Here is a 72,089-nt window from a genome sequence, read left to right as displayed (position 1 = left end):
ACAATCTCCATTGATTGGATATCATAAATGTAAACAGTAGATCAAATGTTGGGCACATTCAACACTGTGGCACTTCTCCCTAAGGCCAAAACCACATGGGATTCCCGCTGGGCGGGGCTGGATTACTGAATGGTTTTGCAAAAACCAAATTTGACTGATTTATCAATTTAATGATAAATCAGACCTGTATAGGCTATTTGGGAATTAAACTTTAATTAACCTGAGAAGTTGCTTCATCTAGGTTAGTTTGGAAAAAGTTTACAATGTCTTAGTTAGAAAACTCATCAATTTGGATATTATTTAAAATATCTATTTCAGAATGTAAACTGCCAGATTTACACTTATTAGTTCAATTGGATAAGACATTGATATCCGTCTGGATATCATAAGTAATGACTTAAGTGTGACCTGAATAAATCTTCATGAACGAATATACTGGGCACATGTCAGTGGTCAATGATTTCACACGGAATCAAACGGAACTACCCGGGGCGGGATTTCCGTTTCGCAAGGCGTAGCAATTTCAACGTAACACAAGAAAACCAACTGGGTATTTTCCCTTGTTAGCTTAAGCATGCAAGCTAAACCCTGCTTTGTGCCTGAAAATGCAGCACATAGGATTCCCTTGGCGAGGGAAAGGTTTTACTTATAACGTATTATGTTCAAACACTTTTCTGCATTTTCTTGACGATGTTTTAACCGGAACGCGCGGCAAACCATGAAATGCGCCTTGGTCTACTCGTGAGAGAGACAGAGATATATATCGCTGGTCAAGCTTATCGCCTGAATTTCAATCGGCTGGCGTCTGAAACGCGCCAGGCAGAAATAGTCCTGCGTTTGGCCAAACACTCTATTTCTCAGATTTCTATAAGTAGCTTTCTCGGCCCTCCTACAGAAATGTATTTGCTTACGTTACCCACTGATAACATCAGAGAACAGCACGGAGGCGGGGAATATTCAGCGCACACATACCCAATAATGCTTGTCTACCACTCCAAAAAATGTGTACAATAACTTAGTATATTATGTAATCTGTTTTTCAATTTTATACAGGCTGAATCAAAATGAAAGCCTCGTTCTATTCTCGATTCCTCACAGGGGGCACCAATATGCTGTGTCTTTGGCTATGCCGAATAATGTGATATGATTTGCTATTCTATAAAATAATTTCTCCGTAATTAATATCACCTGATTGAGCTAATCATGTAAATGTAATTAACTAGAGAGTCGGGCACCACAAAATAATATTTATAGAGCTGTTATCTTCCGAATAAACTCTTAAAGACCTAGTAATATTTTACATCAATAGCAGTCAATATCAATTGTCATCTTAATTCAGTCTCATCTGAAAGTTGTAAATTCTTTTATCTGCACAAACCCTGGCTAACAAGTTGAATCAGCAATACAAAATTGGGTTTAAATATTTATTTACTAAATACTTAACTAATTACACACAATTAATCATAACTTGATTACAAATTATGTCATAAAGGAAAACGTCCCTAGCGGGCGGAACAGATATGACAGCTTGTTACACAAAGGAAAAGGGTCTGGGTTGAGTGAAAGAGCGGGAGACTGAGGAACAAGGGGAAAAAGCTGTTCTACCGTAAATATGTCTCTTATGCATGTCTCTTATCTTATGCATTCTAAATTAACGGCCATTTGGAAAAGGAAAATGCAATAAATATTTACTCTGCGCTGTGCTTCAGTAGGTTGGTGGTTGATGGAAGACCGTGTTGCCAAACCGAGTCCTCTGCCCTTTGAAGAATGTCTCTGGTTGTCAATTGAATACGTTGTAGAAACGTCGTTGTGTGGTAGACGGGATACTCTGTCTGTACCTTCCTAACCTGCGTTTGCAGCTGCTGTTGCTAACTCAACGGCTAGGAGGTATCACTTCTGTAATGAATAAGAGTTCAAAGTTCATACTATTCGCAAACAAAGCTCATGTTGATGTTGGCTTCATTTTGTAGTTATTATCTGAACCATTCTGACATAGGACCGTCGTCCTCACATCATCGGAACAGAAAGTTATGTTGTCGTCAAGGCTTTATATAGGAAGGGAGAAAAGGGGTGTGTTTCATAGTTTACAACCTCTGTCTCTTCACGTGGGCCGGCCACTGAGTGAGCAGCCCTAACTTATGAAAACCCACATCTCATATTTTAGAAGCTAAAATCACATTTCATCCCGTCACAAATAATTTCATATTCAACTCTGATGTGTAGATTTTCCACTGTTGAGTTTGTCATCTTATCATTGATGAGAATATCTCAGATGACAACCGAACTGACACCATATTCATTAAGTACCACTGCATATGTTCAATTGTTCGGATTACCGGAATATAGTTAATTTCCCCCCACATTCTGATGTTCCCAGAATCTCTATGTTAACCAAGGTTTTTTTAAAGGTAACCTCAGTAGGGTAGAGAGAGGAAAAAGGGGGAAAGAGGTATTTATGAATGTCATAAACATATCCCCCAGGCCAACGTCATGACACTTTCATTGGAAAAACAGCCATTTCAAAGTAATGGCACTTCTTGGATGGATTTTCCTCAGGTTTTCACCTGCCATTTCAGTTATGTTATACTCACAGACATTATTTTAACAGTTTTAGAAACTTTAGAGTGTTTTCTATCCATTATATGCTTATCCCAGCTTCTGGGCCTGAGTAGCAGGCAGTTTACTTTGGGGAATGCTTTTCATCCGGAGGTGAAAATAGTGCCCCCTACCCTAATGAAGTTAAATCATCATTATAAAGAGACATAACATCTTCAAAAGACACTCCACAGGCTCTTTGGCATAGGTAGAATACACAGTGTTGACAACATGTATTGGAAAGGTTATCTTGTACTTGTTTGATGCTGTAGTCGATCTTTGATCCATTTTTGGTCAAAAACTGTTTAATAGATGTGGGGAAATGTGAAAATCTGGGGGGAAAGCCGTAGGAATCAAAGAAAGTTGAGATTTTTCTTCCTCCTTCATCTTCTAATGTCACAGCTAGCCAATGTTCACCCGGCATGTGTTTAGGATGAGTATTGACAATAAACATGGCCGGTCGCTCCTTCCATTTCTCAATAGATAGTTCATCACAAGTCCATACTCCACAAAATTGTTTTCCAATCAAGCAGCTCATGAGACCATCTAGCTCTTGGGTATTCATGTCTTTGCTCAACGATCCTTAATATCTGAAAAATAATCCACTAAGACTTGTCTTCGGGCATTCACTTCCAAGGTTGAATCAGAGCATGCATAAACAATAATGCTAACTGTACAAGCTAAAGGTGTACGGAAACGCATTTCCAGCCTGAGATTATCTTGGGACACCACAGACAGATTTCCTGAGGTGTCATCATCCGTTGATAAATTGAATGCATACAATGTGTAACCCTCTGCAAAATCATTTATGTCAATAGGTAAAGAGAGATCTTTTAGATGCCTCCCGGCAGTTTTTTTAAATGTAAGCTGCCCGTATTAGAGGCGTGATCAATCAAGCCTATAACGATATAGCGGTGTAAAGGGCCTAGAAAAAGGTTTTCTTGACTACAGATTCTACTTCCCACCGGTATGCTAAATGTTTTCATGGTAATTCTTTGGAGAGGGTAAGGGGCATTTCCTTTCATCAAAGCCTGTGAATGACCCAGATGAACGGCCGGAGATACAGACACTTTTTTAATAAAAAGCGTAGGCCACAATCTTTTAAACTAAAGTTACCATCTTGGGCACACATCAGACAAAACTCATCCTTGGCCCTTGTTAATTTTAGCCTTTAATCAACCGAATTTAAGCAGTGGTGGGCCGTCAGGGCCAGCAGGGCCTTCTCTGCTGGCCTAAACATCATCAGAATATAATTTTTTTTTAAATATATTTTTCCATAAATATGTATAAAATTATTCCCCAGAGTAAGAGTTACACTCTTCATTTCATAGCGTTCCTCTTGGTTGCACTGCTTCCAGCCCCAGGTTGAGATTTGGAGGGCTGGTCTTTATGTTAGATATTTTATCCAATCATATTCAGCCATCATGTGTTGCCAGGGGTCTAAAATCTGCCCTCAGACCTTCAGAATCAACAGTGCGGGCGCTTGTAGCTTAAAGTGAATGGAAATTAAAATTAGTGTCATCCAATCAGCTTTAGAGTTGGCTATTGTACGTCTGCTGGCTGGCTCCAGTGTTACACAGGAGCCAGCTAGCAGGCGTAGTGCCTGCACATCTTTTGATTGGATTACCAACTAGGAAACTAGGAAACTGAAATTGATGAACGATTGATCAAAGAATTAATTTGCGTACTACTAAACTGTTTTTTCAACCCACAATGGCGGAAGGAGAAGATATCGATTTGGTCGAGGATATAATTATAACGCCATTCTCAAGACAAACTTTTCAAGAAAAGTTAGACATTGTCAGGAGAGGTAGACGCCGACGCTACAAAGCCGACGTTATAATCTCCACCTGGCACAGCCAGAAGAGGACAGGCCACCCCACATAGCCTGGTTCCTCTCTAGGTTTCTTCCTAGATTTAGGCCTTTCTAGGGAGTTTTTCCTAGCCACCGTGCTTCTACACCTGCATTGCTTGCTGTCTGGGGTTTTAGGATGGGTTTCTGTACAGCACTTTGAGATATCAGCTGATGTACGAAGGGCTATATAAATACATTTGATTTGATTTGATTATGCAAGAACGGGCTGCCATCAGTCAGGATGTGGCCCAGAAGTTAATTGACAGCATGCCAGGGTGGTTTGCAGAGGTCTTGAAAAAGAAGGGTCAACACTGCAAATATTTACTCTTTGCATCAACTTCATGTAATTGTCAATAAACACCTTTGACACTTATGAAATGCTTGTAGTTATACTTCAGTATTCCATAGTAACATCTGACAAAAATATCTAAAGACACTGAAACAGTAAACTTTGTGGAAATTAATATTTGTGTCATTCTCAAAACTTTTGGCCACGACTGTACATAACCTGAAAGGCCGCTCAGCAAGGAAGAAGCCACTGCTCCAAAACCACCATATTTTGGAGATATGTCCTCTGTTCTGATGAAACAAAAATATAACTGTTTGGCCATAATGACCGTCGTTATGTTTTGAGTAAAAAGGGGGAGATTTGCAAGCCGAAGAACATCATCCCAACCGTGAAGTACGGGGTGGCAGCATCATGTTGTGGAGGTGCTTTGCTGCAGCAGGGACTGGTGCACTTCACAAAATAGATGGCTTCATGAGGGAGTAAAATTATGTGGATATATTGAAGCAACATCTCAAGACATCAGTCAGAAAGTTAAAGCTTAAAGCAGCATACTTCCAAAGTTGTGGCAAAATGGCTTAAGGACAACAAAAACAAGGTATTGGAGTGGCCATCACAATGCCCTGACCTCAATCCCATGGAACATTTGTGGGCAGAACTGAAAAAGCGTGTGCGAGCAAGGAGGCCTACAAACCTGACTCAGTTACATCAGCTCTGTCAGGAGGAATGGGCCAAAATTCACCCAACGTATTGTGGGATGCTTGTGGAAGGCTTCCGAAAATGTTTGACCTAAGATAAAGAATTTTAAGGCAATACTACCAAATACTTATTGAGTATATGTAAACATCTGACCCACTGGGAAGGTGATGAAAGAAGTTGAAATAATAAATAATTCTCTCTACTATTATTCTGACATTGTCACGATCGTTTTGAGAGATGGACCAAGGCGCAGCGTGAGTATAGTTCCACATATTTTTAATCTCCGTGAAACAATCAAAACAATAAAGAAACAACGAAACGTGAAGTCATGACGTGCACACAGGCAACTAAACACAAACAATATCCCACAAAATACAGGTGGGAAAAATGCTACCTAAATATGATCCCCAATCAGAGGCAACGATAAACAGCCATAGAAATAGACATACTAAGGTGACAATACCCCCTCCAAAGGTGCGGACTCCTGCTGCAAAACCTGAAACCAAATAGGGTGGGTAAGGGGGGGTGATTAGTGTCGGTGGCAGCTCCGGTGTAGGTCGTAGCCCTCCCCACCCAGACCCCGGATCCGGCCATTGCGCCTGGCTGAACACCGTGCCTGGTTATGGCATCGGCACAAAGGAGGGCTCCGGCCATGGAGCTGGGTTGGACGCCGTGCCTGGACTGGGCACCGGCGCAGAGGAAGGCTCCTGCCCTGGAGCTGGATTGGACGCCGTGCCTGGACTGGCCACCGTTGCCGGAAGCTCCGGACCGTGAACCATCCCCGGATTCTCCGGGCCGTGACCCGTCGCCGGAAGCTCCGGACCGTGAACCGCCACGGTGAATGCGCACTGGAGGCCTAGTGCCTGGAGCCGGTACAGGGGGCAACGGACTGGTGACACGCACTTCAGGGCGAATGTAGGGAACCGGCACATGATGTACCGGGCTGGGGAGGCGCACTGGAGATCTGATGGGTGGAGCCGGCACAGGTTTTACCAGACCGCTAACCGGATTTTCTGGTCGAATGTTAAGCAGAACACACTTGCACAACTCTCTCAACTCTCTCTCTCTCAACTTCGCCATTGCCTCCCTGATGGTCTCTGGCTCTTCCCGCGGCTCAGCCGCCAGCTCCATGTGTCACCCCCAATAATCTTGGGGTTTCTTGTGCAGGGGACTGACGACATGCTCCTCATGGCAAGTGTGAGGAACCGGCACAGGACATACCGGGCTGGGGAGGCACACTGGAGATCTGGTGCGTGGAGCCATCACAGATGGAACCAGACTGATGACCCGCTCTTCAGCCCGCCTGCGCTGCAGCCTACTCTATGATAACCCCTCCCTTCGGTATCCTTCCTCACATTGTTCCATTGACTCCCAAGTGGGCTCTGGCACTCTCCTCGGCTCGACCGGCCACCCCTTGTGACCCCCCCCAAAACATTTTTATTGGGGTTGTCCTTGGGCTTTCTGTGGCCGCGAACCCTGGCGTCGTCGCTGTCCTCCATTATTACCTTCCGTCTGCCGCCAAGGAAGGGTTTGGCATCCACCCATCACTTCTTCCCATGTCCAAAACTCCTTTCCCTTTTGGGCACACTGCTTGGTCCTGGTTTGGTGGGATATTCTGTCACGATCGTTTTGAGAGACGGACCAAGGCACAGCGTGAGTATGGTTCCACATATTTTTAATCTCTGTGAAACAAACAACACAATAAAGAAACAACGAAGCGTGAAGTCACGACGTGCACGCAGGCAACTAAATACAAACAATATCCTACAAAATACAGGTGGGGAAAACGCTACCTAAATATAATCCCCAAACCAGGACCAAGCAGTGTGCCCAAAAGGGAAAGGAGCTGCCTCTAATTGGGAACCATATTAGCTCAAACATAAAAAGAGACATACTAGACCACCCCCTAGTCACGCCCTGACCTTCTACACCATAGAGAACCAAGGGCTCTCTATGGTCAGGGCGTGACAGACATTTCACATTCTTAAAATAAAGTGGTGATCCTAACTGACCTAAAACAAGGACTTTTTACTTGGATTTAATGTCAGGAATTGTGAAAAACTGAGTTTAAATGTATTTGTCTAAGGTGTATGAAAACTTCCGACTTCAACTGTACGTATGTTGCTGTGCTCAGTAGCCAGACTAGTGACAGGTTCACACACACAGTGAGATCAGGAAGATACTGGAGATACCAGACTGACAATCACAGGCTCACAGCAGCATTATATCCTGTGTGGGATGTGTTCTAGGTCAACTCAAAGGCTTCAAAATTAGTAGTGAGTCAAAAATCTTTGAGTTGGAACAAAAAGTAAAGGAGATTCAGGGGATACCTTTTTTGTTGTTGTTACTTAGACTAATGCTAATCATTCCTATGCTGTCATGCATTCATTATGCAGTAGATGCAATTACAGTCAGGACACAAGAGGGCGCTCTTACTATTGTCTTGGACTAAGGACCAAGAGACTTCTGAGCTGGCTTGATTATTTAAATAGAGTCATTTGATAAATGTTATCATTCTCATGTTCTTCCTTTTCGCACTGCATTTCAGATTACTGTTCTGCTGCTCTCAGATCTACCTTCTGAGGGTAGCAACCACTGCTAGTATAGCATATTACCAAAAATGGAGCAATGTATTAGATGTGTGCAGTGGCGATTTTATCATGTAAATCTTGGTGGGGAATCAACAACAAAAAAGAAGTGGGATGCATGCCAGCAAAGCCACTACACAACACAAAACTAAACAATACATTAATTGCACTATAATGGTGACAAACGGTGCCCACAAACGGTTAGGGCCTACATAAAGCTCTCCCAACAGCAGAGTCCCAAACAGCAGATTCCCAACACCTTACCACTGCTACACCTGGCTATCAGTGGAGCCTTGTCTGGCAGAGAAACAGTTCATTCAGCCTCATTTACTGCCTTTTAAAAAACATAGCTGATATGGCTGGCTTTCTTAAACAAATGTGGTTTCTACTGATAATTGAGATGTACAAACTATGGCGTAAGGGGACAACAAGTGGATAAGAGGCAATCTGTAGATTCGGTTAAAACATTAATGAGCAAGCGACGATGGATGTAGTCAATGTAACTATTTTTCAGCACTTTTGAAATGTACAGCGACAGAATTCAGAACATGGGCCATTCTTACAGTGTTCTCCCTGTACAAGACAGAACCATAGGATAAATAATGGTGTCATATAAACAGACAATGAAAGCTCCTACAATATTCGATGATTACGTTTCTCTAAACAGGTTATAGGCTACAGTGCCTTGCGAAAGTATTCGGCCCCCTTGAACTTTGCGACCTTTTGCCACATTTCATGCTTCAAACATAAAGATATAAAACTGTATTTTTTTGTGAAGAATCAACAACAAGTGGGACACAATCATGAAGTGGAACGACATTTATTGGATATTTCAAACTTTTTTAACAAATCAAAAACTGAAAAATTGGGCGTGCAAAATTATTCAGCCCCCTTAAGTTAATACTTTGTAGCGCCACCTTTTGCTGCGATTACAGCTGTAAGTCGCTTGGGGTATGTCTCTATCAGTTTTGCACATCGAGAGACTGAAATTTTTCCCATTCCTCCTTGCAAAACAGCTCGAGCTCAGTGAGGTTGGATGGAGAGCATTTGTGAACAGCAGTTTTCAGTTCTTTCCACAGATTCTCGATTGGATTCAGGTCTGGACTTTGACTTGGCCATTCTAACACCTGGATATGTTTATTTTTGAACCATTCCATTGTAGATTTTGCTTTATGTTTTGGATCATTGTCTTGTTGGAAGACAAATCTCCGTCCCAGTCTCAGGTCTTTTGCAGACTCCATCAGGTTTTCTTCCAGAATGGTCCTGTATTTGGCTGCATCCATCTTCCCATCAATTTTAACCATCTTCCCTGTCCCTGCTGAAGAAAAGCAGGCCCAAACCATGATGCTGCCACCACCATGTTTGACAGTGGGGATGGTGTGTTCATGGTGATGAGCTGTGTTGCTTTTACGCCAAACATATCGTTTTGCATTGTTGCCAAAAAGTTCAATTTTGGTTTCATCTGACCAGATCACCTTCTTCCACATGTTTGGTGTGTCTCCCAGGTAGCTTGTGGCAAACTTTAAACGACACTTTTTATGGATATTTTTAAGAAATGGCTTTCTTCTTGCCACTTCCATAAAGGCCAGATTTGTGCAATATACGACTGATTGTTGTCCTATGGACAGAGTCTCCCACCTCAGCTGTAGATCTCTGCAGTTCATCCAGAGTGATCATGGGCCTCTTGGCTGCATCTCTGATCAGTCTTCTCCTTGTATGAGCTGAAAGTTTAGAGGGACGGCCAGGTCTTGGTAGATTTGCAGTGGTCTGATACTCCTTCCATTTCAATATTATCGCTTGCACAGTGCTCCTTGGGATGTTTAAAGCTTGGGAAATCTTTTTGTATCCAAATCCGGCTTTAAACTTCTTCACAACAGTATCTCGGACCTGCCTGGTGTGTTCCTTGTTCTTCATGATGCTCTCTGCGCTTTTAACAGACCTCTGAGACTATCACAGTGCAGGTGCATTTATACAGAGACTTGATTACACACAGGTGGATTGTATTTATCATCATTAGTCATTTAGGTCAACATTGGATCATTCAGAGATCCTCACTGAACTTCTGGAGAGAGTTTGCTGCACTGAAAGTAAAGGGGCTGAATAATTTTGCACGCCCAATTTTTCAGTTTTTGATTTGTTAAAAAAGTTTGAAATATCCAATAAATGTCGTTCCACTTCATGATTGTGTCCCACTTGTTGTTGATTCTTCACAAAAAAATACAGTTTTATATCTTTATGTTTGAAGCCTGAAATGTGGCAAAAGGTCGCAAAGTTCAAGGGGGCCGAATACTTTCGCAAGGCACTGTATATGTGCACCACAAAGTTAGAACAGTAGGTGAAATTAGGAGGTGAAAATAGACCAGATTATTAGGGTGATGTCAAATAACACAATTCTATTATAGAATGTGTGTGCTGAATTTGCACGTGCAAGCCAAGCGCCACCACTATTATCAATAGCACTGTCAAAGCTGTACAAAAAAGTTGCAAACAAGCACACACCGGGCCACGAACGATGTGTTTACAATACTGTGTTGGTGAAAATAGGCCAAATTATTAGGATGGACACATGGGCTACAAACAGCTTACTAAATCAAATCAACTTTTTTGGGTCACATACACATGGTTAGCAGATGTAATTGCGAGTGTCGCAAAATGCTTGTGTTTCTAGTTCCGACAGTGCAGCAACATCTAACAAGTATTATCTAACAATTCCAGAACAATACCTAATCGAATAAGGAATGGAATGGAATAAGAATATATAAGTATAAATATATGGATGAGCATAGACAGAGCGGCATAGGCTACTACGCAATAGATGGTATAGAATACAGCATATACATATGAGATGAGTAATGCAAGATAAACATTATTAAAGTACACAACATACACTTAGAATTACTTTCTTATACATATCTCCATTGCATATTACATCATTTATGCAGCGGCATACAAGACATTTTTGGACTCACCTCATGAAGGTGGTGCAGCGGTACTTTGTGGGTAAATTTTGTCATCAAAATCTGGTATTCTCTGGATTTATGGTGGGAACTCTGGAGAAAAAAAACACGCCGCCACTCCATTGAATAACAGGCTAACGTTAGTGGTTTCTTTGCAACACTTGAGGTAAGCCACTGATTCCTGCCAAACGACTCATTGTTGAATTTGCGATTTCCAACTTGTTGTGTAATCTTTATGTTCAATGGCCGATGAGCACCGATACGTTTCATCTATAATTTCTCTTCATTATTTCTCTTTATATGACAAGAAAAGGATTTGCCAGTAGATTGTCAACTTGATTCATGATGATGACTGCTATAGTAGCTAAGACTTTGAAAGTCAGTCCAATCAAAGATACTGTAAATATAACGTGATTTGATATCCTTTTATCTGTGGCCAATGACCTTGATCCTTCTTGGAAGGGCACCTGTAATATAGCTCTATGGCAGGATCCAAAGGGCAGAAATTTTGGATGTCTACCTTTACTAAGCACTTAAACTGGTGATGACATACTGTCCGCATGAGTGACTGAACACTGAGCCAATCATGGCGCAACACTCCGTATTTTCTGCTGAATCGCCCCACACACAGAAAGCACTGAGCTAGGCATTTTGGAGCTGCCTTACTCAAAAAAAGAGACCATGTGTGTATGCAGATTTATTTAAAAAATTTAAGGTATAGGAAAATGCAGCGCGGCAAATTCAAATAAAATTATATAAAAATCAAACTTTCATTAAATCACACATGTAAGATACTAAATTAAAGCTACATTCGTTGTGAATCCAGCCAACATGTCAGATTTTAAAAAGGCTTTTCGGCAAAAGCATAAGAAGCTATTATCTGATGATAGCACAACAGTAAACAAAGAGAGTAGCTTATTTCAACCCTACCGGCGCTACACAAAACGCAGAAATAAAATATAAAACATGCCTTACCTTTGACGAGCTTCTTTTGTTGGCACTCCAATACGTTCCATAAACATCACAATTGGTCCTTTTGTTCGATTTATTCCGTCCATACATATCCAAAATATCTGTTTATTTGGCGCATTTGATCCAGGAAAAAACAGCTTCCAATTTGCGCAACGTCACTACAAAATATCTCAAAAGTTGCCTATAAGCTTTGCCAAAACATTTTCAAACTACTTTTGTAATACAACTTGAGGTATTTTTAAACGTTAATAATCGATCAAATTGAAGACTGGTCAATCTGTGTTCAATACAGGAAGACAACAAACCAACTCTACTTTTCAAGTCTTGCGAAACTCTCAACAGTGTTACCCAGTTCCTAGATGGCCGTACTTCTTCATTGCACAAAGGAATAACCTCAACCAAATTCCAAAGACTGGTGACATCCAGTGGAAGCGGTAGGAACTGAAAACAAGTGCCTAAGAAATATTGTTTCCCAATGAGACGTCACTGAACAGAAAATTCTGAACGGTTAGTCCTCGGGGTTTTGCTTGCTACATAAGTTATTTTATACTCACAGACATGATTCAAGCAGTTTTAGAAACTTCAGAGGGATTTCTATCCAAATCTACTAATAATATGCACATCTTATATTCTTGGCATGAGTAGCAGGAAGTTGAAATTGGGCACGCTATTTATCCAAAAGTGAAAATGCTGCCCCCTATACTTTAAGAATTAACTGAATTATATATTTATTTTACATTGTTTGCAAACGGATATGTGACATGTATTAATACCAAAATAACATGCAAAACAGGCAAGCCCCCCTCAAAAAATTAAATTTTATATATATATATATATATATATATATAGAGAGAGAGAGAGAGAGAGAGAGAGAGAGAGAGAGAGAGAGAGAGAGAGAGAGAGAGAGAGAGAGAGAGAGAGAGAGAGAGAGAGAGAGAGAGAGAGAGAGAGAGAGAGAGAGAGAGAGAGAGAGAGAGAGGATAGATATATATACAAATATACAGTATATTTATATTATTATGAATTTATTATTGCTAAAAATGTGGCTCTGCCCCACCTGCCCTGACTGACGGATCACCACTGGATGTGTGTATGTGTAAAAAAATGATAAAAGGGGGGTATGCTAGTATTGACATTGAAATAGAGACCTTTGGGGCTTATATTCACCTTAGACCCTTAACAGCTAAGATAAGATATGAAGACATGGGACACTTCACAGAGTTTGACCATTAAGTGATTGAACTCTTTGGGGGATTCGGTATCTTTGAAGTGATATAGGCCCAAACTGTGAGAAGTTAAGATCCAGAAAAAATATATGTAAACTGAAAAAGGAACCTAGTTACTTGCGCATCTAAATGCATTCAACCATATCATTGGAGCAGTGGATCAGACAGGGAGAGGAACGCCCTCATGACACCCAGATCTCAGGTCTGTCATTATCTGACCATGGGAATGCTTGAGTGTAAAAGGTATTACCCCTACTCTGAAATTCACCCACATTTCCTCGAAAATGTGCACCACACAGGAGCACCACACACTCAGCATGAAACCCTGAGAAAGACCAGGGGAGAGGCATGATCTGATGTCTGATTTTGTTATAGTTTCGGTGAATCAGCAGTGCCGTGAAAAAGTCAAATCAAATCAAATTTATTTATATAGCCCTTTGTACATCAGCTGATATCTCAAAGTGCTGTACAGAAACCCAGCCTAAAACCCCAAACAGCAAGCAATGCAGGTGTAGAAGCACAGTGGCTAGGAAAAACTCCCTAGAAAGGCCAAAACTTAGGAAGAAACCTAGAGAGGAACCAGGCTATGTGGGGTGGCCAGTCCTCTTCTGGCTGTGCCGGGTGGAGATTATAACAGAACATGGCCAAGATGTTCAAATGTTCATAAATGACCAGCATGGTCGAATAATAATAAGGCAGAACAGTTGAAACTGGAGCAGCAGCACTGCCAGGTGGACTGGGGACAGCAAGGAGTCATAATGTCAGGTAGTCCTGGGCATGGTCCTAAGGCTCAGGTCCTCCGAGAGAGAGAAAGAAAGAGAGAATTAGAGAGAGCATATGTGGGGTGGCCAGTCCTCTTCTGGCTGTGCCGGGTGGAGATTATAACAGAACATGGCCAAGATGTTCAAATGTTCATAAATGACCAGCATGGTCGAATAATAATAAGGCAGAACAGTTGAAACTGGAGCAGCAGCACGACCAGGTGGACTGGGGACAGCAAGGAGTCATTATGTCAGGTAGTCCTGGGGCATGGTCCCAGGGCTCAGGTCCTCTGAGAGAGAGAAAGAGAGAGAGAAGGAGAGAATTAGAGAACGCACACTTAGATTCACACAGGACACCGAATACAACAGGAGAAGTACTCCAGATATAACAAACTGACCCTAGCCCCCCGACACATAAACTACTGCAGCATAAATACTGGAGGCTGAGACAGGAGGGGTCAGGAGACACTGTGGCCCCATCCGAGGACACCCCCGGACAGGGCCAAACGGGAAGGATATAACCACACCCACTTTGCCAAAGCACAGCCCCCACACCACTAGAGGGATATCTTCAACCACCAACTTACCATCCTGAGACAAGGCTGAGTATAGCCCACAAAGATCTCCGCCATGGCACAACCCAAGCGGGGGCGCCAACCTAGACAGGATGACCACATCAGTGAATCAACCCACTCAGGTGACGCACCCCTTCCAGGGACGGCATGAGAGAGCCCCAGTAAGTCAGTGACTCAGCCCCTGTAATAGGGTTAGAGGCAGAGAATCCCAGTGGAAAGAGGGGAACCGGCCAGTCAGAGACAGCAAGGGCGGTTCGTTGCTCCAGAGCCTTTCCGTTCACCTTCTCACTCCTGGGCCAGACTACACTCAATCATATATTTTTTTATTTTTTTTATTTAACCTTTATTTAACCAGGTAGGCTAGTTGAGAACAAGTTCTCATTTGCAACTGCGACCTGGCCAAGATAAAGATTAGCAGTGTGAACAGACAACACAGAGTTACACATTGAGTAAACAATAAACAAGTCAATAACACAGTAGAAAAAAAAAAAAAAGGGTCTATATACATTGTGTGCAAAATGCATGAGGAGGTAGGCAAATAATTACAATTTTGCAGATTAACACTGGAGTGATAAATGATCAGATGGTCATATACAGGTAGAGATATTGATGTGCAAAAGAATAGAAAAGTAAATAAATAAAAACAGTATGGAGATGAGGTAGGTATAATTGGGTGGGCTATTTACCGATAAGACTATGTACAGCTGCAGCGATCGGTTAGCTGCTCAGATAGCAGATGTTTGAAGTTGGTGAGGGAGATATAAGTCTCCAGCTTCAGCGATTTCTGCAATTCGTTCCAGCCACAGGCAGCAGAAAACTGGAACGAAAGGCGGCCAAATGAGGTGTTGGCTTTAGGGATGATCAGTGAGATACACCTGCTGGAGCGCGTGCTACGGGTGGGTGTTGCAATCGTGACCAGGGAACTGAGATAAGGCGGAGCTTTACCTAGCATGGACTTGTAGATGACCTGGAACCAGTGGGTCTGGCGACGAATATGGAGCGAGGGCCAGCCGACTAGTGCATACAAGTCGCAGTGGTGGGTGGTATAAGGTGCTTTAGTGACAAAACGGATGGCACTGTGATAAACTGCATCCAGTTTGCTGAGTAGAGTGTTGGAAACTATTTTGTAGATGACGTCGCCGAAGTCGAGGATCGGTAGGATAGTCAGTTTTACTAGGGTAAGTTTGGCGGCATGAGTGAAGGAGGCTTTGTTGCGGAATAGAAAGCCGATTCTGGATTTGATTTTCGATTGGAGATGTTTGATATGAGTCTGGAAGGAGAGTTTACAGTCAAGCCAGACACCTAGGTACTTATAGATGTCCACATATTCAAGGTCGGAACCATCCAGGGTGGTGATACTAGTCAGGCGTGCAGGTGCAGGCAGCGAACGGTTGAAAAGCATACATTTGGTTTTACTAGCGTTTAAGAGCAGTTGGAGGCCACGGAAGGAGTGTTGTATGGCATTGAAGCTTGTTTGGAGGTTAGATAGCACAGTGTCCAAGGACGGGCCGGAAGTATATAGAATGGTGTCGTCTGCATAGAGGTGGATCAGGGAATCGCCGGCAGCAAGAGCAACATCATTGATATATACAGAGAAAAGAGTCGGCCCGAGAATTGAACCCTGTGGCACCCCCATAGAGACTGCCAGAGGACCAGACAGCATGCCCTCCGATTTGACACACTGCACTCTGTCTACAAAGTAGTTGGTGAACCAGGCAAGGCAGTCATCAGAGAAACCAAGGCTACTGAGTCTGCCGATAAGAATATGGTGATTGACAGAGTCGAAAGCCTTGGCAAGGTCGATGAAGACGGCTGCACAGTACTGTCTTTTATCAATGGCCGTTATGATATCGTTTAGTACCTTGAGCGTGGCTGAGGTGCACCCGTGACCGGCTCGGAAACCCGATTGCACAGCGGAGAAGGTACGGTGTGATTCGAGATGGTCGGTGACCTGTTTGTTGACTTGGCTTTCGAAGACCTTAGATAGGCAGGGCAGGATGGATATAGGTCTGTAACAGTTTGGGTCCAGGGTGTCTCCCCCTTTGAAGAGGGGGATGACTGCGGCAGCTTTCCAATCCTTGGGGATCTCAGACGATATGAAAGAGAGGTTGAACAGGCTGGTAATAGGGGCTGCGACAATGGCGGCGGATAGTTTCAGAAATAGAGGGTCCAGATTGTCAAGCCCAGCTGATTTGTACGGGTCAAGGTTTTGCAGCTCTTTCAGAACATCTGCTATCTGGATTTGGGTAAAGGAGAACCTGGAGAGGCTTGGGCGAGTAGCTGTGGGGGGGGGGATCTGTTGGCCGAGGTTGGAGTAGCCAGGCGGAAGGCATGGCCAGCCGTTGAGAAATGCTTGTTGAAGTTTTCGATAATCATGGATTTATCGGTGGTGACCGTGTTACCTAGCCTCAGTGCAGTGGGCAGCTGGGAGGAGGTGCTCTTGTTCTCCATGGACTTCACAGTGTCCCAGAACTTTTTGGAGTTGGAGCTACAGGATGCAAATTTCTGCCTGAAGAAACTGGCCTTAGCTTTCCTGACTGACTGAGTGTATTGGTTCCTGACTTCCCTGTACAGTTGCATATCACGGGGACTATTCGATGCTATTGCAGTCCGCCACAGGATGTTTTTGTGCTGGTCGAGGGCAGTCAGGTCTGGAGTGAACCAAGGGCTATATCTGTTCTTAGTTCTGCATTTTTTGAACGGAGCATGCTTATCTAAAATGGTGAGGAAGTTACTTTTAAAGAATAACCAGGCATCCTCAACTGACGGGATGAGGTCAATGTCCTTCCAGGATACCCGGGCCAGGTTGATTAGAAAGGCCTGCTCACAGAAGTGTTTTAGGGAGCGTTTGACAGTGATGAGGGGTGGTCGTTTGACTGCGGCTCCGTAGCGGATACAGGCAATGAGGCAGTGATCGCTGAGATCCTGGTTGAAGATGGCGGAGGTGTATTTGGAGGGCCAGTTGGTCAGGATGACGTCTATGAGGGTGCCCTTGTTTAGAGATTTGGGGTTGTATCTGGTGGGTTCCTTGATGATTTGTGTGAGATTGATGGCATCTAGCTTAGATTGTAGGACTGCCGGGGTGTTAAGCATATCCCAGTTTAGGTCACCTAACAGAACAAACTCTGAAGCTAGATGGGGACGATCAATTCACAAATGGTGTCCAGGGCACAGCTGGAAGCTGAGGAAGGTCGGTAGCAGGCGGCAACAGTGAGAGACTTATTTCTGGAGAGAGTAATTTTTAAGATTAGTAGTTTGAACTGTTTGGGTATGGACCTGGAAAGTATGACATTACTTTGCAGGCTCTCTCTGCAGTAGACTGCAACTCCTCCCCCTTTGGCAGTTCTATCTTGACGAAAAATGTTATAGTTGGGTATGGATATCTCAGAATTTTTGGGGGCCTTCCTGAGCCAGGATTCAGAGACGGCAAGGACATCAGGGTTAGCAGAGTGTGCTAAAGCAGTGAGTAAAACAAACCTAGGGAGGAGGCTTCTGATGTTGACATGCATGAAACCAAGGCTTTTTCGATCACAGAAGTCCACAAATGAGGATGCCTGGGGACATGCAGGGCCTGGGTTTACCTCCACATCACCCACGGAACAGAGGAGGAGTAGTATGAGGGTGCGGCTAAAGGCTATCAAAACTGGTCGCCTAGAGCGGTGGGGACAGAGAATAAAAGGGGCAGATTTCTGGGCATGGTGGAATATATTCAGGGCATAATGCGCAGACAGGGGTATGGTGGGGTGCGGGTACAGCGGAGGTAAGCCCAGGCACCGGGTGATGATGAGAGAGGTTGCATCTCTGGACATGCTAGTTGTAATTAGTGAGGTCAACGCATATGTGGGAGGTGGGACAAAGGGGGTGCCAGGGGTATGAAGAGTGGAACTAGGGGCTCCATTGTAAACTAAAACAATGATAACTAACCTGAACAACAGTATACAAGGCATATTGACATTTGAGAGAGACATATAGGGAAGCATACAGTAATCACAGGTGTTGAATTGGGAGAGCTAGCTAAAACAGTAGGTGAGACAACAACAGCTAATCAGCTAGCACAACAACAGCAGGTAAAATGGTGTTGACTAGGCAGGGAGGGTCGGATTAACTACACACAGATCCTGAGTGCGGCTGGGGCCGACAGATAAAACATAAACAAGCAGAATGGAGTACCGTGATTAATGGACAGTCCAGCATGCATCAGCTATGTAGCCAGGTGATCAGTGTCCAGGGGGCAGCGGTGGATGGGGCAGGGAAACAGAAGGTGCAGAGGGTAAAGCCGCTAGCAGTGGCTAACCATGGCTAAATAGCTTGTAGCTAGTTAGCTTCTTGAGGTTCTTGAATGTGTTCTAAAAATTAAAAATAACAGCAGATTCCGTATCACATTGGGTGAGGCAGGTTACCGGGAGGTATAATCGAATTAAAAATCGAAAAGAGATTGAAAGTAAATATGGGTCTAGTGAGTGGTTGGGCTGGCTGGGGACGCGGCGATTCAGACAGTTAGCAGGCCTGTGCTAACAAGCTAACAGTTAGTAGGTCGGGGCTAAACAAGCTAGCAGTTAGCAGACAGGGGCTGAGCAAGCTAGCAGTTAGCAGGCCAAATTAGCAAACAAGCAGATAGCAAGGGGTTGAGTCTGTTTATGCCTCTTCATGCGGTGACATCGATAGACCGGTCGTGGGTCCTGATATTGTAGCCCAGGAGTATGCTTCGGTGGTAGCACAGGAGCTCTGGCCGGGCTAGCTTCAAGCTCAGTGGATGGAAACGCCAGGAGTAATCATCCGGGGTTGCGGTTAGCTAGTTAGCTAGTTGTGAAGATCCAGATGAGAATGTTCCGTTTGTGGTGGGAATCCGGGGATAAAAATAAAAATACAAATAATTGGTCCGTTATGCTCTGGTTAGAGTCGCGTTGTTCGAACTGGCGAGAGCTTTCCGAGCTAAAGGTTAGCTGAAGACCGCTAGCAATGGTTTGCTGACTGGTAGCTGGTAGTTAGCTGGCTTGCTTCAGTTGAGGGGTTCCGGGTCCAAAGTAAATATATATACTTTAGAAAAAAAGCAGATCCACGCTACATTGGGTGAGGCGGGTTGCAGGAGAGTATTTAGATGTTGAGGTTTCGCAAAATGTTTTAAAAGATATGTGAAGAAGAATATGTTTAAAAATAAAAACGATAAAAAACTATATATACAAGGGACACGACACGACAGGACGTCCGACTGCTACGCCATCTTGGCTGTGTGACCCACTGAAGAGATGAGTCTTCAGTAAAAACTTAAAGGTTGAGACCGAGTTTGCGTCTCTGACATGGGTAGGCAGACCGTTCCATAAAAATGGAGCTCGATAGGAGAAAGCCCTGCCTCCAGCTGTTTGCTTAGAAATTCTAGGGACAATTAGGAGGCCTGCGTCTTGTGACCGTAGCGTACGTGTAGGTATGTACGGCAGGACCAAATCAGAGAGATAGGTAGGAGCAAGCCCATGTAATGCTTTGTAGGTTAGCAGTAAAACCTTGAAATCAGCCCTTGCTTTGACAGGAAGCCAGTGTAGAGAGGCTAGCACTGGAGTAATATGATCAAATTTTTTGGTTCTAGTCAGGATTCTAGCAGCCGTATTTAGCACTGACTGAAGTTTATTTAGTGCTTTATCCGGGTAGCCGGAAAGTAGAGCATTGCAGTAGTCTAACCTAGAAGTGACAAAAGCATGGATTAATTTTTCTGCATCATTTTTGGACAGAAAGTTTCTGATTTTTGCAATGTTACGTAGATGGAAAAAAGCTGTCCTTGAAATGGTCTTAATATGTTCTTCAAAAGAGAGATCAGGGTCCAGAGTAACGCCGAGGTCCTTCACAATTTATTTGAGACGACTGTACAACCATTAAGATTAATTGTCAGATTCAACAGAAGATATCTTTGTTTCTTGGGACCTAGAACAAGCATCTCTGTTTTGTCCGAGTTTAAAGTAGAAAGCCATCCACTTCCTTATGTCTGAAACACATGCTTCGAGCAAGTGCAATTTTGGGGATTCACCATGTTTCATTGAAATGTACAGCTGTGTGTCATCCGCATAGCAGTGAAAGATAACATTATGTTTTCGAATAACATCCCCAAGAGGTAAAATATATAGTGAAAACAATAGTGGTCCTAAAACGGAACCTTGAGGAACACCGAAATTTACAGTTGATTTGTCAGAGGACAAACCATTCCCAGAGACAAACTGATATCTTTCCGACAGATAAGATCTAAACCAGGCCAGAACTTGTCCGTGTAGACCAATTTGGGTTTCCAATCTCTCCAAAAGAATGTGGTGATCGATGGTATCAAAAGCAGCACTAAGGTCTAGGAGCACGAGGACAGATGCAGAGCCTCGGTCCGATGCCATTAAAATGTCATTTACCACCTTCACAGGTGCCGTTTCCGTGCTACGATGGGGTCTAAAACCAGACTGAAGCATTTTGTATACATTGTTTGTCTTCAGGAAGGCAATAAGGTGCTGGGAACAGTGGGTTAACTGCCTGTTCAGGGGCAGAACGACAGATTTGTACCTTGTCAGCTCGGGGGTTTGAACTCGCAACCTTCCGGTTACTAGTCCAACGCTCTAACCACTAGGCTACCCTGCCGCCCCCTAGAGGCCATGATTATTTTCATCATTGTGTCAAGAGATATAGTACTAAAACACTTGAGCGTCTCTCTTGATCCTAGGTCCTAGGACCTAAGTATTTGGCAAGTCCTTAGAATAGACCATAGAAATATATTAGAATGGCATGCTAATTCTTGGACAGCTGAAGTTGTTCCAAAGATTTGTATGCTCCTTTTTCTACCACGCCGTGAAAAAATATTTGGCCCCTTTCTAATTTTCACCTCTTTTGCATATTTTTGATACGGAATGTTATCAGATCTTCAAGTAAAACCTAATATTAGATAGAGGGAACCTTACTGATCAAATATCCCAATTGCATACTTATTTCATTTATTTCATTAACAATGTTATGCAACACCCAATGCCCCTATGTGAAAAACTAATTCTCCCCTTACACTCAACTGGTTGTGTCACATTTAGGTGCAACGACTCCAACCAAACGTTTCCTGTAGTTGTTGATCAGTCTCTCAAGTTGTGGAGGAAATTTTGGCCCACTCTTCCATGCATATCTGCTTTAACTCAGCAACAATTGTGGGTTTTCAAGCATTAACTGCTCATTTCAAGTCCTGCCACAACATCTCAATTGGGATTAGGTCTGGACTTTGACTAGGCCATTCCAAAACTTAAAATATGTTGCTTCTATTTTTATGTAGAATTGATTGTGTGTTTTGGGTTATTGTCTTTCTACATGAACAATCTGTTCATTTAGGAGGTATACATTTTTCTAGGTAACAAGAATTGTAACCAAATCTTTGCTTGTTTTGAGGAAAGAACAGGGCTCCGGGCAGCCGAGCGGAAATGGAGGAAAACTCGCCTCCCTGCGGACCTGGCATCCTTTCACTCCCTCCTCTCTACATTTTCCTCCTCTGTCTCTGCTGCTAAAGCCACTTTCTACCACTCTAAATTCCAAGCATCTGCCTCTAACCCTAGGAAGCTCTTTGCCACCTTCTCCTCCCTCCTGAATCCTCCTCCCCCTCCCCCCTCCCTCTCTGCAGATGACTTCGTCAACCATTTTGAAAAGAAGGTCGACGACATTCGATCCTCGTTTGCTAAGTCAAACGACACCGCTGGTTCTGCTCACACTGCCCTACCCTGTGCTCTGACCTCTTTCTCCCCTCTCTCTCCAGATGAAATCTCGCTTCTTGTGACGGCCGGCCGCCCAACAACCTGCCCGCTTGACCCTATCCCCTCCTCTCTTCTCCAGACCATTTCCGGAGACCTTCTCCCTTACCTCACCTCGCTCATCAACTCATCCCTGACCGCTGGCTACGTCCCTTCCGTCTTCAAGAGAGCGAGAGTTGCACCCCTTCTGAAAAAACCTACACTCGATCCCTCCGATGTCAACAACTACAGACCAGTATCCCTTCTTTCTTTTCTCTCCAAAACTCTTGAACGTGCCGTCCTTGGCCAGCTCTCCCGCTATCTCTCTCAGAATGACCTTCTTGATCCAAATCAGTCAGGTTTCAAGACTAGTCATTCAACTGAGACTGCTCTTCTCTGTATCACGGAGGCGCTCCGCACTGCTAAAGCTAACTCTCTCTCCTCTGCTCTCATCCTTCTAGACCTATCGGCTGCCTTCGATACTGTGAACCATCAGATCCTCCTCTCCACCCTCTCCGAGTTGGGCATCTCCGGCGCGGCCCACGCTTGGATTGCGTCCTACCTGACAGGTCGCTCCTACCAGGTGGCGTGGCGAGAATCTGTCTCCTCACCACGCGCTCTCACCACTGGTGTCCCCCAGGGCTCTGTTCTAGGCCCTCTCCTATTCTCGCTATACACCAAGTCACTTGGCTCTGTCATAACCTCACATGGTCTCTCCTATCATTGCTATGCAGATGACACACAATTAATCTTCTCCTTTCCCCTTTCTGATGACCAGGTGGCGAATCGCATCTCTGCATGTCTGGCAGACATATCAGTGTGGATGACGGATCACCACCTCAAGCTGAACCTCGGCAAGACGGAGCTGCTCTTCCTCCCGGGGAAGGACTGCCCGTTCCATGATCTCGCCATCACGGTTGACAACTCCATTGTGTCCTCCTCCCAGAGCGCTAAGAACCTTGGCGTGATCCTGGACAACACCCTGTCGTTCTCAACTAACATCAAGGCGGTGGCCCGTTCCTGTAGGTTCATGCTCTACAACATCCGCAGAGTACGACCCTGCCTCACACAGGAAGCGGCGCAGGTCCTAATCCAGGCACTTGTCATCTCCCGTCTGGATTACTGCAACTCGCTGTTGGCTGGGCTCCCTGCCTGTGCCATTAAACCCCTACAACTCATCCAGAACGCCGCAGCCCGTCTGGTGTTCAACCTTCCCAAGTTCTCGCACGTCACCCCGCTCCTCCGCTCTCTCCACTGGCTTCCAGTTGAAGCTCGCATCCGCTACAAGACCATGGTGCTTGCCTACGGAGCTGTGAGGGGAACGGCACCACAGTACCTCCAGGCTCTGATCAGGCCCTACACCCAAACAAGGGCACTGCGTTCATCCACCTCTGGCCTGCTCGCCTCCCTACCACTGAGGAAGTACAGTTCCCGCTCAGCCCAGTCAAAACTGTTCGCTGCTCATTGCTTTCCTATTAGAAACATACACAAGAATACCAAAAGTATGTGGACACCTACTTGTTGAACATATCATTCCAAAATCATGGGCATTAATATGGAGTTGTCCCCCCCCCCCTTCTGGGGACTCCCGAATAGTGCAGCAGTCTAACGCACTGCATCACTACAGACCCTAGTTCGATCTCCGGGCTGTATCACAACCGGCCGTGATCAGGAGTCCCATAGGGCTGGGCACAATTGGCCCAGCATCGTCTTGGTTAGAGTTTGGCCGGTGTAGGCCGTCATTGTAAATAAGAATATGTTCTTAACTGGCTTGCCTAGCTAAATTAAGGTTAAAAAAAAGACAGACAATTTGCTGCTATACCAGCCTCCACTCTTCTGGGAAGGTTTTTCACTGAACATTGCTGTGGTGACTTGCACTTATGTGTCCACTGACCTAATGGTTTTAGCATTTAGTCCTACTCCAATTTATAACTTTAGTCTGGATTCAGACTTCAACTATCAGTCACGAGCATTAATGATGTCGGGCACTGATGTTGGGCGATTAGGCCTGGCTCGCAGTCGGTGTTCCATTTCATCCCAAAGGTGTTCGATGGGGTTGAAGTCAGGGCTCTGTGCAGGCCAGTCAAGTTCTTCCACACCAATCTCGGCAAACCATTTCTGTATGGACCTCGCTTTGTGCACGGGGGCATTGTCATGCTGAAACAGGAAAGGGCCTTCCCCAAACACAAAGTTGGAATCACAGAATCATCTAAAATGTCATTTTATGCAGTATTGTTAAGATGACTCTTCACTGGAGCTAAGGGGCCTACCCCAAACCATGAAAAACAGCCCCAGACCATTATTCCTCCTCCCCAAAACTTTACAGTTGGCACTACACATTCAGGAAGGTATCGTTCGCCAGGCATCCGCCAAACCCAGATTGGTCCGTCGGACTGCCAGATGTGAAGTGTGATTCATCACTCCAGAGAACGGATTTACACTGCTCCAGAGTCCAATGGCGGTGAGCTTTACACCACTATAGCCGACACTTGGCATTGCACATGGTGATCTTAGGCTTCTGTGTGGCTGCTCGGCCATGGAAACCCATTTCATGATGCTCCAGACTAACAGTTATTGTGCTGATGTTGCTTCCACTCAGTTTGGAACTCGGTAGTGAGTGTTACAACCGAGGACAGATGATTTTTACACACTACATGCTTCAACAGTCGGAGGTCCCATTCTGTGTGCTTGTGTTGCCAGCCACTTTGCAGCTGAACCATTGTTTCTCCTAGACGTTTCCAATTCACAATAACAGCACTTACCGGGGCAGCTCTAGCAGGGCAGAAATTTGACGAACTTACTTGTTGGAAATGTGGCATCCTATGACACTGCCACGTTGAAAGTCACTGATCTCTTCAGTAAGGCCATTCTACTGCCAATGTTTTGTCTATGGAGATTGCATGGCTGTATGCTCAATTTTATACACCTTTCTGCAACAGGTGTGGCTGAAATAGCTGAATTCACTAATTTGAAGGGGTGTCCACATACTTTTGAATATATAGTTTATCTTATTATGTCCTCATTGTCACCTCACTCTCACTGAAACCCTGTTGTAACCTGTGTCTGAGAATAACTCATCAGACATCCACTATTATGTCAAATTACATCAGTCAAATTTACGTTATAAATATATTTATGTGGATAAGGGAAGGGTGAAGTCCCTTAGCCTCTCTGGGATCGTTTGGGATGCTAGCGTCCCACCTCGCCAACAGCCAGTGAAATTGCAGGGTGCCAAATTCAAAACAACAGAAATCTCATAATTAAAATTACTCAACCACACAAGTATTTTACACCATTTTAAAGATACACTTCTCGTTAATCTATCCACAGTGTCTGATTTCAAAAAGGCTTTTCTGCGAAAGCAGGACATATGTTACGTTATGTTATGTTACGTCAACAGCTAGTCACAGAAAGCATTCAGCCATTTTCCAACCAAAGAGAGGTGTCACAAAAGCCGAAATATAGATAGAATTAATCACTAACCTTTGATGATCTTCTTCAGATGACACTCCCAGGACTCAATGTTACACAACACATGTATGTTTTGTTCGATCAAGTTCATATTTATATCCAAAAACCTCAGTTTACATTGGCGCCATGTTCAGAAATGCCTCCAAAACATCCGGAGAAATTGCAGAGAGCCACATCAAATAACAGAAATACTCATCATAAACTTGATGAAAGATACATGTTTCACGTAGAATTAAAGATAAACTTGTTCTTAATGCAACCGCTGTGTCAGATTTCAAAAAAGCTTTACCGCAAATGCACAATATTCAATCATCTGACAACAGCGTTCAGCAAATAAAAGCAAGCCATAAAACCTGCCATATTGTGGAGTCAACAAAAGTAATAAATAGCATTATAAATCTTCACTTACCTTTGCTGATCTTCGTCGGAATGCACTCCCAGGACTCCCACTTCCACAAGAAATGTTCGTTTTGTTCGATTACGTCCATATTTATGTCTAAATACCTCCGTTTTGTTCACGCGTTTAGTTCACTACTCCAAAGGCATGATGCGCTAGCGCAAAATCCAGACGAAAAGTCAAAAGAGTTCCATTACAGTTTGTAGAAACATGTCAAATGATGTTTACAATCAATAATAATATTCCAACCGGACAATAGCGTATTCATTACAGAGGAAAAAGAAGGAACGGCGTCTCCGCGTGACCGCGCAGTCAACAATTGATTGCCCTCACCCTAGTCCACTTGTTGAAACAGCTCTTATTCAACACCCTTCCACAATAGAAGCCTCAAACAACTTTCTAAAGACTGTTGATATCTGATGGAAGCCTTGGGAAGTGCAATCTGGCCCCACAGACACAGCATATTGGATAGGCAATCACTTAAATGAAACTACAAACCTCAGATTTCCCACTTCCATGTTGGATTTGTCTCAAGTTTTCGCCTGCCATATGAGTTATGTTATACTCACAGACATCATTCAGACAGTTTTAGAAACTTCAGAGTGTTTTCTATCCAATACTACTAATACTTTGCATATATTAGCATCTGGGACAGAGTAGCAGGTACCTTATTCATCCAAGTTACCCAATACTGCCCCCCTGTCACCAAGAAGCTTTAGACATGTTAGCCATAGCATGAGTCAGATGTGAGTCACTACCCTGTCAATTCAGGGGCAGAAAGGTTGACTATTTAATACTATTCAGACAGTGGAACATAAATGGTGCCATCTGATTGACATATTAAAGTGCCCTCTCATTTTCACATTGGCTCAAGTCTGTAAGAACTGTGGGTGGGTGCTGTGTCCACAGATTAAAGTCCTAGAACAGAAAGTAGAAGGCATTATTTTATACTAAATCAATCTGCGTGGTATTGTAACTGTGTCCACTCACACACACATGCATTCTTACAAACACACACACACACATGACCCCTGACATACAGTATATGGAACAGTGGAGGAAGTTATACATGCTGTGTCATTGTGTGATTCTATTTTTAGACTGGAATATCAAATTGTTCCTAGAAAGGGGAACTTGCCTTGCAGTATTATTGAAACTCAGACAGGAAATTACTGTACAAAGTTAACATGAATTGTTTTTAATTGGTCATAGCAAGGATCATGGAGCTTTGATTTAGAATTTTAGGAACCCTCATATTTAACCCCTTTTTTAGGCACTAAACTACTTCCTTAAATGTTTTTAGCTGGTACCGGGCTACCTTCAGGCAAGTCTTGTGAGGCTTGTGGTCATGCTACAGAGCTACGTGTTCGTGAGAGAGTCTCGTCTTTCCATAGAGGGGTGATAATAGTAATAGTTGTAGGCCAAACCGTTCGGGTGCTACAGACACTTTCGTGATAAGACTGATTTTCAGCATGTCTCCTGGTCTGACAAACACAGCTTTAGCTCTCCCACCTTTCACCGCAGATGCGGAAGGATGACATTGGCAGATGCAGTGGATTGAGACGCCACCCATACAAACAGATATCTTAAATAGACTGATTTTTATGGGGATTTTGGATTATGCTAATTAGATTTCCACGGGGGCACAGACATCAACTCTAGGGCTTTTTAATAAGACTGAACAGCAAAATGAGGCAGTAACACAAAACTGACTGGAAAAACGAATGTGACTAATGTAACAATTAATGACTACTGAAACTACCAAATCAGTTGAATATAAGAAGTGATCCCACAAATGACGTCCCATAAATAGATAGTTGAAGTCTGAATCCAGACTATTGTTTTACGTTGGAGTAAGCCTAAATGTTAAAATCATTAGGTCAGTGGAAACATCATAAGGGCACTATCTTTGCAAACAAGCATATGTGGTACCTTGAGCAATGCATATGCTTGTGTAATAGTTAAGCAAGGAAGTAGCTTTTACAACTGCAAACCGATAGAGGGCAATGTAGAGAGATTAAGGCTTCGAAGGTGATAGAAATGGTGCTCATGGAAACCATAGTAAACACAGAACAGAGAATTGGCTGAAGGAAGGATGTTACAACATTTTACTATAGCAAATTAGCAAGGACTTCCTATATTTTTGGCAGGGGGGGTCCTTATAAAAATCTAATCAAAACTCATGATAACATTATGAAATATGACTCAAATCCTCCCCAGAAAAAGCATATTGTGTCCTTAGCCTAGTTTCAGTATTGTGGCACTTTACTTGTCAGAGAGATGTTCTGTTACACAGATAGAGGACTGTGCCTGTTGTCATGACTCCTGGCGGTGTGACGCACACCCTCACTTTACATCAGACAGCAGGGTGTGTGCGTGTGTGTGTGTACAGTGTCATCACACCCAGTATCGCCCCACAGATGTGTGAATGCTTGCTGTTAGTGGTTACGGTTGCTATGTTGTTAAAATCATCTGTCCCTGTGCAAACATGAAGTTTTCAGTTGATATGGCAGGGTGCGGCTATCCCAGGTAGACAGTATAGAGTTTATAAACGCTGTCACGCAAGGTAAGGCCAGCAGGGATGTTATGCAAGGTGAGAAGTTTCCCTCTGTGGTGATATCCCCCTCACACATTCACATCCTTAGACTGGGTCAAACGTCAAGCATGATGTAAATACCAAAGATGTTTGCATAACCTACATCTTCACAACATCTCTCAATAGTGTTGTTTTAGGGAAACCCTTTTGATTTCCAAGGGAATGTCATGTAATATTACATTAGGTATTTGCAGCACATCAAGGGTAACTCCAGTAGGCTATATCCCATGAAGGAACATGCAGCAGTGTCAGTTTCATTGTGGGGTTATGTACACCACGCCCCTGTTTTTTTTTTATTCTGCAGTCAGAGAGTCCCTGTGGAATCATCTGTCTCCCAACTCTATCTGATTCACCAAAGACATGTGAACTATGCAACTAGAGGAAATATTTCCCACACTGGACTTGTGTTCTGTATTCCTACATGAAGGCTGCAAACATCCCTCCAACATGGTATCCCAACCTGGATAAAACCTGACCATATGGAGAATACATTTGCATTGTATTATCTGTTTATGCTTGCAGATACGCATTTTATCCATGTATGATAGCATATGAGATCAGGTGAGGTGCAGAACTGTAATAGTACAATAATAAATAGGGTAAACTAATATGATATTTCACACACTGGTTGACCTTCAATTTACATTCCATGGAACACCTGCATGCATAGTTATCAAAATACTAGTCTGTCCTGTATACAGTCAAAATCTGCAAAATGTGCTGAACAATTATGTAATTTCCCTCAATTACCTCGTTATGACACATTAATTCCCCAAGTGAAAAGGGATTTATTCTAGAACCTGTCAAAGGCACCCGTTTGTCTCTCATTCATTTATCTCATTCATTGAAGTTATTTCTGTCTGCATCACAGGTAGATTTTGATGTCTAATAGGAAACTACAAGTTTTCATTCTTACTCTGAGTCTGTGAGGCTAATTCGAGGGGGAATTTTTCTCATAAAAGCCCAGTCTATGAGTTTCCCTGCTAGTTGTGTCGAGATAACTCAACGTGGAAATCCCCCATTCTTTGTCTCCTCCCCATAGAGCATTAAACCCACTGGCGCCTCCCTCCAACACACACTCCAAATCCAAACTTGAGAGAGAACAGAGAAGTGAGTCGACTTATCAGTCAGTTAGTCTATTCACTATGGATGTTACAGTTTCAAACCACAAACAAATGGATTATAACTATGATGATATGGAATCGAAGCACGGGAAAATGGTACCTTGCCAAGAAGACCGTTTTGATAGCGGCCTGGATTCTCTAAAAGAGGATGAATATGGTAACCTTGTGAAGGAGCTGGAGGAATTGAGAGTGGCCAATGTCGAAGTCTTGGCAAACCCCTGCAGTAATGAACCCTGGAGGAAAACAGTGACCGAGGACGGCGACACGTAAGTTCACTTTTATCTTTGGTTAATGTTGCATTTAAAAGGGACGTAGGCCTATAGGCCTACTGCAAGTGCAGAAAGGCAAATTTAAATATTCTATTATAATCTAAAGCAATGTTATAAGAATACAGCATTTTATGCAAAATCGTATGCTTTCATAAAGTATACAAAACTTACAGATATGCTCATGTTATCAAGATGCTGTAAAATTAAGCAGCTGATAGTCATAATTTGCAAGTTAACAAAATGACTATTGGACTCAGTTGTATGATGAGTATGTACTTTGCCTTAGAGCTGCGCCTAGGCGGTGCTAAAGTCAGCTCTGCGCAATTAGGAAAGTCCCTGACGAGATGCCAGGAATGATAATGCATCAGATGTGTCAAGCCGCAACTGGTGGAAATAACCCTAAAAAAATCCTTTATTGCGCAAGGCTCTAGTGTTAGCGCTTTGTTCAACCACTTCCTATGCGCCATGCATATCTGAATCACAGCCTTTTTTTAACTTTTATTTTCCCCTCCTCCACACAGGTTTCTCCACCTGGCCATTATTCATGAAGCCACAGAACAAGCCGAGCGTATGATCAAACTGTCACACAATGATAATATATTACTGGACGCACAAAACAATCAGAGACAGGTAATTATTGATGACCAATGGGGAAATAGATAATTGATCAATTAAAAAACATACCTCCTTCGTTAATTAAAACAATTAATTGGTTGATAAACAACTGTCTTATTGAACAAGTGGTCATCACGACACATATAGTTATTAACTGTTATGAACAAGCCATCTAAATGGTGGTACTTACACCTGAAAACGATATCTAACCACCTAATTCTTCTCTCAGACTGCGCTCCACCTGGCAGTAATCACAGAACAGCCCCATCTTGTAGAGAGGCTACTGAAGGCCGGGTGTGACCCGCGGTTAGTAGACGACAGTGGGAACACCGCCCTCCACATCGCCTGTAAGAAGGGCTCTCTCACCTCCTTCAGTGTGATCACCCAAAACTGCCTCCGCCACCTCAGTTACATCCTCACCTTCCCCAACTACAGCGGACACAACTGCCTCCACCTTGCCTCCATTAATGGATACCTCTCCATGGTGGAGAGTCTGGTTCAGCTTGGTGCCGACATCAATGCACAGGTATGTTCATCACACAGGTATTCTGTTGCCAATAATCAAGTATCCCCATTGATGATTGAACACCTAAATGTATTCTCAAACCAAAAAAAACTAACGTTTGGTGTATTTTTGTTTCCCCTCAGGAACAATGTAGCGGTCGTACAGCGCTCCACCTGGCTGTAGACCTCCAGAACCTATCCCTGGTCCACCGGCTCCTCTCCCTGGGGGCTGACGTCAACAGTGTGACATATGGGGGCTACACGCCGTACCAGCTGACCTACGGGCGTCAGAACACTGAGATCTGCCACCAGCTGTATGAGAAGACAGACCAGGAGCTCAGAGAGCTGCCTGAGAGCGAATCAGAAGAGAGCGAGGAGGAGTGCATGTCTGATGATGAACAGGTGAGAAGCTAACAACAGCTACACTGGTCTCACTTGTAAAAGAGATTTGATCTCTATATAAACAAAGGTTAAATTAATTAAAAACTGCAGTACTAGAGAGAGGGGGGAAAGGCTCTATCTGTTCAAGTGGATTGACTATTGACTAACAAATACATCTTTTTTTCTATTTAAATGAGTTGAGTTTACAGAATCGTTGTTTCTTTTTTTCTACACAGATGTACGATGACATTACATTCGGGCAGAATTGAAGTGGTCGCATCACATGGTGACGTGAAGTCAAGTCGATGAAGCTGCTCCGGGCCAGTCCAGTCAAAGCACAGTGGGAACTCCAGGTCCCAGAAGCCTTCGGGAGAGCCGCCTAGAGTCGGCAGACAGAAAAGGCGACAGAGAGACAAGACTGAAGATGCCGTTTGGTCGGGATGGAAGTCTGGTGTTCTGTGAAGATCAAATGCACCGGAACACATAATATGACCCCTGACCTCAGAGAATTCTCCTATTTTCATGTATATATCAGTAATATATTGTAAATACACAGAGATATTTTTATACTTGTGAATGTTTTTATTAAATGTGAGTGAAACACTATTGAAAATAATGAATAAAATATGCATCTATAAATGGATTTTCACTGCTTTATTTCCTACTCTTACGCACTGTGGTTTTGGTTCATTTCCTGTGACACGATGATTATTTCAGCAAACTGTCTCACAGTACAGTCCTGAATTTCCTGTTACACTCTAGTAATTCTCCATGGCCCTTTTTACACAGTAATATACAGTATCAAACCATCTCAATAAACTGCCTCACATAGCCAACATTACTCACATAGAAAATCCCACACAAGGCCAGTGGTGTAAAGTAATTATGTAGAAATACTTGAAAGTTGTTTTTTTGGCGTATCAGTACTTTACTATTTATTTATATTTTTGACAACTTTCACTAAAGAAAATAATATACTTTTTACAACATACATTTTCCCTGACATCCAAAAGTGCTAGTTACATTTTGAATGATTAGTAGGACAGGAAAACGGGTCAAAGGAACATTCCAAAATGCAACTGCCTCTGATCTGGCGGACTCACTAAACACAAATGTTTCATTTGTAAATTATGTGTGAGTGTTGGAATGTGACCCTGGCTATCCACACATTTAAAAAAAAAAACAAGAACACGGTTTCATCTAGTTTGCTTAATAAAAGGAATTTAAAATTATTTATACTTTTAATTTTGATACTTAAGGATGTTGTGGCATTTACATTTACTTTCGATACTTAAGTATATGTAACACCAAATACGTTTTAACTTTTACTCAAGTAGTATTTTACTGGTTGACTTTCACTTGAGTCATATTCAATTAAGATATCTTTACTTTTACTCAAGTATGAAAACATGGTACTTTTTCCCACCACTTGCAAGACAAGTGAATTCCCCTTCCCCCACATAACACACACAGGACTTGTAATAAATAAATAATATATATTCCATTTATATCCAAAGCACCAGTAATGCGTGCACACATTTTACGTATGGCTAGTCCTGGGAATCAAACCCACTATCCTGGTGTTGCAAATGCCATGCTCTACCAACGGAGCTACAGAGGACCAGTCTGGGGTTACTTGGTTGGGGTGGGGTCATCAGATCTGTGAGTCACATTTTTAAAACTCCCTCCCGGATTGGATGTGTAAGAGGAGTTTTATACAAAACATTACAGAAGCACCACTGAATCAGTCTGGGTAGGCATGGGAAGAGCCGACTCATTCTGTAGAAAACCTACTGTTCACCAATCTGGGAATTATTGAAATTTACCAGACTGGATTACCCATGCTTATTATTTGTATTACCAGAAGCAGTAATGACTACTGGGAAACCCTGAGAGCTAAAAGTATAAAACAGGACAAGGCTAAATTTCAGCTGACTTAGCATTACCCCAGGTTTCCAATTGGTGACAGATTTTCATACGAATATTCTAAAATCCGCAGCTCTCCCTTCAGCAACCCTTGCTCCCAGTTGCACATCTGAAAAACACTATTATAGTCCATCAGTGGTAGAAAAAGACATGATCGTTGGACTACTGGCAGTGTAAAATGGACCCTATAATTACTGTGGGTCATAAACATCAGTTGGCCTATAGACCTCTGGATTCTCAGGGGATTTCCCAAGGAATCTGACTCAGCCTCACCCAAGGACGCAACAGTACCTATGCATGTGATCTGTTCATACCCTCTGGAATTAGAACTAACATGACGAGTCAACAAAACACTAATCCTGAGACTTTGGATTAATCTTTTGCCTCTGTAATCTAAACTGCATTCGATATGTGACGTTTTCCAATAGGCAAATATCCCATCTAGTTCACTTATTGATAATACATTTATCTGGAAGCCATTCAACCTTTACCCGCTATGCATTCAGGTATGTAAACACCTTTTACTGACATCTCATATCACATAAATACTGCACTCTTTTCTCAAAACGGTTTGCCTTGTGATTGTCGCCTGAGGTGCATTTTCAACCAAATTTATTTTTGACTTTCTGAAAGTGGAGAATGCATAGAAATGATAGGAGCTAAACAGGACACAACCAGTTGACTGATTGTAGTAAAGAACCTTTACCACAGCTCTGCAGTATGACGTGGTTCTGCTCATTTAATCACAACAGGAAGTCAATGTTCTACTCTGCAGAAATGTTCAAAACTTTCCCAGTTTCTAAATCTGTCTCAGTCAGGTCACCTCCTTTAAAAGAGAGAATAGGATCTTAAGCACTTACAAACATATTGTAGAAATGCACTTACACATTTGAAACACGTCCTACGAATTGCAATTTATTTATATGTTGTATGTAACATACGAAATGGATGACGTAGTACACAACTGTGCAACATTTCCTGAACTCTCGTGAGTACTACTTTCAGAATTACTAGCGAAAACATATACAAAACCTCTGGAACAGACCTTTAACAAGATAAAAAGTCAAATTTGTACTAGGTCATATAACGAAGGCCTGGTGCACAGAATTCAGTCAAATCTGTGGGTCACACATGGAGCACTGATTTAAAAAGAAAAATATTGTCATACTCCTACAGTCTGTCACTAGTACCTGAGAGAAAATGCCGGGACAGGTTAAGAGATCTAACTGAAAATAAATAAATAAAAAATATAAGAATTTACTAGAAACATTTTTAATGGAACAGGGGGTAAAATACAAGGATAACACCATTCTTCAACAGGGGGACTACAAATCCCATCATTCAACATCTCTCTCTGGGACTCCGTAGTCTTTCTGGGCTCAGTCTCTCTCCGCTAGGGACACCAGGTGGATGTCCACCTCAGACTCAGTCAGAATCCTGCAGTTATAAAGAAATACAGATTCAAATTCCCAACTATGAACTTCGCAAAAACCCAATTCTGGCAGTACATTAGTGGGACAGACCAATATAACACCACACCTAAAGTGTACCACTTTTACACATTTTCTAAACAACAAAGGTCTTACTGTATTTTATATGGGGCCTAATGATGCTAAGTGAGAGTGTTCAGAGCAGAGTGGTGCTTCACCTGAACTTAGGATCCTCTGTTGTGATGACTCCTATCTCCAGCTCAGAGGGCTTGAAATCAATTGACAGAACTGTTGACAGACAGGTGATGGCAGTCTGAAGAGGGAGGCAGAAGGAGAGAGATACAATTAAACCACTTGCAATCACATCTACTGTTTTTGCAGAGGGGAGAAACAAATGCTGACCGTAGAACATTTCACTTTGTAGTTAATTTCATTGTATCACTAAACGTTGTACTCTATATACACAGTTAGCGGAGTGGAAGGGGTTTTCTACCTCAACAGTTTCTTTAAAGGTCCAGTCGAGTTTCTTTTTGACTTTCTTCTCCAGGAAGCTGGTGGCCTCTGTCTGTTTGACCCCTGCAGCAGTGGCCTTGAACCCACAATAGTAGCCTGCAGGGTCACACTTGTACACCTGGGGACCACACTCCTCATCCACACCTATCACTATCATGCCTGAAAAACAGAAGAAAGGAAAGACAGGATACTGGTCAAGGAGAACATTTTGTTTGTGCAGAAGATAATCTAAGAGTTGTAAACGCTATCAGGGAAAGATGCATTGGCATTGTCTTTCTATAATTATCTGAATTAAAATTAGGAGTACAACACGGCTCATTACAATTCCATGCTTTTGACTGCCTAGTATGTAGAACTTGTGCTTCAAATTTCAGTTCCAACACATATAAATCCAGTGATAGTGAACATGAATAAACATGTACTTACAGCATCCCAGCGGCCTCATCTCAGCATTCTGTGTGTACACCTGAGAGATGTCAGCAATCCTCTTACACAGCATGTCCACTGGGATCTCATAACCATACTTGTACTTCCAGTTGGCTGCCTCGTAGCGCGCTCTCTGAACCTGGGACTTGCTGTCCGCTGGAGGAGAGAAGAGTCAAGCAGTTAGAGCCAGAACTGGGAATTGGCAATTTCAATGTAGGCCTTAATGTTATGCACATGGAAGGAGGAAGAGTACTTTTTTTAGTAAGAGTTGAATTATATGAGTTGGGATACAAGTAAAAGTGAAGTTGTTAATAAGAGTTGGCTTTGACCATCGTAGCAGTTTACCAAGTAGTCTTGCTAAGGCATTGTGTATCCTACTCCTACCTGTCATCCCTGACATCACACAGCCAATGTTCTCCGTTATCCTGAACAGGTGAGTGACTGTGGAGGCATCCAACAGCTTGTCCTAGTACAGACAAAACAAGGTAACATCCTTTTTAAGGATCAAATTGTTGGAGTAAGTTAGTACTCCACTTGCGAAAAGCCTAAAACTACGAGGTAAACGGGCATGGTTTTACAGCTGAACTTACCGGTACTTTCTTCTGTGTGACGACGACTGCGCAGTCTTTACCTCTGACTGCTACTGATGTGAGACCACCTTGGTTTATGGCCTTGAAAGCATATTCTGTGTAAAACACAACAGGGTTATTCAGAACATGATCGGATCAGTGCATGGGTCGGCAGGGTAGCCTAGTGGTTAGAGCGTTGGACTAGCTGACAAGGTACAAGTCTGTCGTCCAAATGTTACTAGGCCATCATTGAAAACTGACTTGCCTAGTTAAATAAAGGCCAAAAGCACTTCAGATAACAGCACACCTCTGATACCATAGAATTAGGAATCACAGTACTAATAGGATCTATCTAATAGGATCTCTATGTCTGACCAATGATTATACACAATTGTATCTGACACCCATTCTTCCTTCACGTTGAGATTTACTAAGATGGCCTCGCGAGACTTCCCAGCTTGCTAACAACATACTGTGGTTAGCTAGATTCCCTCATTAGCAACTAGCTAGCTGCACTCACGTCTACAATTACCACAATAAAGCAACATGTTTTCAGTCGCTATCTAGTACAAATGACAATTTCATGTTGAGTGAGTAGGTAGCTAGCTAGTTATTTTAATGGTGTTTCTTATCAGGTGTTAGCCTAGCAAACTGAGCATTCTGCTTATTGTGCGGATATCTAACGTTAGCTAGCTACATTAGTAGTTGGGGGCAGTCAAACTAAATTTCGAAACTTAAAACTGCATGCAGAATTTGAATATGTTAAATTAAAAAAATGACTATAGACGTAATGCAAGTTAGCTAGTTATCAACTTATTAGCGTTAGCTACTTAGCTAGGAACAATGACAGAGCATTTACCAAGCTGGGTACAATATTGTGTGCATGCAAATGGAAATATACCGTACTAACCAACTTGGTAGAGTCTACCCTCTGGAGAGAAGATAGTGATGTGACGATCAAAACCTGCACTTGAGCCCCGGGACATCTTGGTTGGAATTTGGTTAGCTAAGAAGTGAAAAATATGTTGTAAACACAATCTCACTTCATGCATAAATGAACCAGCATTTCATCAATACTAAAAGTACTTCCGGATCACGGAATTTCAGAAACGTTCGAAATAAACGTCCCCCGTGTAATGGTAGTAAGGTGTCATTAACCAATATTTATTCATGATGTATGATAAATAATCCTCTAAACATGAACATTGATTCATATTTAAGTGACATTTGCATTAAATGTGGGTTTTTAAAACATGTTCCAAGGTCAAATAAATGCCCCCAATTCAAATCACAATGTATGCATTACATATTGGGTTATAGAGAAAAAACGATTTGTGCTGATGTAGAAGTGGGGTGGGGAGTACTCATTAGGGTCTGTAGAATTTATATATGGTGTCGTTTCATGGGGCACTGAATAATACAGAGTGTTGCTGGCCTTTTACTGTGGTAAAACAGCTTACAATGGGGGTGCCTGGCCATGGACAATATATATGGTATATAACACTATACTGGAAAAACAATTCTTAGTTCAGATGTTACAGTTGGGTGGGGAGTTTTAAGTAGAGTCTGTAGAATCATTATATGGTGTCATTTCATGGGGTTCGGAAAATAATACTGAGTGTTGCTGGCCTTTAACTCTGGTCAAACATCTTAAAGGGGAACTGCACCTGCTGATATAGCCTTGTTTTTTGGCTTGCTTCTCAACAAATGCTGGCGGTCAAGACAGAAGTGAGGCGTGAGTTGGCTTGGGAGTGTGGTTTGATGTGAGTGATTCTTGGGTCGGTACTTGCCAACAACAAGACACACCCATCTGTCAGAACCTTGCCCGCAGCTGTTTCCCTCCACTCAATCACAATGAACAAACCTCCTGCAGTTTAGTAACTACAGACATATGTATGGTGAGATGCTGGAGGGAGCTTTGAATAGGTCAGTAACCAACAGAGTAATATGAGAATGCAATTGCTGAATTTATGTAGATATTCTAAAGTGTTTTGATAACTTTCAAATGTAGTAACAGGTACATGTAGAATAAAAAATCCGAACAATCAATCAGGGGTGTCAAATTTATTCCATGGAGGGCCTAGTGTCTGCTGGTTTTAGTTTTTTCCTTTCAATTAAGACCAAGACAAGTAGATGAGGGGAGTTCATTACTAATCAGTGACCTTAATTCATCAATCAAGCACGAGGGAGGAGAAAAAACCTGCAGACACTAGGCCTTCAGTGGAACGAGTTTGACATGTGCTTTACATAATACCTTAGAAGCAGTGTTCTGCTAATATAACAATGTGCACCTTTCATCTTTATTTCATTGTCATTCACAGCTGATACAGATACTGTGCCTATCTCCATTTTGGCAAACATGTCAGAGTGGTCATACCTTCCTTCCTTTATAAAACAGGAGTTCCTGACACTGCTGCAGAACACACAGAATGGTATCAGTCAATGCCTCCCTGAATTGACTGATACCATTCAATTCAATAATAAAAAAGACAATACAAGTAAAAGTTGTAGCTAGTAAAAATGTCATGACTAGTGCCATTCAGAGACATCAGTACCAAGCCTGTCTGTCAGTCTGGACTTCATTGCATCATCTTGCAAGTCTCCACGTGCTGGCTCCGTTTAAAAAAATAATATATTCCAACTTTATTTAACCAGGTAGTTGAGAACAAGTTCTCATTTACAACTGTGACCTGGCCAAGATAAAGCAAAGCAGTTCGACACATACAACAACAGAGTTACACATGGAATAAACAAACATCCAGCCAAAATTACAGTAGAAAAAAAGTCTATATACATTGTGTGCAAACGAGGTAAGATAAGGGAGGTAAAGGCAATAAATAGGCCAAGGTGGCGAAGTAATTACAATATAGCAATTAAACAATGGAGTGATAGATGTGCAGAAGATGAATGTGCAAGTAGAGATACTGGGGTGCAAAGGAGTAAGATAAATACATAAATACAGTATGGGGACGAGGTAGATGGATGGGTGATTTACAGATGGGCTATGTACAGGTGCAGTGATCTGTGAGTTGCTCTGACAGCTAGTGCTTAAAGTTAGTGAGGAAGATATGAATCTCCAGCTTCAGTGATTTTTGCAGTTCGTTCCAGTCATTGGCAGCAGAGAACTGGAAGGAAAGGCAGCCAAATGAGGAATTGGCTTTGGGGGTGACCAGTGAAATATACCTGATGGAGCACGTGCTATGGGTGGGTGCTGCTAATGGTGACCAGTGAGCTGAGATAAGGCGGGGCTTTACCTAGCAAAGACTTGACCTGGAGCCAGTGAATTTGGCGACGAGTATGAAGCGAGGGCCAGCCAACGAGAGAGTACAGGTCGTAGTGGTGGGTAGTATATGGGGCCTTGGTGACAAAATGGATGGCACTGTGATAGACTGCATCCAATTTGTTGAGTAGATTGTTAGAGGCTATTTTGTAAATGGCATTGCCGAAGTCAAGGATCGGTAGAATGGTCAGTTTTACAAGGAGATGTTTGGCAGCATGAGTGAAGGATGCTTTGTTGTGAAATAGGACGCCGATTCTAGATTTAATTTTGGATTGGAGATGCTTAATGTGAGTCTGGAAGGAGAGTTTCCAGTCTAACCAGACATCTAGGTATTTGTAGTTGTCCACATATTCTAAGTCAGAACCGTCTAGAGTAGTGATGCTGGACGGGCGGGCAGGTGCGGGCAGCGATCAGTTGAAGAGCATGCATTTAGTTTTACTTGCATTTCAGAGAAGTTGGAGGCCATGAAGGAGAGTTGTATGGCATTGAAGCTCGTCTGGAGGTTAGTTAACACAGTGTCCAAAGAAGGCCCAGAAGTATTACAGAATGGTGTCGTCTGTGTAGAGGTGGATCAGGGAATCACCAGCAGCAAGAGTGACATCATTGATGTATACAGAGAAGAGAGTCGGCCCGAGAATTTAACCCTGTGGCACCCCCTTAGAGACTGCCAGATGTCCGGACTAGAGGTTGACCGATTAATCGGAATGGCCGATTTCAAGTTTTCATAACAATCGGAAATCGGTATTATTGGACACCGATTTGGCCGATTTTTATTTTTACTTATTTTTTCATCTTTATTTAACTAGGCAAGTCAGTTAAGAACACATTCTTATTTTCAATGACGGCCTAGGAACGATGGGTTAACTGCCTTGCTCAGGGGCAGAACGACAGATTTTTACATTGTCAGCTTGGGGATTCAATCCTGCAACCTTACAGTTAACTAGTCCAACGCTCTAACCACTTGCCTCTCATTGCACTCCACGAGTAGCCTGCCTGTTATGCGAATACAATAAGCCAAGGTAAGTTGCTCGCTAGCATTAAACTTATCTTATAAAAAATAATCAATCAATCATAAATCACTAGTTAACTACACATGGTTGATGATATTACTAGTTTATCTAGCATGTCCTGCATTGCATACTAAAATACTTATTTTCCACCAGAATTTGCTAATAAATTCATTAAAAATCCTACAATGTGATTTTCTGGATATTTTTTCCTCATTTTGTCTGTCATAGTTGAAGTGTACCTATGATGAAAATTACAGGCCTCATCTTTTTAAGTGGGAGAACTTGCACAGAACTTGCACAATTGGTGGCTGACAAAATACTTTTTTGCCCCACTGTATGTGTGAAATTAGTTTTGATTTAGAATGGACCATTATCATGCACCTGTCTCGGAACAGTGTCAGGGGAAAATAAATACACATCATCGATACACTTAAATAGCGAATGGACTCTTTTCCCGTGGTTCATTTTCATGCCAGCCAGGTAAGCTATACTCCTGTAGTAAAGGAAAGCAATGTACTTAAAATCAGGAAGGTTCATGTTTTTTTTAACTAGGCAAGTCAGTTAAGAACAAATTCTTATTTTCAATGACGGCCTAGGAACAGTGGGTTAACTGCCTGTTCAGGGGCAGAACGACAGATTTGTACCTTGTCAGCTCGGGGATTTAAACTTGCAACCTTCCGGTTACTAGCCCAACACTCTAACCACTAGGCTACCCTGCCACCCCATTAATAAATACAGTTGAAGATGGAAGTTTACTTACACTTAGGTTGGAGTCATTAAAACTAGTTTCTCATAAACTAAGTTGACTGCCTTTAAACAGCTTGGAAAATTCCAGAAAATGATGTCATGGCTTTAGAAGCTTCTGATAGGCTTATTGACATCATTTGAGTCAATTGGAAATGTATTTCAAGGCCTAACTTCAAACTCAGTGCCTCTTTGGTTGACATCATGGGAAAATCATGGGGGTACTTTTCTGCAGTAGGAACTGGTGCACACCACAAAATAGATGGCTTCATGAGGGAGAAAAATTATGTGGATATATTGAAGCAACATCTCAAGACATCAGTCAGGAAGTTAAAGCTTGGTCGCAAATGGGTCTTCCAAATGGACAATGTCCCCAAGCATACTTCCAAAGTTGTGGCAAAATGGCTTAATGACAACAAAGTCAAGGTATTGGAGTGGCTATCACAAAGCCTTGACCTCAATCCTATATAAAATTTGTGGGCAGAGCTGAAAAAGCGTGTGCTAGCAAGGAGGCCTACAAACCTGACTCCAGTTAAACCAGCTCTTTCAGGAGGAATGGGCCAAAATTCACCCAACTTATTGTGGGAGGCTTGTGGAAGGCTACCCGAAACATTTGACCCAATGTCACGTCCTGACCCTAGTTCCTTTTTTATGTCTCTATTTTAGTTTGGTCAGGGCGTGAGTTGGGGTGGGCATTCTATGTTTTGTGTTCTGTGTTTTCTATTTCTATGTGTTTGGCCTGGTATGGTTCCCAATCAGGCAGCTGGCAATTGTTGTCTCTGATTGAGAACCATACTTAGGCAGCCTGTTTTTCCCACTTGACATGTGGGTAGTTTTCTGTCTCTCTACGAGACAGGACTGTTTTGGTTGTTCTTTTGTTTACTTTGTGTTTCAGTGTTCAGTTATTGAATACATTTAACATGGACACTTGCCACGCTGTGCATTGGTCCGATCTTGACTACTCTTCCTCAGATGATGAGGAGAATCGTTACACCCAATTTAAGCAATTTAAAGGCAATGCTACCAAATACTAATTGAGTGTATGTAAACTTCTGACCCACTGGGAATGTGATGAAAGAAATACAAGCTGAAATAAATCATTCTCTATACTATTATTCTGACATTTCCCATTCTTAAAAGTGGTGATCCTAACTGACCTAAGACAGGGCATTTTTACTAGGATGTTTGATTTGATTTGTTTTTTAAATTTATTTTTGAAAACATTTGTTTTGAATCAGAGTGATTAGAGGGACAATAGAGTGCTGAGTAGCACCGTCAGCAGCATCAGAGCTTGGAGAAGACTAGTTTCCGTGACGAATAGTCACGTGAAATTTGACCGCAGTCTGCAGTCATAGCCATAGTTACTCCTTGTCACTAAATGTTGTAACAGCCCTCGTCATGATCCCTCATTTCCTTGTACTCCTTATTTGGCCTCTGTGCATTCCTCTAGAGAGGCAGTGGAGTTCCTGCCAGGAATTTTACCAGGCAAAGAAAAAATATACAGTTAATTTGAAGGAAGGAAAGCACTCTATCGCTGGAGGGAAACATTTTTCTTATGAAATTCTTATGTGTAATCACCAATAAACAAAAAGTACCGCAGTCCATGTGGCAGAACATACAGTACTTCCTTTACGCTGCTCTTGGGAGGCCTGACTGTCTGTGTAGAGGGTATCTTTCCCTGTTCCTGGTAATCTTTGAGAACAGGGATTATAATGGGATTGAATTGGACCATTATGTACATCGCAGGCTAGGTATTTCCCTTTTGGACTCAAAGCTGGATTAAATTGCTTCCCTATAGTCATAGTTACTTCTTGTCACTAAATGTTGTCTCGGGTTCAATAGTGTTGAGAGATGGGGCTTTGTTTGGAAAGACTTATAAGTGCACAAGGCGAGACCCAGATGCAGACACGGGAGGCAGATCATTTGATATTTATTCATCAATCCAAAAGAGGTAGGCAAGAGAATTGTTGTGGGCAGGCAAAAGGTCAAAACCAGTTTAGAGTCCAGGAGGTACAGAGTGGCATATAGGCTCGAGGTCAGGGCAGGCAGAATGGTCAGGCAGGCGGGTACAGAGTCCAGGCAAGGGTCAAAACCAGGAGGACTAGCAAAAAGAGAATAGAAGCAGGAGTGGGGGGAAAACACACTGGTTGACTTGAAAGACATACAAGATGAACTGGCACAGAGAGACAGGAAACACAGGGATAAATACACCAGGGGAAAAAAGCGACACCTGGAGGAGGTAGAGACAATTACAAGGACAGGTGAAACAGATCAGGGTGTGTCAAGACTAAAATGCCTACATAGGATTTCACAACTCCAGACTGTCTATTGTGGTAAGGGCACATATTTGCAATGTTTAGTTGTATAACTAATTTGCGTTGTAAAATGTCAGAGCAAATGTCAGACAATAGCTCTAAACAGGTCTAAACAGACTACATTTTTTCAGCCACCTGACATTTGAAACAAAGAAGGACTTTAAAATATTTTTGGGGAAATAGAAAATGACTGTTGAAAAGCACCACCTGCCACCTTGTTTTAATATTTCACAATGTACACAGACATCCCACAACCCCATTAAACAGACCTGATACCTCTCATTAGTCTTTCCCTTTCCTGTCTTCTGTATTTCTCACTTCTGTTCTTTCTATATCAAAGGAAGCAGTATTTTCATTAATTATAGTCTATAGCCTATCTACCCTTTTTGAGAGGAAAGACCCCCACCACCATTCCTCATATAGCGATGCGTGGGACAGACAGTTACAGACCTACTCATGGGGTCCTGGGGGATCTCCACTGGCAGTGAGTACTTATTTTCATACAGAACCACCATAGTTTTGCTCATATTTTCCAAACATACCAAAGGTTAATAGGTGAGAGATGCTCAATGACACTGCCTTCCTTTGTAATCGTGGGATCCATTCATTTGAAGTGCATACATTTGACACATTTATATACCAGACGTCTGTGAACTTATCTTTCCACGCATAATGATTTTAGTAAGAAAAACAAATAGAACACACAATTCTAGGAAACTCATATCCCCGATTGAAATACAGTTGAAAATAATGCAAAAATAATAAATTATGATTAGTTCTTCATAAATACTTTGTTCATCACAGTGAGAGTAGCAATTAAGATTATTGAATAAATCTCAAAGTACTGAGGTACTGTACTTTCGTGAGATAAGAATAAAATGTTGGTGCTGTACATTTCACAGTTTCTTAGAAACGGAATGTTTTTGAAAATGCCTTGTTGAAGGAAAAAGAGGGAATAAAATAAGTGGATAAGCAAGATGAATTTACAATGTAGTTTTACTTTTACTTTTGATTTCTGGGGACATGTGTACGCCAATCCCTTTGACACAGATTGACACTCAATATTAGCATTTATTCAGAGAAAAAAAACTTTGAGAGGTATTTGATTAGTGGGACATGGAGGAATGGTTCCGGGTTGGAGCGAGTGGTCGCATCTACACTTCGGTCCGCAGGTAGTATAACTTTTCATTACATTTCATTACATTTCATTATAGTACAACGGTTTGATTTGTCTAATCTTAGCAATTTCTTCTTAGCTAGCTACATAGCCGTCTTTGTATCAAAGATAATTGCATAATTATCGTATTTCGTCGTCCTAACGTATCTGCCCAGCAGCTAGCTAAGCAGCTAGCTAACATCCACTGTCCACCAGCACTGTAGAAACTATTACACTCAACTGAACGACTCGATTAGCGTAGTGTCAGCTAGCTACATAGTTGTCTTCGCTGTCTTCGTATCCAAGATAATTGTGTAGTTTAGAGTGTGTAGACTTAGAGTGATTATCTTAATTTACCGAGGTTAGCTAGCCAGCTATTTGTCGTCCTTAACGTAGGAGATGCTGCTAGCTAGCTAGCCAACAGCTAGCCAACCTCTACCGAATTGAACTTCAACTACCCGGTCAACATTCCGCGTCGCTCCACAGGTAGTATCACATTTTCATTTCACTTCATTACAGTACAACGGTTTGATTTGTTTGATCGTAGCTAGCCAGCTACATAGCTGTCTTTGTATCTAAGACAATTGTGTAGTCTAGAGCGATTTTCTAGGTTAGCTGGCCAGCTATTGTCGTTCTTTTAACGTAGCTAGCCAGCTAGCCCCCGAATAGCAGCACTGTAGAAACTATTACAGTACAACGGTTTGATTTGTTTGATCGTAGCTAGCTAGCTACATAGCCGTCTTTGTATCTAAGACAATTGTGTAGCCTAGAGCAATTTTCTAGGTTAGCTAGCCAGCTATTGTCGTTCTTTTAAGGTAACGTAACGCAATCAACCTGCTAGCTAGCCAGCTAGCCCCGAATAGCAGCACTGTAGAAACTATTACACTCGACGGAACGACTTGATTAGTGTAGTGTCAACATCGCAGCCACTACCAGCTAGCCTACTCCAGCAGTACTGTAGCATTTCAATCATTTTAGTCAATAAGATTCTTGCTACGTAAGCTTAACTTTCTGAACATTCGAGACGTGTAGTCCACTTGTCATTCCAATCTCCTTTGCATTAGCGTAGCCTCTTCTGTAGCCTGTCAACTATGTGTCTATCTATCCCTGTTCTCTCCTCTCTGCACAGACCATACAAACGCTCCACACCGCGTGGCCGCGGCCACCCTAATCTGGTGGTCCCAGCGCGCACGACCCACGTGGAGTTCCAGGTCTCCGGTAGCCTCTGGAACTGCCGATCTGCGGCCAAAAAGGAAGAGTTCATCTCAGCCTATGCCTCCCTCCAGTCCCTCGACTTCTTGGCACTGACGGAAACATGGATCACCACAGATAACACTGCTACTCCTACTGCTCTCTCTTCGTCTGCCCACGTGTTCTCGCACACCCCGAGAGCTTCTGGTCAGCGGGGTGGTGGCACCGGGATCCTCATCTCTCCCAAGTGGTCATTCTCTCTCTCCCCCTTACCCATCTGTCTATCGCCTCCTTTGAATTCCATGCTGTCACAGTTACCAGCCCTTTCAAGCTTAACATCCTTATCATTTATCGCCCTCCAGGTTCCCTCGGAGAGTTCATCAATGAGCTTGATGCCTTGATAAGCTCCTTTCCTGAGGACGGCTCACCTCTCACAGTCCTGGGCGACTTTAACCTCCCCACGTCTACCTTTGACTCATTCCTCTCTGCCTCCTTCTTTCCACTCCTCTCCTCTTTTGACCTCACCCTCTCACCTTCCCCCCTACTCACAAGGCAGGCAATACGCTCGACCTCATCTTTACTAGATGCTGTTCTTCCACTAACCTCATTGCAACTCCCCTCCAAGTCTCCGACCACTACCTTGTATCCTTTTCCCTCTCGCTCTCATCCAACACTTCCCACACTGCCCCTACTCGGATGGTATCGCGCCGTCCCAACCTTCGCTCTCTCTCCCCCGCTACTCTCTCCTCTTCCATCCTATCATCTCTTCCCTCTGCTCATACCTTCTCCAACCTATCTCCTGATTCTGCCTCCTCAACCCTCCTCTCTTCCCTTTCTGCATCCTTTGACTCTCTATGTCCCCTATCCTCCAGGCCGGCTCGGTCCTCCCCTCCCGCTCCGTGGCTCGATGACTCATTGCGAGCTCACAGAACAGAGCTCCGGGCAGCCGAGCGGAAATGGAGGAAAACTTGGCCTCCCTGCGGACCTGGCATCCTTTCACTCCCTCCTCTCTACATTTTCCTCCTCTGTCTCTGCTGCTAAAGCCACTTTTTACCACTCTAAATTCCAAGCATCTGCCTCTAACCCTAGGAAGCTCTTTGCCACCTTCTCCTCCCTCCTGAATCCTCCTCCCCCTCCCCCCCTCCCTCTCTGCAGATGACTTCGTCAACCATTTTGAAAAGAAGGTCGACGACATCCGATCCTCGTTTGCTAAGTCAAACGACACCGCTGGTTCTGCTCACACTGCCCTACCCTGTGCTCTGACCTCTTTCTCCCTCTCTCTCCAGATGAAATCTCGCTTCTTGTGACGGCCGGCCGCCCAACAACCTGCCCGCTTGACCCTATCCCCTCCTCTCTTCTCCAGACCATTTCCGGAGACCTTCTCCCTTACCTCACCTCGCTCATCAACTCATCCCTGACCGCTGGCTACGTCCCTTCCGTCTTCAAGAGAGCGAGAGTTGCACCCCTTCTGAAAAAACCTACACTCGATCCCTCCGATGTCAACAACTACAGACCAGTATCCCTTCTTTCTTTTCTCTCCAAAACTCTTGAACGTGCCGTCCTTGGCCAGCTCTCCCGCTATCTCTCTCAGAATGACCTTCTTGATCCAAATCAGTCAGGTTTCAAGACTAGTCATTCAACTGAGACTGCTCTTCTCTGTATCACGGAGGCACTCCGCACTGCTAAAGCTAACTCTCTCTCCTCTGCTCTCATCCTTCTAGACCTATCGGCTGCCTTCGATACTGTGAACCATCAGATCCTCCTCTCCACCCTCTCCGAGTTGGGCATCTCCGGCGCGGCCCACGCTTGGATTGCGTCCTACCTGACAGGTCGCTCCTACCAGGTGGCGTGGCGAGAATCTGTCTCCTCGCCACGCGCTCTCACCACTGGTGTCCCCCAGGGCTCTGTTCTAGGCCCTCTCCTATTCTCGCTATACACCAAGTCACTTGGCTCTGTCATAACCTCACATGGTCTCTCCTATCATTGCTATGCAGACGACACACAATTAATCTTCTCCTTTCCCCTTCTGATGACCAGGTGGCGAATCGCATCTCTGCATGTCTGGCAGACATTTCAGTGTGGATGACGGATCACCACCTCAAGCTGAACCTCGGCAAGACGGAGCTGCTCTTCCTCCCGGGGAAGGACTGCCCGTTCCATGATCTCGCCATCACGGTTGACAACTCCATTGTGTCCTCCTCCCAGAGCGCTAAGAACCTTGGCGTGATCCTGGACAACACCCTGTCGTTCTCAACCAACATCATGGCGGTGGCCCGTTCCTGTAGGTTCATGCTCTACAACATCCGCAGAGTACGACCCTGCCTCACACAGGAAGCGGCGCAGGTCCTAATCCAGGCACTTGTCATCTCCCGTCTGGATTACTGCAACTCGCTGTTGGCTGGGCTCCCTGCCTGTGCCATTAAACCCCTACAACTCATCCAGAACGCCGCAGCCCGTCTGGTGTTCAACCTTCCCAAGTTCTCTCACGTCACCCCGCTCCTCCGCTCTCTCCACTGGCTTCCAGTTGAAGCTCGCATCCGCTACAAGACCATGGTGCTTGCCTACGGAGCTGTGAGGGGAACGGCACCGCAGTACCTCCAGGCTCTGATCAGGCCCTACACCCAAGCAAGGGCACTGCGTTCATCCACCTCTGGCCTGCTCGCCTCCCTACCACTGAGGAAGTACAGTTCCCGCTCAGCCCAGTCAAAACTGTTCGCTGCTCTGGCCCCCCAATGGTGGAACAAACTCCCTCACGACGCCAGGACAGCGGAGTCAATCACCACCTTCCGGAGACACCTGAAACCCCACCTCTTCAAGGAATACCTAGGATAGGTTAAGTAATCCTTCTCACCCCCCCCCTTAATGATTTAGATGCACTATTGTAAAGTGGCTGTTCCACTGGATGTCAGAAGGTGAATTCACCAATTTGTAAGTCGCTCTGGATAAGAGCGTCTGCTAAATGACTTAAATGTAATGTAAATGTTGTGAAATACTAAAACAGGTGCTTTGTAAATTCCACCATGCCTTTATGCATCAAAAAGGTGTGAAAAAAGGTTGCCGTTTTGATGGTTTATACCTCAGTGATTCTCAACCAGGCTGCCTTTTCTGAAAGTGTTTCAGTGGGCCACGGAACACAAAATGTTTAGAACCCCATATTTGCCCAACAATGCCTGACTGAAACCCCCTGTTAGCCTGCCTCTGCCTCAGTGTTACTCCGTGGGTGTCTGAAGAGAAGCTACCTTTCCTTCTGTGACCTTTGACCCAAACCCCTAACTACCACCCACAATGAGCAGAGATGTGACCTCCCTGTCTCTTCACAGCTCTTCTCTGTGGTCAGGTACCTTCTAAACTCATTAGGAGCATTGAGGCGGTTGACTTGGCTTGCCAAGCCTGCCACACAGACATACACTACATTACCAAAAGTATGTGGACAGCTGCTCGTCTAACATCTCATTCCAAAACCATGGGCATTAATATGGAATTGGTCCCCCCTTTGCTGCTATAACAGCCTCCACTCTTCTGGGAAGGCTTTCCACTAGATGTTGGGGACTTGTTTCCATTCAGCCATGAGCATTAGTAAGGTCGGACACTGATGTTTCGAGATTAGGCCTGGCTCGCAGTCAGCTTTCAAATTCATCCCAAAGGTGTTTGATGGGGTTGAGGTCAGGACTCTGTGCAAGCCAGTCAAGTTCATTCCACACCGATCTCTGCAAACCATTTCTGTATGGACCTCGTTTGTGCACGGGGGCATTGTCATGCTGAAACAAGAAAGGGCCTTCCCAAAACTGTTGCCACAAAGTTGGAATCACAGATGCTGTAGAGTTAAGATTTCCCTTCACTCGAACTAAGGGGCCTAGCCCAAACCATGAAAAACAGCCCCAGACCATTATTCCTCCTCCACCAAACTTTACAGTTGGCAGTATGTATTGGGGCAAGAAACGTTCTCCTGGCATCCGCCAAACGCAGATTTGTCCGTTGGACTACCAGATGATGAAGTGTGATTCATCACTTCAGAGAGTCCAATGGCGGCGAGCTTTACATCACTCCAGATGACGCTTGACATTGTGCATGGTTAGGCTTGTGTGAAGCTGCTCGGCCATGGAAATCCATTTCCTGAAGCTCCAGATGAATCGTTATTGTGCTTCCAGAGGCAGTTTGGAACTCAGTAGTGAGTGTTGCAACTCAGGACAGATTATTTTTATGCGCTACGTGCTTCAGCACTCAGCGGGCCCATTTTGTGAGATTGTGTGGCCTACCACTTCGCAGCTGAGCAGTTGTTGCTCCTAGACATTTTCACTTCACTATAACAGCACTTACAGTTGACCGGGGCAGCTCTAGCAGGGCACAAATTTGACGAACTGACTTGTTGGAAAGGTGGCATCCTATAACAGTGCCATGTTGAAAGTCACTGAGCTCGTCAGTAAAGCCATTCTACAGCCAATGTTTGTCTATGGAGATTTGTGCGCTCACTTTTATACATCTGTCAGCAACGGGTGTGGCTGAAATGGACAAATCCACTCACTTGAAGGGGTGTCCAAATACTTGTGTGTATATATACGAGTGTAGCACCGCCACCATGGGGCACTCATGGTGGCAAAACACTTGCCCACACAACACCATACAAGCTTGTCTGCCATATGCCAGGTACTGTTAAAACCAGGATTTGTCCATGGAGCACACATCTCCAGCATGCCAGTGGCCATCAAAGGTGAGCATTTTCCCACTGAAGTTGGTTACGACTCTGAACTTCAGTCAATTCCAGACCCTGGTGATGACGATGAGCACGTGGACAATTTCTGACAGTTTGTGAAGAAATTCTTCGGTTGTGCATACCCACAGTTTCATCAGCTATCTGGGTGGTTGGTCTCAGACCATCCCGCAGGTGAAGCCGGATGTGGAGGTCCTGGGTTGGTGTGGTTACACGTGGTCTGCGGTTGAGAGGCCGGTTGGACGTACTGCCAAATTCTCTAAAATGAAGTTGGAGGCAGCTTATGGTGGAGAAATGAACATTACATTCTCTGGCAACAGCTCAGGTGGACAGTCCTGCAGTCAGTTGCTATTGCACGCTCCCTCAAATCTTGAGACATCTGTGGCACTGTGTTGTGTGCCAGAACTGGCCTTTTATTGTTCCCAGCACAATGTGGACCTGTGTAATGATTGTTCTGTTTCATCAGCTTCTAGATATGGCACACCTGTCAGGTGGATGGATTGTCTTTGCAAAGGAGAAATGCTTACGAGAGGGATGTAAATACATTAGCGCACAACATTTGAGAGAAATACGCCTTTTGTGTGTATGGAACATTTCTGGGATCTTTAATTTCAGCTCATGATACATGGGACCAACACTTTACATGTTACGCTTATATTTTTGTTTCATATGTTCCCTGACCTGAGCTAATGCCAGGTGTAAGATGATTATGTTACGCCCATCCCATTCTCTGCTGTTTCCAGGGAGTTTCAGTTCTGTATTTGCAGCAAATATTTAGAAGATTCTCACAAAGGTCTCCGGTCTCCTTTTCTTTTAGGGCTGAATTTCAGCAGAAATAAGGAGTGTGCTTGTGCTGGTACAGTCAATAGCTTCTTGGCTAATGTGAGATGCTGTATCAATAGTAACATAAGTTAATTTATGCTTAAGAATGGGACTTTGGAATGGTAAAATAGGAATAAAAAAACAACACTGTCAATGTTAAACTGTCTATCACCTCAACACAAATAGAGAAAATGTAAGTCCTATGGCTTTTAGGCAGTGGGCTCATGTATTTGCATGTATTATGGATCCCCATAATATCCCCACTCTTCCTGGGGTCCAGCTAAATTAAGGCAGTTATACAATTTTAAAAACATTACAATACATTCACAACAGATTTCACATTAAGTGTGTGCTCTCTGGCCCCTACTCTACTACCACATATCTACAACACAAAATGTGTATAGTAGAGGTCGACCAATTAATCGGAATGGGTGATTAATTATGGCCGATTCCAAGTTTTCATAACAATCGGTAATCTGTATTTTTGGACACCGATTTGCCAATTTGTAATATATATTTTTTTACACCTTTATTTAACTAGCCAAGTCAGTTAAGAACACATTCTTATTTTCAATGACGGCCTAGTTCAGGGGACGAATGACAGATTTTTACCTTGTCAGCTCAAGGATTTGTTTTTGCTACATTCCGGTTATTAGTCCAACACTCTAACCACCTGCCTTACATTGCACTCCACGAAGAGCCTGCGTGGCAGGCCGACTACCTGCTATGCGAGGGCAGCAAGAAGCCAAGGTAAGTTGCTAGCTAGCATTAAACTTATCTTATAAAAAACAATCAATCTTAACATAATCACTAGTTAACTACACATGGTTGATGATATTACTAGTTTATCTAGCGTGTCCTGCGTTGCATATAATCGATGCAGTGCCTGTTAATTTCTCATCGAATCACAGCCTACTTCGACAAACGGGTGATGATTTAATATGGTTGAATCCGGAAACTATAATTTCAAAAACAAAACGCTTATTCTTTCAGTGAAATACGGAACCGTTCCGTATTTTATCTAACGGGTGGCATCCCTAAGTCTAAATATTTCTGTTACATTGCACAACCTTCAATGTTATGTCATAATTATGTACAATTCTGGCAAATTAATTACGGCCTTTGTTAGGAATAAATGGACTTCTGTCACGGCTTTCGTTGTGGGAATGAGGAGCGGACCAAAATGCAGCGTGGTTGTTATTCATTTTATTATAATAAAGAAACTATACACAATAAATTAGCAAAATAACAAACGTGCGAAAACCTAAACAGCCCTATCTGGTGCAAAACACAGAGACAGGAACAATCACCCACAAACACACAGTGAAACCCAGGCTACCTAAATATGGTTCCCAATCAGAGACAATGAGTAACAACATCCCCTGATTGAGAACCACACCCTGACCAACCACAACATAGAAACATACAAAGTAAACTATGGCCAGGGCGTGACAGTACCCCCCCCCCAATGTGTGGACTGCGGCCACAAAACCTGAACCTATTGGGGAGGGTCTGGGTGGGCATCTGTCCGCGGTGGGGGCTCTGGTGCTGAGGGGCAGCTCGGGACAGAGGGGCAGCTCGGGACAGAGGGGCTCTTCAGACTCCGGCAGCAGCGCCGGACAGGCGGGAGACCCCGGCAGCAGCGCCGGACAGGCGGGAGACCCCGGCAGCAGCGCCGGACAGGCGGGCAGACTGGCGACTGGCACTGGAGAAGAGGGCTCTGGCAGATCTGGCTGACTGGCTGGATCTGGAAGAATCTGGCTGACTGGCAGATTTGGAAGAGTCTGGTTGACTGGCAGATCTGGAAGAGTCTGGTTGACTGGCGGATCTGGAAGAGTCTGGTTGACTGGCGGATCTGGAAGAGTCTGGTTGACTGGCGGATCTGGAAGAGTCTGGCTGACTGGCGGATCTGGAAGAGTCTGGCTGACTGGCGGATCTGGAAGAGTCTGGCTGACTGGCGGATCTGGAAGAGTCTGGTTGACTGGCGGATCTGGAAGAGTCTGGTTGACTGGCGGATCTGGAAGAGTCTGGTTGACTGGCGGATCTGGAAGAGTCTGGTTGACTGGCGGATCTGGAAGAGTCTGGTTGACTGGCGGATCTGGAAGGGTCTGGTTGACTGGCAGATCTGGAAGAGTCTATGTAGATTGAGGAGTATTTTTATTTATTTTTTAAATCAATGTAACAAAATCTGAAAAATGTAAAGGGGTCTGAATACTTTCCGAATTGAGTGGTTGAAATGTTGAATTTCATATTTGATTATACATATTTAATATGACATTGTTTTAATGTTGATAGTAAAATGGTATGTTTGAATCAACATCAATGTTTCAACATCATGACATCAAACAGTCTGGGCCGCAACCTGGACCTATAGGCCGTGGTGAAAACATTTGCACACAAAAATGCAAGGCGACGCAGTCACACACTGTAGCTACTATAGATCTCTACATAGGAAAAAAAATAGAGATAAGCACAGAGATACTTTTTTATAAGCAGCAAAGAGGATTTCAGGAGACCAGGGGTCTCCCAAATTGTATTTAATTTAATCTGAATATTTCAGTCCATTTGTGTAAGCTATTAGCCAGACAAAACCCACTGAGTTCAACAGTAAATATTGGCAAAATGTATCCTCAAGCCGACTACTTTTTTTCTCATTGTTAGGCTACTTGATATGCAACTTTTTAAACGTATATAAATAGCAGCTAAATACTGTATACCATGGAGGCTGCGGAGGGGGAGGACAGCTGATAATAATGTTTGGAATGTTAATGGACCACATGGAGTTAATGGACCACATGGATCAACCACATGGAAACCACGTCTTTGACACCATTCCATTGACTCCATTCCAGCCATTATTATGAGCTGTCCTCGCCTCAGCAGCTCCCACTGCAATACGATGTATACTATAGCTATAGATAATAGGCAACACTGCATAATGAAACAATCCCTAGTAAGCTGGTGTTTTGAGGGTTAATAGACTGGTTTTACGCAAAACATCTTTCTATCCAAGCTGGGAGAGAGCGCGAGGATGGTTCATGTCATGTATGTTCAGTTAGGCTATACAAGACAGTGGTATATTAAACCAAATCTATTGGTAGGCGATTACTATGCAGTTGCATTGAACATTTATTTTACAACATGCAATGTTTGAATCTCCAACTTTAATTACTGAACAAGTAATGGCATTATTGCTGCCATCCAGCAGTATAAATGGCAGCATTGTGAAACTGTGTATAGCCTCGTGAAATGTAAGGCTTAACATAAGAAAATGATGACCAAATAGGCCTTCCAATAAACTTTTTTTCCAGAGAGATGGCGTTCCGCCAGTGGCTATGGGCCGTGGTCAAAAGAAGTGCACAATATAGGGAACAGGGTGCCATTTGGGACTTAGCCATACTCAATGTCTTGGTGAAAGAGAAAGAGGAGAAAGAGGAGCCCAGAGGCTCCTGTGGGATTAATTTAGGGGGAACTCCCTACCCTACTGCATCAATGCCATCTCTGTGGTACTACAATCCAGTAGTGACCAAACTGTATCTGTCTGCCTTGCTCGTGACCCACTTAAAGCTAAATTTGTCTTATGACCGAACAGTGTTTTTGAGCCACCTGAAGCCTGAGGCTAAATTTACCATTATGACTAAACAATGTCTCTCTACCCACAGACAAGTATCACATACCAGGCCGCCCAAGGACGATCTAGTTTAGTCTTTAGTCTAGTGGATACGTAATACCAATATTTGAGGAACATTTGGTGTAATGCCATTGTTTGGCAGTTGGGTGGGTGCAGTTGGCTGGGATGCGTTCCATTTATTAAAGTGGCCAATGATTTCAAGTCTGTATGTAGGCTGCAGTCTCTCTGTGCAAGTGATAGCTGTTTGACAGTCTGATGGCCTTGAGATCTAAGCTGTTTTTCAGTCACTCGGTCACAGCTTTGATGCACCTGTACGGACCTTGCCTTCTGGATGGTAGCGGGGTGAACAGGCAGTGGCTCGGGTGGTTGTTGTCCTCGATGATCTTTTTGGCATTCCTGTGACATTGGGTGCTCTAGGTGTCCTGGAGGGCAGATAGTTTGCCCCCGGTGATGCGTTGCAGGCGGTTCAGTTGCAGTACCAAGCGGTGATACAGCCCGACAGGATGCTCTCAATTGTGCATCTGTAAAAGTTTGTGAGGGTTTTTGGTGCCAAGCCAAATTTCTTCAGTCTCCGGAGGTTGAAGAGGCGCTGATGCGCATTCTTCACCACACTGTCTGTGTGGGTGGACCATTTAGCTTGTCCGGAAGCAAGAAGTCGGTGTCCGCAACGTGGCTGATTTTCCTTTTGTTGTCCGTGATTGTCTGTAGACCCTGCCACATACATCTCGTATCTGAGCCGTTGAATTGCTACACCACTTTGTCTCTATACTGACGTTCTGCCTGTTTGATTGCCTTGCAGAGGGAATAACTACACTGTTTGTATTCGGCCATATTCCCAGCCACCTTGCCATAGTTAAATGTGGTGGTTCGCACTTTCAGTTTTGTGCGAATGCTGCCATCTATCCACAGTTTCTGGTTAGGGTAGGTTTTAAGTCACAGTGGGTACAACATCTCTGATACACTTCATAATAAACTCAGTCACTGTATCAGTATATTTGTCAATATTATTCTCGGAAGCTACCCGGAATATATATCCCAGTCCGCGTGATCAAAACAATCCTGAAGTGTGGATTCTGATTGGTCAGACCAATAGTCCTAAGCATGGGTACTTCCTGTTTGAGTTTCTGCCTATAGGAAGGAAAAGCAAAACAGAGTTGTGGTCAGATTTGCAGAAAGGATGGCGGGGAACGGCCTTGTAGGCATCCCGGAAGTTGGAGTAACAGCGGTCGAGTGTATTAGCAGTGCGAGTACTACAGTCGATGTGTTGATAGAACTTTGGTAGAAGCCAAACGTGAGTTGGCTTGGGCCTATGGTTTGATGTGGGTGTTTATTGGGTGTGTCCTTGCCACCACCAAGACATCTGTCAGAAACTTGCCCGCAGCTGTTTACCCCCACTTAATCACAACAAACAAACCTCCTGCAGGTTGAGTTCAATAAGAGGCCGATGTATGGTGAGATGCTAGAGGAAGCTTTGAATAGGTCAGTAGCCTACAAAGTAATATGAGAAGAATGCATTAGCTGAATTTATGTAGATATTCTAAACTACTATAAGTGTTTTGACAACTTTCAAATGTAGTATCAGATCCATGTTAAATAAACAACTCTTACATAATACCATAGAAAGTGTTCTGCTAATATAACAATGTGCACATATCATGCTTCATTGCCATTTTCAGCCGATACAGATAATATCGGCATTTTGTCAGGTGGTAATGGGGCTACCTTGGCAAACATGTCAGAGTTGTCCTGTATACAACAGAAGTACCCTGATCCTGGTGTAAAATACAAAATGTACCATCCAATTCAATAATAAAAAAAGGCAATACACGTAAAAGTTGTGTCTAGTAAAATCTGAATGCCATGTGCCAGATCTCTCTCCATTCAGATACATGAGTATGAAGCCCGTCTGTAAGTCTGAACTTCATCATATCATCTTGCAAGTCTCTATGCGCTGGCTCTATACATGTTTCATTGAACACATACACACAGTCACTATTCTATTACTAATGCCAGTTAGGATAGGTAATATATGACACACAAACAGGTACTATGTTAAAGTTTGAACAGAATAAACCAACCTAATTCTGTTCTCCCCATCGACGACTGTTGGTGAGCAGGTAAGAAGTGAGGTCTTTTCCCCGAGCATAGCAGAATAGATCAGCTCCTGGCCCCTCATCAAAGATACTGGACACACACACACACACACACACACACACACACACACACACACACACACACACAATGATCAATGGTGGTTATGATTAATCTGGTGGAACCAACCTGATTGCTGCATTTACCTTTCCATTTAATTTCAGATATCATTAAATGTGAAGTGAAATAGAATAGTGAACACAGTGATCATTCCAAATTTAATTTTTTTGGTTCCAACCATCGTGTCTTTGTGAGATGCAGAGTATGTGAACGGATGATCTCCGCATGTGTGGTTCCCACCGTGAAGCATTGAGGAGGATGTGTGATGGTGTGGGGTCCTTTGCTGGTGGCACTCTGATTTATTTAGAATTCAAGGCACACCACAGAATTCTGCAGCGATAAGCCATCCCATCTGCTACGTGCTTAGTGGGACTATCATTTGTTTTTCAACAGGACAATGACCCAACACACCTCCAGGCTGTGTAAGGACTATTTGACCAAGAAGGAGGGTGATGGTGCTGCATCAGATAGTGTTGGATGTGTGGTCTTTGTGTCTCGGAACAGTTTGTTATCAATGTATAGGTTGTTGACCTTGAGAGCTAAATGTGTTCATTTTAGTATATTCTCTTTGAAGAGTGGGTATAGTACTTTGCGTCATTCTGCGATTTTGTTTGGGAACTGATCATTCATGCCTACTTTAAAGCTGGCGAGTCTTTAGCCCAGGATTTTAACCATTATGGTATCTTTAAAGGATGCGATTGGGCGTTCGTATCGGTGTCCTCTATGTTCGAAATAATGTACGCGTTTGAGTTTAATTTGGTGGAGAGTATCACCTAGGATCTGCAGCGCCTTAACCATGAATACTTTCCCACACTCTCTGGATCTTCACCTTCATCCTCTTTAATTACGATAAGCACCAGATTTTTGTGCATTGATCTAGTCTGCATATGACGTAGGGATTCTATTAGCAACTTGTTACCTTTTTTAAATTCATTAATGTTAGTTTGGTCATGGCTGTATTGAATACTGTGTGTTTCCCAGCCTCTGTTCTGGACCTGGGGACTGTGAAGAGACCTCTGTTAGCATGGGGGGGTAGGGTAGCCTAGAGCGTTGGACTAGTAACCGGAAGGTTGCAAGTTCAAACCCCCGAGTTGACAAGGTACAAATCTGTCGTTCTGCCCCTGAACAGGCAGTTAACCCACTGTTCCTAGGCCATCATTGAAAATTTGAATTTGTTCTTAACTGACTTGCCTGGTAAAAAATAAAAAATAAATGTCAAACCAAATGTTATTTATCACCTACGATGAATACAACAGGTGTAGACCTTAAAAGTGAAATGCTTACTTACAAGCCCATAACCAACAATGCAGTATTAATGAAAATATTTACTAAAATAAACATGTACAAATAAAAAATATGAAAAATAACAAATAATTAAAGAGCAACAATAAAATAACAGCAACAAGGCTAAATACAGGGGGTACCGGTACAGAGTCAATGTGTGGGGGCACAGGTTTGTCGAGGTAAAATGTACATGTAAGTAGAGGTAAAGTGACTATGCATACATAGATAATAAACAGAGAGCAGCAGCACTCCGGTACCGCTTGCCGTGTGGTAGCAGAGAGAACAGTCTATGACTAGTGTGGCACAAAGACCAATAGTGATGCAATAAATCTCTCCTCAACGTTGAGCCAGGAGAGATTGACATTGCATGTCATTGCCATTCACCCTCTGTGTACATTTAAGTGCAATACAAGCTGTCTGTTTTGGACCAACTGTAATTTGCCCATTTCATTAGTTTGCTGCACCTGGCCACACAACTGGACAGTAGTCCAGGTGCGACAAAACACGGGCCTGTAGGACTTGTCTGGTTGACTGAAATATCATGAAAGCAGAGCAATGATTTTTTTCACATTTTAGTAACCATAAGTCTATATGTTTTGACCATGATAGCTTGCTATCTATGGTGACACCCAGAAGTTTAGTCTCTTCAACTTGCTCAATATCCACATTATTCAATAATAGATCCAGATGAGGTTTAGGGTTGAGCGAGTGATTTGTCCCAAAAATGTTGCTTTTTGTTTGAGATATTTAGCACCAGCCTATTGCTAGTTACCCATTCTAAAACTGACTAGAGGTCTATGTTAAAAGGGTGTCAGTTATTTATTTTACTGTTGATATAATAGACAGCCAAGTGGTAAATTACATTTTGTCCTAAAGAAAGGACAAAGATTTTTGCTGATGCACTTCACAACTAAAATTACTCTAGTTTCTGCTTGCCTGGGGAATTAGCCTACTATTTTATCAAGCTGCATATTTTTTTAAACAACTTTTCACATAACACACATTACCTGTTGTTGATGAAGCTATCTGTGTCATCAGGGCAGAACTCAAGTCACTATCCGAAGCCTTATGATGCAGTGTCCTTTTCATATGAGTCAATGGAGACTCTGACAACAACGGGGGTGTCACAAGGGTACTTGTGTTGCTTTACACAATTTGATACTGAGGTCTTGCCTGACAAGCTGTGAAAATAGCAAGTGAACAGTGAATTAAATTATTTTTGGAGGTCCTTAAACCATTGCAATCACATTGCTGGACACGCTAAGATACCCACCTTTGCTCCTTCTGGTAGATCCCGGCATTCGTTTATGACCAGGGGATGGCACCCAACTGTGCACTATTTAAAATAAAAACAGTGTCAACGATTGTCATCCTCTCTCAATTATAAACATAGTTCGAGAAATAACGCAATCTGGCTTTGAAGCCAATTCCATGCTTTACAGATGTAGACTGACTGGCTCCAGATTGTATCAGATTCAGGCTGGTGACGTCGTTACACTATGCAACTGTGACATGTTTTGTTATGGCCATGGGTTAGTTAGTAGAAAACAACTGTGCCATATTATGATGTCGTCAAATTTACTTTAGAGAGATGGAAATGTTGACATTACTGTTACCAGCAAAGTTAGTCAAAAATAGATAGCTAGCTAAAATATGGTGGTCCCCTCAATCTTAGTTAGCTGGCTAAAGGTATACTGCATCTAAAGTCAATCTGGTGACATCACAATAAAAGGTTTTCCTACTAATAATTTGCCTTCTTTGAACTGTTATTATGTTTCCAAGCCAAATCCAAGTTGTTTTGAGGTAGGCTAACATTAACCAGCTAGGTAGCTAGCTAACGTCAGCTATGCTAGCGATGATAGTGATATTGATTATCAAAATATACATAACCAGATACATAACTAGCAGCCTATGGTCTAACTCAGAGGTGGGCAAACTTTTTGACTCGCGGGCCACAATGGGTTCTAAAATTTGACAGAGGGGCCGGGCCAGGAGCATTTGGAGGGAGTGTTTGGGCCGGATATACTAAAGCATTAAATGTAGTGTTTGCAAACCTCATAGCACAGTAAGAACACTACAACCCAATTTATTAACTGTCTTTCAAATGTGAAAAATAGCCCTTATCAGTTAATAAATTTGTCTCAAGGAATATGCAAGATATGGCATTTACATACTATTTCGGAGATACTGGGAGGAGGAAATGTAAATAGATTAAAATAACATACGCACTGTGATTTATCAAGATTGCGTCTGTTTTTAATAAGTTTCAATCGAAGGTGCAAAGTTAAAGAAATCAACATTTATTGAAAAATGGAATCACTTTCAACATTCAAAACATACAACGAAATACTCAAGCTCAATAATATCTACTTGTGTTAAACTCCGCAAAATCATGGATGGATTGTCCTGACCGCGCGCTCTACAAACTCGCCACGGATGCCCTCGCCTTCACGCGCAAACAGTTCAAAAACTCGCCTTCGGAGAAAGGCTTGCTAGCCTTTGCTAATTTGAATGCCAGCAAATAACTTGCCTTGGTACTTGACTCTTGAATTGCAGTTTGTCGGTGAAAAAAGTACTGTTGACTCTGTAAATTAGCTGCCAACCTCTGAGCAGTAGCTGCCCGTTCTTGTGTTGACTGCTTGCTAGCATAGTTTGCATGCTTCGTGGCAAAGTGACGGCTGATATTGTACTCTTTGAAAACCGCAACAGCTTCTTGGCATATCAGACATACAGCCGTTGATCGGACTTCAGTGAAGAAGTATTTTGTTGTCCACTCCTTATTAAACACTCGGCATTCGCTGTCCACTTTCCTTCTCTTTGGTCCGCTCATTTTCACAGAAGGGCTTAATGGTGACGTGAAACGAAGTGAAAATTAAAGTGAAATAAAGAGAAATACGCGCCACTCCAACAACGGTCAATGTGTTTTGAGTGCGCCATCTATTGGGGAAACGTGGGCATTGCAGGGAAAGGGGAAAAAAGGAGGTTTTTACTATAATTTGGACAAGTTCGGCGGGCCGGATTAAAAAGCCTAACGGGCCGTATGTGGCCTGCGGGCCGTAGTTTGCCCATGTCTGGTCTAGCTACTAGTATACGCACCACCACTGGGGACCAACAAAGTCCAAGCACCTATTTCGCATGATCACGTATTTTGGCAGGGCATGCAAACCATAGTGGTTGGCTGTGCATTCTGCTGAAAGCATGCATTGCATGGTCAATCGGTATAGGGCTTTTCTGTCTCAAAACGCTGTGATCTGTAATTGAGCGGTTGGTTGCGAGCGATGAAACAACGGAGCCCCGTTGAATGAAGGGAAGTGAATTGGGCGGAGGGGCGATTTACACGTAGAGCTTGGCAAAAGTGGGCACCAAAATGATCCTATTTACACTTTGTAGTCAATTTTGACACTAGAATAAATGTTTTTAACTCATATCGATGCCTCATATGCTTGATATTTAATGTAACTGAACAACATATATCAGATGTAGTTGCTGAATAAATATCCACAAGAGAAACGGAATTTATGAGTCAGCTTTGCAGATTTCAAATGACTGATAAATACATAGGAGACATCATGTCTGTTATCTAAGCCCTGAATGATAGATGTCACATTCACTACTAGATGTGGATGAATCAGTTCCAAATGATACAGCAGCTTTAATTCATATCTACATGTAATACCTCACTGTAGGCTACTTCACTACTATGAATGTTTGGACTGGATCCTAGGCCTATCTAATAAAAAAAGACTGACAGTCACCTTTCTGCTAATCTTGGCTCCCAGAACCTATCTACAGAGAATACTTTCTGCTTAAGAGAGATTGCAGAGGAATGCAGAGTAAAGAAGGCCTACATGAATAGTTCACAATGTGCCTGCCTACTGTGTTATACACACTGTATTACACATAGACTATATATCAGTAGCGTGCTGTGGTTCTGGGGCCTGGGCCTTCAGTGAAGTCCTACACAGTCCCACCTGAATTAATCCACCTCTTATTACCATCATTATGATGCCATGGCTCTAGACACTATACATTTAGATAGAAACGCAGTATAACCAGGCGTAGCGTCACCTTGAAATTGACATTTTTATTCAGAGAATTGCAGGGGAAGAGTACAATACCTTTTCATTGTGCAGCTTCGTTGCCCTGCGCGCTGGTTCGTTGAGCTGTAGATCCACTCGGATGTCCCCAAAGTTTTCAAAAGTGTCTCGTTGCTTTGGTGTCTCGTTGCTGCCTTGGTTAGACAACTCAGGTTTACAAAGCCAGTGTGGCTCCAAACACCAAATCGATCACTTGCAAATAATAGGCATTCCCAGCAGTACAGTTTGCAGTGCTTCTCGGAGCCTGTCTTTGTAGCGTCGGCTTTGTAGTGTCGGCGTTTACCTCTACCGATAATGTCTAACTTTTCTTGAAAAGTTTGTCTTGAGAGTGGCGTTATAATTATATCCTCGACCAAATCGATATCTTCTCCTTCCGCCATTGTGGGTTAAAAAACCAGCTTAGTAGTAATTTGTTGATCAATTTCAGTTTCCTAGTTCTGAGACCTGTCCATATAGGACCTGCCTCTCAATATTGGTAATCCAATCAAAAGACGTGCAGGCACTACACCTGCTAGCTGGCTCCTGTGTAACACTGGAGCCAGCCAGCAGGCGTACAATAGCCAACTCTAAAGCTGATTGGTTGACACTAAATTTTAATTTCCATTCACTTTAAGCTACAAGCGCCCGTACTGTTCTGAAGGCCCGAGGGCAGATTTTAGACCCCTGGCAACACATGATGGCTGAATATGATTGGATAAAATAACTAACATAAAGACCAGCCATCCAAATCTCAACCTGGGGCTGGAAGCAGTGCAACCAAGAGGAACGCTATGAAATGAAGAGTGTAACTCTTACTCTGGGGAATAATTTAATACATATTTGTGGGAAAATATATTAAAAATATATATATATATATATTCTGATGATGTTTAGGCCAGCAGAGAAGGCCTTGCTGGCCCTGACGGCCCACCACTGCTATATATACATATACTGTAGGAATAACAACAGGCATATGATTCTGACCCCTGTTAATTTCTACTTGTGCTACATTATGTAAGTTTCCACTTGGGACAAATCAAGGGTGTTAATAACTACTTTGGCCTTTGCCTTCAAGTTACTTGAAAGCCTGAATGGACTGTGTGGTTTTGTATTTATTTTTTAAGGGAGGGAGCCTGTTGTGAGGATAACTTGTGTAATTGCTGACTAGAGTAAAATGGTAGTAAAACATCCTCTTGAGTGTTCATGGGTGTGGTTGCGATACTAGAGGCCTTAGTGTGTACGTGTGAATGTGTGGTCTTTGTGTGTGTCTGTGTGTCTGTGTGTGCATACATGCATGCTAATGTGTGTGTGTGGTCACCAGTGGGTGGCTATGTCTTTGTATAGTCTTGTTACCTGGAGACACAAAGAGAACACAGTGTTGTTTCCTCTATGCCCTGCCTGACCTCACCCATAAGGCCATGCAGAGTGACACTTCTCCCCACCTCCCACCCACAACTAGGGCTTAGAGTACTCGCTGATCACAAAAAACTCCTGGCCCTGCCCATAACTTCTTAATCCCCCTTCCACTTCTTCCTGAACACCAACATTTTCACAACACCCGAGTCTCCTCGCCGTCCAATCTTTCCACCATTCCCTGTGTCTTCACCACGACAGTAGGCCTACACTAATATGGTATCACTATGAGCCTGGCAAGGAAGGCTACATTAGCCCTGTTTTCCTTCAATCTCTTAATTTTCATAGTTCCGTATGTCTGGTGGCAATGGGTTTTTTTCTCTAGAGATTAGGGAGATTTCAGAGACCAACAGAATATAAGAGTCCCTAAGGATATGGAAGAATGTGAGGAGATTAACACTTTTCTTTGTACAGATAGACCGTGTCATTGAAATTTAAGGATTGCATTTATTACAAAGCAATCAGAACATCTTGTCCAGTGTAAAACTGCTGATGAAAAGGTCTATAAACATCCTGAGTGGGATGGGAAGAAATTCCCTGCTTTTGTTGTGTTTTTGTACATCAGACCCACACAACATGAGGCGGTGAAACAATATATATTTTTTAGCCAGGTAGATATATTTAACCCACTTACCACACTCATTGAAGTCTAAACTGTTATAAAAAAATATATTTTTTACAGGATTTTTATTGCTGTATTTGTAGCTGCATGAGGCCAAGCGTTCTGTTGAGATTATTTTAGTACCTCCCTAGAAGCAAGGAGCAAGGACTGGACACATGTGGTGAGGTGTACCTCACCACATACCTCTGAAGCTGCAGAGAGCTTGTTATGTCTCTCCCTCAAACAGAAGCAGTATATTTACATTGACTGGTGCTTTTATATCTGGCCCTTTCACAAAGGCCTTGGTCCCTCCCTGGAGTCTTCGTCCCACCAGAAAGAGTCCGCCCCTCTGTCTGTCCATCTCTCTTTCTGTTTGTGGGGAAGCGAGGAGGGATGCATATAATTGGGGGAAGGATGGGGGATAAATAGAGGGGTTAATGTGAGGAAGGTGAGCGCCTTCCTTTGTTTGGACTTTGTTAGGGAGTCATTATACTAAACAACGCGCGTTGAGTGGCTGCACAGAGAGGAATTTCCCTTATTCAAAGTTATCACAGATGTGCTTCTGGTCTCCTTGTGCTACGCACAGCTGGCCCAGAACTACCCTTAACCCCCCTTGCTTCTCCATGCTATAGTACTATTGACCATTGCTCTACTCTGAACAAAGGGCCACTTATTTATACCTCAATGGCTCTGAATCTGGAAAGTCACTTTAGCTGGACATAGACAGAGCCAGTACCAGCCCTACTTCTAGCCTACTACACACAGCTGGCCCAAAAGTACCATCAACTCCTCTCGCTTTCTTCTTTCTCCATGCGATAAGGCAGGGGTATCAAACTCATTCCATGGAGGGACTAGTGTCTAGTGTCTGAATTCTATAGTTCTTTACTAATCAATAAAGTACAAGGGAAGAGTGAAGACTTGCAGACACTCGGCCCTCTGTGGAATGAGTTGGACACCATAGGGCTACTGTTCTGGAAAATCATTTCAGCTGGACACAGAGTCAGCACCAGCTCAAGCCAGGCCCCCAGCTGCAGATTCAGAACAATGGGCGGGTGCATGGGAGTCAGTTTCAGTCTGTGATGCGCATTATCTGCTGCCAGCTCGGGTAAAAGATGAAAGGTGGAGGGAAAGTTTGGGGGATTTCAGAGAGAGGATCTGCAGCGGCCGAATCAGGAAGTAAAAGTGCCAGAGGTTAACGGTCATCTCGGGCCTAGCTCTGTGAAATAGTTCAGTAGGGTTTCTCATCACACACTGTACAGAGACAGTGTACATCGCAAATGGTACTCTATTCATGATATCCTGTGGATCCTGGTTAAAAGTTGTGCACTTATATAGGGAATAGGGTGCCTTTTGGGACACATTCCATCTCTCTGCCGTGTCAGTTAGGTCTCTATAATAGGTTTAATTGGGCATTCGCCCCATGAATATGTCAGCAGCTGCAGGTCAATATAGTTTGTGAATGTATGCTTGCATATTATGTCAGCATGGGCAGCTATGGTACTGTTACTTTCCCCAATGAGAAACCAAAAATTGTCATTCAACAGAAATAGGAAACTAACAAATGAGCCACCAACAACTAGAACAAAACAGGTGGGTGTTTTAAAATGGTTTCTGAAAAGCATACATGGGGTGCCTCCTTACTGTATGCTGGCCAAGAAAACTCCAGTAGGATTTTAACACCCACCATGGATGCCCACTAGATTTGCTTGATATCAAACAAACTAAAAGGAAAAGAAAACTCACACCAACTTAAGTAAGGGAGTGCAATATGTAAGGGAGTGCAAATAAACATGGCATAAACAAACAGGTAAGACCAGCTAAAAGGCTTTCTTTCACAACTTAGAGGAAGCGCTAAACAGTGGCATCATTCTTCCAACATCTCTCATACCAACTGGGGCACTGGGCTAACCACTCTTAAATATCACCTGTTCCAGCACAGGTGAAACTAACAACTGACTAATGAGGCGACAGGTGCAACACATCCTGACCAACAAGGATGCCACCAATCAGGGCAAGCCACACCCAAACAGAACCAACCTCCATATCGAAAACAAAATCGAGCAAAACCCCAAAGCCTATAACAGCACCTACTTGTATTTTAGCAGCCCTACTGCAGTACGTAGGCTATGCAGATAGTACGCAGTGTAGAGCAGTGTAGTGCAATGTCAGGGACTTTCCAGACCCAGTTCCAGTGGATATGAAGTGCACTCCTAGTACAGACTGTGGCGATTACGCTACTGAAGGCCGCACTTAAACAAGTCTGACCAGACATGCAATATGGACCTATTACAAAAGAGCCTGCTCGCGCGACAACAAAAAACACCCAATGCGCTTCCCATAAAGGATCTTTAAAATCCACATTTTAAATTGCCTTTGATTACATGAAAGAAAATTTGAAGTCACAAGTCTCCCAGTGTTACTGAAAGAGGTGTCTTTTTATAGCAGTATGCAAAGTACAAAAAACACCCAATGTGCTGGTGAAAAGTTGATACAATAACACTTTGTAAGAAACTGCTCAATACCCAGTAACATGCATGCTGTTAATTTCCTCCATTTATTTCTCTCCTCAGCTCAGAAACTTCCATGCCGTGCATTCCAAGCTTGGAATGTTCTTATTTTATTTTGCTTTGTCCCAGGAGATACAGAAAAGAGGAGGCAGCCATTTTTTAACCAGGCTGTCCGTAACCCTATAAGGAAGCTCACACACAGGCACACACTCACAGACACAGACACCAGAGGGTGTGACAGGAGACTGAGCGGTGTGGAAATCCCCTTATTTAGGGCCTAAATCAGAGGCTTGGCTGACTGCAGCAGAGGCCCACTGTGGAGGGAGAGAGGGGACTGCAGCTGCTATTCTCATCTCTCAACTCAGTGGGCATCTGGATAACCAGGTAGCTGCTCTAGTCTGCTGTGCCCTCATATTATAGTCTGCTGTTGCATCACAAATTATTGTGTCATCTGTAACTATGTAGTAAAGGAAAGATTCACCCATTTTGAATGTTATATTGTTTTTGTGAATCTCTGAGTGATGTTCTATTGATTCCCGAGGTCATGTTATGTTTCATGTGTATCTGGGCTATTGATGTTCAAGCAGACAGAAATTCGTCCAGTATGACATACCTATCTCGAGAAATGTGTAATTTAATAACAGAGGGTCCACCGCACTTCTCATTTTTGTCTGCCTCTTCAGTCCAGGGTGCATTACATACCTTAAGGGAACATTTTGACATTCGCATATGGTTAGTGAGAAAGTCCATATTGCAAATGTACAGTCCCTTACCAGATGTCCGAAAACGTTTGTAAAATTTGCGGACGGCGTTGGGCCGTGCGGCAGGGCCGGATCTACCGGGAAGTCATCAAACGAACTCTCTCGGACATTCAGTTTCCGTTTGATAAAATAATCAAATTTTGGTCATTTTTCCGCTGTCCTGATAAATCCCACAAGAGGGCGAATGGATTCATATTGCAAATGTACAAAACATCACAAATCACGACGTGGCCTTATCTCCAAAACGGAAAAGACTTCGAAGATGAAACTTGGTGAGCGTAGGTTTGGCATAATGGGCAGTTGGACCCGAACAAGATGGCGTCTAGGCCTCAACGGTTTTTGAGTTATGGACATTTTTCTGGGATTAAAGGTCCAAAATGAAAATAGAGCAATCATTTTTCTGCTTCACGTTAAAGTCAAGGAGCCTCCGGGGTCAATACAGAAATAACCAGCCATTTATCTATTGTCATTTAAGAGAAATGGTACAATGTCAAATTGGTGATGTTCAAAAGTATATATATATTTTTTTAAACAGTTACAGATCCAGTTGCAGCGTGTTCATACGAATCTTTTTAAAGTGTGCTTCGGAGCTCTGCGAGATTTCTGTGATTTTCTGTGATTTACTGAAATAACACACACTCACTAAACACCGTAAATAAGTCAGTTCTTAACATAAAGACTTAAAACTCATAATTCTATAATTACCTACCCCAAGGAGGATATGTGTTCACTTTCAGCTTCCGGTGTGAACCGGAAGTGCCTTAAAACGGTGTTATAGGTGCTGTTTCCAAGGGTTAAAAAGGTCAGATCTTTTCAAAACTACATATGTGCGATTAGGCAACCCCCATGAACTGTAAGTCAGTCATTTCTCCCAACAGATGTCAAAGAAAAGCTCTCTCTCTCTCTCTCTCTCACACACACACACACACACACACACACACACACACACACACACACACACACACACACACACACACACACACACACACACACACACACACACACACACACACAGCAAGGATGGAGTGACAAAGTTCGGTGCTTAAAGACACACAGAGCCTGCAATGGCATTTCCATATTCTCTAGGCCGTGCCGAGTTCAACGAGATGCCCCGCTTGACCGTAGCTCGCTCTGAGTGCAGCGACTGTGAAAAAAAGTAGGCCCAAAATGAAGCCTGGCCCTAAATATCATATGCTTTTGGGTGACAGTGAGAGAACCGTTAGGGTGATAAGCACAATTCGACCTCAGGTACGTTCCTAAGGTCCTCCCGATCCTAGGAAGCCTAACCTTGACCGTGTGGCATTAACCCTTAACAGTAAATCAGGGTTTTTTGATCTCACAGATTGCAATGACTTCTCTCCCCATAGGAATACATTGCCTGCACCCCTAAATTCAACCTGAAGCCTATGTGGGTTATGAATGCCTTATGAACCTGTCTTCAATAACAGTCCATAAAGCCACTATGAGGTCTATCTGTGTCGATGCTAAGCTTCCTGGACCAACCGGAAGTGGTTAAAATCACCCTAAAAGTGTATATCCATACCTTACCTGCAGTTTGATAGAAATAGTGCATTCAACCCTGTGTAAATCAGTCAGTTCTTAACGTAAAGACTGAAAACTCAGGATTCTGTAAAAGCATACCCCAATGAGGATATGTGTTTAATTATAGCTTCCTGTGCCAACCGGAAGTGCCCTAATTGGTGTCACAGGGGCTGCTTCGAAGGGTTAAAACAGTCAGTTCTTTCCAAAACTTCATTTGTGTGTTTAGGCAACCCCCATGAACTGTAAATCAGTCATTTCTCCCATAAAATGTCAAAGAAAAACTCAATCACACACAAGCACAGCTTGGAAGGAGGGACGCATTGGGGTGCGTAGAGACATACAATGCCTGCATTAGTTAACCTTGTTGGAACTATTAAAGAACCGTCAGACCTAGAGTTCTGAAACTTTAGAATCCTGTTCTAGACCTCGATAGTGCGTGGTGAGTTACGTGGCTCTAGATGGTTCTCGGACCGAGAAACAGCCTCATACATTTGCAATAACTTCAATTCATTTTTGCATCACAAAATGACGACATTTAGAAATGTCCCAGAGTCGCAAGACTAGGTGCATTGCGACCGCCTCGGCCCATATTGACGGACCCCAACGTTTCTGTCCGATTGCTCATTCAAGGACCCCATAGCGAGGCATGGAAAAAGTGGATTTTCAGCACCAATTAGGGTCTTGCTCGGGCACCAAATGACCTATTGAGCCGAAACTTGGGATTCGGGGTCGGCTTAGCTAGGCTTACACATAACATCAGAACTGGACCTGCAGCTAGAATGTAACTACGTGTTTGACATTTTTATTATGGCTTGAACAGAAGGCGTTGTGAATTTTGGGCCAGCTCTGTAGTATGTAATAGTTGGCTATGCACGTGCATTTGCAATATGATTCAACAGTGAAAAAACATCACCAAATGGACATGATGAAATCAACACAACGAGTGATGGAGAGGAACCACTATCACTGCCCTGCCATCCTGTGTTCATCAGGCCAGTCAATTTTGCATTTATGCAGGATTTTTGAGCACGTCAAATTTCTTATGGCATTTGGCCCACAAAAAGTGACTTTTGACTCCCTATGAAATCATATTGCAAATGGACAAGACCTTATGCACAAGTCGAAAGTTTTTTTTAACAAAAGTATATTCTACAGTTCTTACACATGATTAATTGACAAAAACTGAAAGAATTTCGAAAAACGGTCCAGAAAGCACTTTTTTAAGGGGGTGATAAGTTTTTGAAAAAAAGTTCACATTTTCGACTTCCTATGAAATCATGGACAAATGCAAATGCAAATGGACAAAACATATGCCTTATGCAAAAGTAAATAAAAAAAATAAAAATTATGATAATAAAATATGACTAAAGTATGTTTATACAGTTCTTATACATGTGTAATTGACACAAAAATTGAAAGAATTTTGAAAAACGGTCCAGAAAGCACTTTTTAAGGGTGTGAAGTTTTTTCAAACTTTTTGCTATTTTTGACTTTTGACTTTTGACTTCCTATGAAATCAGATTGCAAATGGAGAAAACATATGCCTTATGCACAAGTAAAAAAAATGATAATAAAATATGACTAAAGTATGTTGATACAGGTCTTATACATGTGTAATTGACACAAAAATCGAAAGAATTTTGAAAAACGGTCCAGAAAGCACTTTTTTAAGGGGTTGCTAGGTTTTTGCATTTTTTTTCTCACTTTTTCAAAATGCTGCTTTTGGATGTTGACTTGTGTTACATTTGCAATATGAAAAACCACGGTGGAGTGCGCTCGCCACCTGTTGGATTTTTAAAGTGTTACACCTGGCATTTGCCATATGGCATTTGCAATCAACTTTGAACGAAACGACGCTGAATTGAGTGGTATTGGACACTGTGTATAGGGTTTGTCCAGTGCCAATGACTTCCCATTCATTTTTGTCCATTTCAGGGGGGTGTTCCCTTACATCACATATGTCAGAGTCAAGGCCCGCGGGCCACATCCGGCCCGCGAGAAGGTTTTTTACGGCCCCTGGGATGATCTTGATTTATTATTAGAACCGGCCCGCAGACCGCAGCAAGCCGGCAGCCCGCAGATCTTTTACACGCACCAATACTACATTTCCCACAATGCAACGGTGACGCACCGAGCAGTAGGCTGCTTCATTTCAATATTTATTGGCACAGCAGTCGTCAGCATCACAGTAAAATTAACTTTCAGATACCCATCAAAAATGGCAAAACGGAAGGTGGACACTGAGAACCGGGGTTTCAAACAAGGTGGGAGTCGGAGTATATGTTCACGGAGGTAGCTGGAAAACCTGTGTGTCTTCTGTGTGGAGAAAGTGTGGCGGTACTGAAAGAGTATAATCTGAGACGACATTATGAAAC

The 72,089-nt window shown here is 43.1% G+C and overlaps 2 protein-coding genes across 2 annotated transcripts; one reads left to right on the top strand and one right to left on the bottom strand.

Moving 5' to 3' along the window:
- The first annotated feature begins 29,771 nt into the window (after positions 1–29,771).
- On the top strand, positions 29,772–32,241 carry LOC135557457 (NF-kappa-B inhibitor alpha-like). The gene is made up of 5 exons (XM_064990721.1): positions 29,772–30,095; positions 30,620–30,728; positions 30,943–31,239; positions 31,362–31,619; positions 31,835–32,241. The coding sequence occupies exons 1-5, from the start codon at positions 29,851–29,853 to the stop codon at positions 31,865–31,867; spliced, it is 942 nt and encodes a 313-aa protein (XP_064846793.1). The 5' UTR covers positions 29,772–29,850; the 3' UTR covers positions 31,868–32,241.
- A 2,178-nt stretch (positions 32,242–34,419) lies between these two features.
- On the bottom strand, positions 34,420–37,561 carry LOC135557458 (proteasome subunit alpha type-6). The gene is made up of 7 exons (XM_064990723.1): positions 37,373–37,561; positions 36,484–36,578; positions 36,278–36,359; positions 35,894–36,049; positions 35,448–35,626; positions 35,173–35,267; positions 34,420–34,961 (listed from the first exon to the last, which is right to left on the bottom strand). Exons 1-7 carry the CDS (start codon positions 37,512–37,514, stop codon positions 34,904–34,906), a joined length of 807 nt encoding a protein of 268 aa, XP_064846795.1. The 5' UTR covers positions 37,515–37,561; the 3' UTR covers positions 34,420–34,903.
- Between the last annotated feature and the right edge of the window lie 34,528 nt (positions 37,562–72,089).

The sequence above is a fragment of the Oncorhynchus masou genome, chromosome 16, assembly GCF_036934945.1.
Source record: "Oncorhynchus masou masou isolate Uvic2021 chromosome 16, UVic_Omas_1.1, whole genome shotgun sequence".
NCBI classification, from domain to species: Eukaryota; Metazoa; Chordata; class Actinopteri; order Salmoniformes; family Salmonidae; genus Oncorhynchus; species Oncorhynchus masou.
The sequence above is the reverse complement of the archived record's forward strand: the minus strand, read 5'-3'. Positions and strand labels throughout refer to the sequence as shown.

What these genes read in the sequence shown, in the direction of transcription:
- LOC135557457 (XM_064990721.1), top strand. Translation starts at nt 29,851, where the DNA reads ATGGATGTTACAGTTTCAAACCACAAACAAATGGATTATAACTATGAT. An exon ending in GTGACCGAGGACGGCGACAC is followed by an intron (nt 30,096 to 30,619) that starts GTAAGTTCACTT and finishes TCCTCCACACAG; the next exon opens with GTTTCTCCACCTGGCCATTA. An exon ending in CACAAAACAATCAGAGACAG is followed by an intron (nt 30,729 to 30,942) that starts GTAATTATTGAT and finishes TTCTTCTCTCAG; the next exon opens with ACTGCGCTCCACCTGGCAGT.
- LOC135557458 (XM_064990723.1), bottom strand. Translation starts at nt 37,514, where the DNA reads ATGCATGAAGTGAGATTGTGTTTACAACATATTTTTCACTTCTTAGCT. An exon ending in GATGAGGCCGCTGGGATGCT is followed by an intron (nt 35,627 to 35,893) that starts GTAAGTACATGT and finishes TCTGTTTTTCAG; the next exon opens with GCATGATAGTGATAGGTGTG. An exon ending in ACAGAGGATCCTAAGTTCAG is followed by an intron (nt 34,962 to 35,172) that starts GTGAAGCACCAC and finishes TTATAACTGCAG; the next exon opens with GATTCTGACTGAGTCTGAGG.